At 36.6% G+C, this 72,089-nt stretch overlaps 3 protein-coding genes across 27 annotated transcripts; 1 reads left to right on the top strand and 2 right to left on the bottom strand.

Annotated features, from left to right (window-relative positions):
• The first annotated feature begins 1,849 nt into the window (after nucleotides 1-1,849).
• Nucleotides 1,850-30,932, top strand: LOC125683643 (dihydropyrimidinase-like). 25 transcript variants are annotated; one of them, XM_048925007.2, is made up of 17 exons: nucleotides 1,850-2,855; nucleotides 4,091-4,210; nucleotides 7,685-8,052; nucleotides 21,740-21,834; nucleotides 22,804-22,877; nucleotides 23,634-23,744; nucleotides 23,974-24,138; nucleotides 24,248-24,390; nucleotides 24,484-24,552; nucleotides 24,786-24,906; nucleotides 25,954-26,110; nucleotides 27,143-27,284; nucleotides 27,423-27,506; nucleotides 27,687-27,866; nucleotides 28,014-28,100; nucleotides 28,204-28,396; nucleotides 29,762-30,932. In XM_048925007.2, the coding sequence occupies exons 3-17, from the start codon at nucleotides 7,723-7,725 to the stop codon at nucleotides 29,845-29,847; spliced, it is 2,037 nt and encodes a 678-aa protein (XP_048780964.1). In that variant the 5' UTR covers nucleotides 1,850-2,855; nucleotides 4,091-4,210; nucleotides 7,685-7,722; the 3' UTR covers nucleotides 29,848-30,932. The 25 variants fall into 25 exon arrangements, with proteins under 25 accessions (XP_048780964.1, XP_055996181.1, XP_048780965.1 ...); XM_048925008.2 differs by having other exon boundaries at nucleotides 1,866-2,855; nucleotides 4,091-4,177; XM_048925004.2 differs by having other exon boundaries at nucleotides 2,314-2,958.
• Nucleotides 30,933-35,811: 4,879 nt separating this feature from the next.
• LOC125647574 (acetylcholine receptor subunit beta-type unc-29-like) lies at nucleotides 35,812-37,066 on the bottom strand. Its single transcript, XM_048874301.2, has one exon. The coding sequence runs from the start codon at nucleotides 37,063-37,065 to the stop codon at nucleotides 35,812-35,814; it is 1,254 nt and encodes a 417-aa protein (XP_048730258.1). The 5' UTR covers nucleotide 37,066.
• Nucleotides 37,067-60,144: 23,078 nt separating this feature from the next.
• Nucleotides 60,145-61,407, bottom strand: LOC125647275 (acetylcholine receptor subunit alpha-like). Its single transcript, XM_048873962.2, has one exon. The coding sequence runs from the start codon at nucleotides 61,405-61,407 to the stop codon at nucleotides 60,145-60,147; it is 1,263 nt and encodes a 420-aa protein (XP_048729919.1).
• Nucleotides 61,408-72,089: the final 10,682 nt, after the last annotated feature.

Genomic DNA, 72,089 nt, shown 5'->3' on the forward strand with positions numbered 1-72,089 from the left:
CACATACATCTGAGCTTGTGAAGCAATTTTTGAAGTCGGAGAAGGTGACCGTCTTGCCACACCCACCATACTCTCCAGATCTAGCCCCATGCGACTTTTTCCTTTTTTCCAAAACTTAAAAAGTTCTTATCTGGTCATCGTTACAAGTCCCGACAAGCCCTTGGCTCAGCCGTCAGTCAGTGCCTCAGAGGTATACCTAAATCAGCGTACAGTGACGCATTTCAAAAATAGATTCAGAGATTGAAATTATGTATTTCAAACCACGGAGAATACTTTGAAAGGATATAATGTTCATTTCACTGTTTGAGTCGAATGCTTTTAAGATATCGTACGATACACGTTACATATCGAACAATCCCGTGAGGATCCGAGTTAGATTAGAATAGGTCCTCAGTACCCCTTGCTTGTCGTAAGAGGCGACTAAATGGGGCGGTCCTTCGCACGAGACCGCAAAAACCGAGGTCCCGTGTCACAGTAGGTGTGGCACGATAAAGATCCCTACCTGCTCAATGGCCATAAGCACCGAGCATAGGCTTAAATTTTGCAGCCCTTCACCGGCAGTGGTGACGTCTCCATATGAGTGAAATATTCTCGAGAGGGACGTTAAACAACGTACAACCAACCAACCAACCATATCGAACAGCCCCCGTATATACATATCAAGAACATATGTCACAAAACATGAAATATTACAGTTTATATACATACAGATAAGAACTACACAAAAACACACCATAAACACATGAGTATTTTATTGAGGATCAAATCGTATAACTATATTGAAAACTCCTTCACTGCTCTGCTGCGGTAGCTCAGATCAGGTGGGGTCGCGGGAGAACCTTTGCTTTGAGTGCGGGAGGTCCGGTTTCGATCCAAGACCACGACATATCTAAATCGATAGAATAGGTAGCAATTGTTCCAAATATAGACGGTAATTGTCAGTCGCTTGGTTTTGGATGAGACCTTATAAGCTTCACAGTGGGTATTGCCACAAGAAAGAACTGTTAAATGCCCCCCCCCCCCCCCCCCTCCGAGTGCCTTTCATTGGTTTAAATTTGGGACATATCACCCAAACTGCAACATATGTACGTGTAGGTGTAGTTATTTGTGACGGTTATATGACGCACCGGGTGTGTAGTTATTTGTGACGGTTATATTACGCACTGGGTGTGTAGTTATTTGTGACGGTTATATGACGCCCCGGGTGTGTAGTTATTTGTGACGGTTATATTAAGTCCTGGGTGTGTAGTTATTTGTGACGGTTATATGACGCCCGGGTGTGTAGTTATTTGTGACGGTTATATTAAGTCCTGGGTGTGTAGTTATTTGTGACGGTTATATTAAGTCCTGGGTGTGTAGTTATTTGTGACGGTTATATTACGCACCGGGTGTGTAGTTATTTGTGACGGTTATATTACGCACTGGGTGTGTAGTTATTTGTGACGGTTATATTACGTCCTGGGTGTGTAGTTATTTGTGACGGTTATATGACGCCTGGGTGTGTAGTTATTTGTGACGGTTATATTAAGTCCTGGGTGTGTAGTTATTTGTGACGGTTATATGACGCCCGGGTGTGTAGTTATTTGTGACGGTTATATTACGCACCGGGTGTGTAGTTATTTGTGACGGTTATATTACGCACCGGGTGTGTAGTTATTTGTGACGGTTATATTACACATCGGGTGTGTAGTTATTTGTGACGGTTATATTACGCCCTGGGTGTGTAGTTATTTGTGACGGTTATATTACGCACTGGGTGTGTAGTTATTTGTGACGGTTATATTACGCCCTGGGTCAGAATTCAATCTCCAGGATGAGGCTGTATGGGTCATAAAAATTTCTTGAAACAAATATGATACAGAAAACAAATGTGTTGTATATATTGAGCACAGATCACAATTGTGAAATTGAAATTCAGGCTAAGTGATGGAGCTTTATGGATCATAAAGTGAAAATAGTTCCATCTTTTGAAAGGTTCTTCTTTACTCCTGAAACTCTATGAAGCAAACTTAGTAATGGTTACATGTATAGTATGGAAATCTCTACCAAAATTGAGATATTCATGGCTTCCAGATACGGTGGTCATACCAAGGATGGGGCTTATAGATCATGTACTGTATACGTATGCTGGAAAAATATTCATCCTCATTTTGTTTTCTTCCATATTGTTCTCATCCCAGTCTGTCGCACTAAATTTTTTCATCACTATCAAGTAAACATCAATTGTTTTGAGAAAATTCAAAGCATCTGGGATCGAGAATATACCGCGTACGGAGATAAACTTCCGCATCAATATTAGGACGTTAGTGATTTTTAAAAAGACATCAAACACCGAGGTCCCGTGGTACGGTAGGCTTTAGCACGATAAGGAACCTCACTGAGCGACATGTGCTGCACTTCACCTTCCTATTTTAGTGAAAGGTTTCCGAATAGAACCTTTAAAAACCTATACCTATTCCTTGAAAATGAATAATAGGTTTTGTTTGAACTAAATTATCGATTTCACTCTATTTAGAGTTGGCGCGATGAGTGCCATATGTAAAAGACCGAATATGACACTTAACGAGTCAAAACAAAACTTCTCGAATAGACAGAGATCTAATCACAGAGAAATTTATATTTACAACAAGAAATGATTAGTATTGTCTGAATGTTTTTATCATTTGCTAGTTTTAAAACATCGATTTTCCTTTGCAAGCAGTGTCATTTTGCATGGCTATGACTCAGATTTTGACTAAGCAGAGTAAATGGTTTAATCGTCTGCGAGCCGCTTCCGTCGAGATGCAGACGTTCTGACATCGATTTTTCCCTCAGCAACTCAAAGTGGAGGCCCCGATACTGCATATATTAGAAAGGTGAGTAGAAAAACACACATGGACTCCATGTTTTGATTGCCTAAAGAATTGAAGACTTGTACACACGCACACCGATAGGAGATCTGCAAAATCACCTGGTCAGGTAAGAGCCTTATCACTTGTTGCATCCATGTTACATGTCCAGGTGTTACGATAATGACAAGCTTGCTGTTGCAATAGTGTTATCTGTCACTCGGGATCTTTTCGATGCATCCCCTCGACTCTCCAGTTCTCTTCACTGACCAGGGCATATTAATCATACCTGCCAATAAGCTCCTAACTAACGTGTAAATGTATTTTCCTTAGGGCGTAATACATATATGTGCAGTTGATGGCAATGCAAGTATACAGCCATGAATGATTGTGCGAATGTAGAAAGGATAATTGTGGTGTTTGATTTAGTATAAACACAGATGGTCTCTCTTCAAATAATGGAGTGTTTTCTATCTATATATTTTGACATGGAAGGTAGATAGATCGTTGATTTGCTGCTACGAACAGTGCACATTTGTCGGAAATGGTCTGTGACTTTCGGACACTTTAATAATTCCCAAAGTTACATCATATTGAGGAGTTGTCTAATGTCTAATTGGCCGAATCTGTATTACTGCTAGATTAGAAGTGTCAGCTAAGATAATCAAATTAACGGTACACTCTCTACACATATGTTCATTCCAAACTCTGAGTAGATGAAATGTGTAAAATATAGCCGCCTCAAATTTAAAGTATACGAGTTACTTCAGTCACGGGTACACCATTAAACTACAGTCTTGATTTAGCATCTGGTGATCCAAACAATTATGATGCACAGTTAATGAGTTATGACTGGTTTATAGTTGATGCATACTGGGTGCATCAAATGAAGGAAAGAATCTCGCCCTGTAGGAAAATTTGTGTTGTTTCTTGCAGCAAAACTAGCTAGTATTTGTACAATAGTTCATATAATATACTGTCTATATGCTTAAAGGAGGTCCAATTTTTGGACACTAGAACACGTTGACATCTTGTAACACAAAAGGCCTTTCTATTCTATGGTACATGATAATCAAAAGAATACGCACGTATAGACTCAGCGTGTCAATTTGTAATGGTATAATATCTAAAAATGAACTTCAGCTTCCATCACTTGTGTTTTGTTGATGCATAATTTTTAGTAGTAAATGACGTCTATGAATGTTAACAAGCAGAGCATGTGTGCGTTAGGGCTTTTGAATTTTATTGTTTTCGCGTTGCAGAAAAACAGGAGAAGCCACAAAACTTGGTTTGCATCGGAAGGTGCAGTTAATGGGATCGGAGACGTTATCGAAAGCATCTTAACAATCGTAGGAATTCTATTTATGACAGATTATTTTACAGTTGAGTTTATTACATTATTGATATCTGAGAATGAATATTTCATATTATGTCATAATATTACGGATATACGGTCTTTGCTAACTTCAAACTAGGAACTCTTTAGAAAGATAGCATTTTGTTCTTATTGCTATATGATACATGTCGGAATGTACACATTTCAACAAAATGCGTCAGAGAATACCGTACGAAGTACAATATGTATTGCATTCTCCAAGAGGGGTTCTGATATTATCCTAAACTAAGTGAAAGATTCGTACTGTAGAATTTATTTTGATTGACTGCTGCGAGTTCGGAACGTGATAAGAGATCCCAATCTATAGGTGCTTTCACCCACTTCTTACCTGAGAGTGGAGAGATACGGTTCAGATGTGTGTGACAGGGAAAGCTGGACTGCAAGTGGTAAAAAATCAACACGCAATCACACTGATAAAACATATTTCCACAATGGTAACGTTTGTTTAATGTAGGTGACAGAACTTTCAATACAACTTATCTGTTAAATTCTAAATATAAAGCCACTTTGTTTGAAGGCAACAAATCAACACAAAGGTGCCCGATTAAATCCCAATGAGTTATGCAAAGTTTATAAGATGTATTCGAGTTTGGGACAATATCAGTTGTGTTAATGTAGTGGTTTAAAGATTTGGTTACGTAAATGAAGAAAATAAAAAGGAACCTGTGTGCCACAACGTCACAACGCTCACATACGTCATGTCAGCTTACAATGGATGTTATGTCTATGATGACAGTTGCTGAAATTGAAAAGTCACACCAGCTTAGAACCATTAGAGGTTTAAAAAACAACAACAACAAAAACAACAACAAATTCAGTGACGGAACGAGAAACTGGTTTTGTTTCAACCATTTCGAATTCTGATCTTTGGGGAAAGGAACAACACTAGATCTAAATGACTTCATAGAGGAAATTCTGACTAGTCAATGTTAAATGATTACGACGGACAACAGGCGACTGACAGACAGAAAACGGGCAAACGATCAGAAAACCTGAATCTTCAGCGTTCCTCAGATGAGCTCAAAATAAAGGAATTACGACCGTCGTCAGTGGCGTAGCTTCCATTGAGGCAACCGAGGCAGCTGCCTCGGTAAAAAAAAACCCACCTTTTACGTTGTTTAAATGTCGATAGCTTCTGCCTCGGTAATATTCGAACCCAAGCTACGCCTATGGTTGTATAGAACTACTGCCACAGCCACACAGATAGCATACTTGATTCTGATAAAATCCGGCAGAATCGAACTAAGCCGGGTATATCCGGCGACGCGCTAAGAATCAAGTGACCCGGCTACAGTACAGTAATGAAAATGTTGACCTTCTATTGTATTAACATTATTCTGCATAGAAATGACCAATATATTTACAAATCATATTTATTTCACCAGTGTAAAAATTAAAAAACTTGAAGCCGCCTTCGTCTATCAAAATTTCTCAATCGGTTTATTTGGCGGGATGCTTGCGCTATTCCGGCTAACAATCAAGTGTTTCGCCGGTCATCGCCGATTAACCCTGGTGCGACGGATCGTCAGAATCAATTATGCCATGAGAAATTCAGTTTAATCGTTGCCTCCCAGGTCTATGCATGCAAAGCTGAATAAAGACTAAAGGGTCACATTGTTCACTTCTCTATCACGGATGTACCGGTACCCCTTTCTCACGGATATACGGGTATCCCTTTCTCACGAATAAACCGGAACCCTTTCTCACGGATGTACCGGTACCCTGTCTTACGGATATACCGGTACCCTGTCTTACGGATATACCGGTACTCATGTCTCACGGATATACCGGTATCCCTTTCTCACGAATAAACCGGAACCCTTTCTCACGGATGTACCGGTACCCTGTCTCACGGATGTACCGGTACCCTGTCTCACGGATGCACCGGTACCCTGTCTTACGGATATACCGGTACTCCTGTCTCACGGATATACTGATATTACTTTCTCACGCATATATATATATATCGGTACCCCTTTCTCACAAATATACTGGCAACGCTGTCATCCATACCATGGGTACTACTCTAGGACACTAAAGGTGGACTTAACAGCTATGGAGTACAATATTCCCGGGGGGTTACTATTCAAGAATAGGATTTCCGGGGGTGGGGGTTAATTGTCTATGATACTGGTGCTCTTAAAACTTGAATAATAACAGATGCGCTCTTGCATTTGTAACCTTGTATTCTTCAGAGGATCAGTTATGATATTTTACCATGTTGTTGCAAAGCAAAATTGTAAGTTACAAGAAACTTGGTATGTGAAATTTGCTCCTTCTCAACTTGGCAACTTGTATACTCCTTAAAAAGATATATCAAAGGATTTCTGCTGTTTCTTTGATATACGTCACGACCTCTATCGTGTTTTGACATTTTTGGTCCAGTGGCTCGGAAAAGAATTGGGAATTTCTAGTGCCTGTATGACTACTCCGTTCCTTTATAGGCAATGTAATATCACGTGTCTCCGGAAAAGGTCGCTCTAAGGGCACACCCTATTTGTGTGAATACAGATTCCTTAAATTATTCGGGGTCGCGCCTCATCGAATACCCCCTCCCACAATCTGATTAAAATCAGCTCCTCGATCCGCTCCTTTAATTTTTTGTTGTTGTCGCTACACGAGACCAAAAAAACCCCCAAAAAACTAAATAAATAAATATAAAAATAAAGGAGCAGATCGAGGAGCTGATTTTAATCAGATTGCCCTCCCAGGAACAGCAGCTTTGATTATATTGAGCTTTATCTTCACTGTAGTGTAGAAAATAAAAATGACATGACAAAATGCTGTATCTTCTCAATGTATAGTTTCCATGGTCTTTTCTGTAAAATAATTCGTTTGGTAGGATCGGTACTGCAATTATGGAACATTAAATTATTTAATTATTCATAGTGAAGGAAACGGTCCATCATTTGAAAATTCTAATTAAATGCTGCATTTCCTTTATAAATTAAGCACGATTGAAAAGTATGCGTGATTCAATTTCTGCATCATTTATGGGACACATAACATTCAATGAAAATAAGTTAACCTGGCTGTAGATTTGTGTATTTTGCTTTTAACATGGGATCCCGAGGTTTCTGTGAATTTGCTCGGCAAATAAATTACGTCACACACAGGATATCGTGATAAGTATAAGATAATGTGTTTCATTTCTGATTGCCATATGGTGAAACAATGTATCTAGTTACGAGATAAGGTTATAATTCAGCCAAGGCGGCATTCAGAATCACTCTTGGATTGTGTCATCAAGTCCATCTGAAATTTTGAAAGATACATGCAAAATCACCCGTCAGTACTTAAGCAAGCTCAATTCCAAGCAGTCGAACATGTACATTGTATAAAAACGAATGCACAGCCAAAACAAACAAAAACAAGAAAAACTAAAACCCACCCACCCCCCACCCCCCCAAACCCCAAAAACCCAACTATGCACACAAATTTGATTTTAAATAACTTTCAGTTCCAGGAGCGTACTCTGTGGAAGATTTAGTTGACAAGATGGCGGATAAAAAGAAAGACAAAAAAGAAAAATCTCCGGAAGATGATTACGATTTCTTCGCCCCGCATCCTCATCCAACCAAGGTCCGGGTCAAACAATCGTTCTTCGACCACGTACCAGACGCGTATGATGGAAAGTCCATAGCTTTCAACGAAAGTCCTAAACGAAGTCCCAAGAAAGTCGCCGAAGAGCCAAAACCGGAAACTCCAAAAGAGGAGGACGAGGAAAAACCTGCTGAATCACCAGACAAGACACCGGTGCAGGAAACAGTAGCCCCTCCTATAAAGATGGACGTCGTGACTGCCGACCCATGGAATACTAAAGATTCAGTAAGTCCATTAAAATAATACAATTACTACAGAAAAGTTCTTAAGGTTCTGTATCCCAGCAACCTCTCTCAGTATCTGATGTTTCAACTTTAAAATATTAACCCTGAACGAAAAATGCAATCTTTATTTATCGTCTTGTTTGAGTCAGTACTGTTCATACTGTTTATAATTAATACTAGGTATTAACAGTGAAAGAATACGAATATTTTCATTTAATTTGGCCTAATAGCACCACATGAACTATCTATGAAACAAGAGTAACAGATGCTTGCTTACCCGTGTAAAGTACAATGTAACAGTCTCTGCTAATTTCATTGATACTGTGATTCAGGATCTAGTACATGAAATACAAGTACAGGATATTTTGTACTACAAGTTGTCATGTGATATTAAGAAACTAAGGATGCGGAATAAGGAAGGAGTAGGGGAGTAGTGTATATATGGAGCTACAGAATTGATGTAGTTTTAAGGACTTACATGTATGATATAGGAGGAAACTCAAATCAATGAATGATAGCGAAGTATACAGACCCCTGTGCTATCACACACGATGTTGCACTTTAAAAACCTTTCTAATATATTTGCTTTCCAGTAAAAATTTGGCGAAGAGTTGCATTCCTCTACATTTTTGAGGAACTTATGAGACGTAGCCAGGCTTTACCATCTTCGCTAGCCAAGTGTTGACGATCCGCTTCACTTCTCTACCTCTGTCAAGGGTTTACGATCCGATCCGCTTCTCTACCTCTGTCAAGGGTTTACGATCCGATCCGCTTCTCTACCTCTGTCAAGGGTTTACGATCCGATCCGCTTCTCTACTTCTGTAAAGATCACAAACCCTTGGCTAGCGAAGGTGGGCTTTACATATGGCCTTGACTTGGCATATACAGACCAGTCATGTACAGTAGTCTAATGGTCAGGGAGCTCGCCTTATTGCAGGGAGGTTCCTAATTTCAGCGATATTCTCTGGACTGACGCCTCTTCCGAATCTCAGACCAGTGTCACACAAAGTGATTCGGGAAATCTTGTCTGAACTTCAGCCGCATGTTGCGATTAAAATGTGTTAAACTGCATTTATTGTCCGTTTCAACTTTCCGCCTTAGATATCCAATGAACTCCCTATCACAATGAAACATGCATTTCTTACCTTTACATGGTGTAAATCCCACAGAAAACAAAGTTGGCTATTTTTGAAGCCGTTGCAAATGGCCACCATTTCATATTTACCTTCTCAACACTGATTAAATCCCATGCCATTTTAGGATCGACGTTCTTACTAAACATGAAGGCAAAGAAAATATACCAAGGATCCCGTGGGGATCTGGGTTAGTATACGTCCTCGGTACCCCTTGCTTGTCGTAAGAGGCGACTTAATGGGGCGGTCCTTCGGATGAGACCGCAAAAACCAAGGTCCCGTGTCACAGCAGGTGTGGCACAATAAAGATCCATCTCTGCTCAAAGGCGGCGTAAGCGCCGGGCAGACATACATTGTATGTAGGCCTGAATTTTGCAGCTCTTCACCAGCAATGGGGACGTCTCCATACGAGTGAAAGATATATCTAAACAATATAGAATCAATCAATATGACAAGGTAATTGGAGGGGAAACTACCCAGACAAGGTAATTGGAGGTGAAACTACTCAGACAAGGTCATTGGAAGGGAAATTACTCGGATCGTGGATTTGTCCAGTCGTTTCATGAATTTAGAGAGAGTGCATAATTCATCCATTGAATTAGTCGACCAACCAGTCGCGGTGGTTCAGTGGTTATCGCATTCGCTTCGTGACTGGGACATCGTTGGTTCGAGTTCTGCTCGTGCCATATGGTCGCTTCCTAACTAAAACATAAAGTAAATAGGTGGTGATTGCATGTTCCTTCGCTAAGCGCTCGACATTTAAAAGTGCATGAACGTTTTTCGTCGGAGATCTGAAAAACAAAGGTCCTGTCTCACCCTCATTACTACAGCTCCGAGCGTCACGCATAGGTCAAAATATATGGCAACTAGTCCTAATTGTAACGGAGACCGTTACATATGTTCCCCAAACTTCCCCAAATTCAAAAGTGATGTCATTGTAAACCTATAGCAAAAAATCATTCTATTTAAGCCTTTAATTACATGAGATGCTTACTCCTCCTAGGCACCTGATCCCACTTCTGGTGTGTCCAGGGGTCCGTGTTTGCCCAACTATCTATTTTGTATTGCTTATAGGAGTTATGAGATTGATCACTGTTCGTTATCTTCACCTTGCATGTAGTACGTTTAATATGGTCATTTCAGTACCAAGAAATGAAAGAAAGCAATGCACGTGTATGCACGCGCAACCGAGTATGATTCCGCACTTTCGTTGATATCATTCAACAGGCATTTGTATCATATACCCACAGTATGAATTTCATAACGTTTGCATCATATATAAGGAAGTTATAGTGATTTCAAAATCGTCCAATCAGAATTCAGCACACATGCATGCACATGCTGAGCAGTAGTTTTAATCATAGCAATTTGTAAGGAGTACCAAGACACATCTAAAACCTTAACATCAAAAGAATTTGATGAAAAACAAAAACATTATCGTCCTTTAAAAATGAACTTTTGAAAAACGATGCACGCACATGCGCGTGTACGTTGGCATGTTTTGTTAAATTAATATATAGATACACATATAATCTACCTACGCTGTGAATATCAACTCATTCGCTTCATCCATAAGAGAGTTACATACGTTTTAGTACCATCCAATCAAAACGAAATGCGCGTGCAGATTGATAATTTTGACCATGAGATCATGTAAGGATCGCAACACCTATCTATGATATGAATATCAAACCATTTGAATGAGCAACAACAAAGTTACACTGACTACAAAGGTAGTGTACGAAAACTGTGATGCATGTGCATGCACGCGCGTGTAGACAAAATGACTATCATTTTGCACATCTACAAATGATATACTATCATCCTATTAAGGTTTCAGGTCGATTCCTTGTGTATTCTGATTTTGAATTTTTGTACCAAAATTGCAATGCATGTGTGTGCGCGTGCATGCACGTGCAGACAAAATGACTATCGTTCTGCACATCTACAAATGGTACACTATCATCCAGGAAAGTTTCATATCGATCCCTTTTGTAGTTTCTGAGAACACTCCCGGACAAAAAAGTACTGGAGATATATAATAATAATGGTAAGAAACAGAGTAAAAACAATATGTTCCCAAACTTTGTTTAGGGAACATAATTAACCCACATCTGGTGACGTCTGAATATGAGTTTTAAAAAATTCTCGAAGGGACGTAAACCAAACAAGTACAATGGAATGAAAGGGAAACCAGTATATGCATGGACCAGTTTTCGATCAGACAGAGTCATTGAATCGACTGATCAGTGGAATCCCGTGTTCACTATGGTTCTGTAATTGAACCAAGCCTACATGTATGTATGACATCATTGGCCTGTTCAACAACATGTCATCAACAGTAAGGCTGGAAGATACCATTGTTTACCATGTGGCATCATTAGACATCAATCATGATCACCTGTGGAAAGACGAGGACAGTTTCCATGTAAATGTAGCAGATTAGGAAGATAGCAAGTTAGTGTTTAAGCAAGTAGTAGGGGATCTGACCGAGTGCTATATATCATTCAAACCAGAATTCATTGCGTCACCTGATAGGCTATTTATCTGTATAGAGATTGATTGATTGAATATTGTTTAACGTCCCTCTCGAGAATATTTCACTCATATGGAGACGTCACCACTGCCGGTGAAGGGCTGCAAAATTTCGGCCTATGCTCGGCACTTATGGCCTTTGAGCAGGGAGGGATCTTTATCGTCTCACACCTGCTGTGACACGGGACCTCGGTTTTTGCGGTTTCATCCGTTAATCGCCTTCTACAACAAGCAAGGGGGTACTGAGGACCTATTCTAACCCGGATCCCCACGGGACCTGTATAGAGAAAAACATGGGCCAATTTCTAACCCTTCCTCAGGGACATCTACACTTTCCATAGTAATTAAATTGCCGTAAGGGTTAGTTGTACTCTGTGTTAAAAGCACGATTGTATCCTGCGTAGGAATGGTTGTATCCAAATGACGTTTGACCATGGTGGATAGGTGGCAAATGAATATCTACCTAGATAAGTGTGATGTGCTTACCACCTAAAGATATCCCATCATCTGTAATTACACTTTCCTTAACCATAATCATTTAGAATCATTGTCTCATCAGATCATTAGTAAAGTTTCGAATGAAGCATACTTTTGGAATCATTATCTCATTGATATCAGATCATTAGTAGAATAGTAAAGAGTTGAATTTTGAATGAAGTATACAATATATATATATACTTTAAAAGTAATACTAGTACATGTGTAACATGTGGGATTGGAACCCGGGCCCTCTGAATTTTTACTCAGGTGATCTACCAACTGAGCTATCTGGCCAACGGCGATCGAACTCAACTGACCCCTACATCCCCCCTTCTTTTTAAAATGTCATCACACTGGAGGAAATCAACCCAGGGTCTTTATCCCGTAACAGGCATTTTCAACTGTCAGTTTTAGGGGCTGGTCTAAGGCACCAAATGTAACAGGGAGGGAGAAAATGCAACGGACCAGACCTAGATTCAAACCCGGGCCCCCTGAATCTCTAGTCAGGTGCCCTACTAACTGAGCTATCTGGTCACCGGCGATCGAACCCGTCTGACCGCCACACATATACATGCATTTTTAAACGGTAAACAGTACAATTGGATCCCTTAAAAGAAACTTACATATTCCTGAAAGAAATAGATATCTCAATTGTAAGACCTACTGTCGGGTATATATGTCTGCGGCGTTTATGGTCCACGTGAACAGATGGAGTGACGCTGCTTGGACATGTTAGAGATGATTTGAAGAATGGTAACCAGATGCGTAAGAAACAGACATCATAGGTGTAGTACTAATCTCAGAGCATAATGCGAAGTACTAGGACTGTACAGCTTAGAAAGAGTTATCCTTCCCGACAACTACCTGGGATTGGAATGTGGCATCTTTAGCAGTCACCACAGTGGAACGTAATCCCGCCGAGTCTCTTTTTTTCCCCCAAATGAATGCCATTATTAAATTTCACCAGATAAATACTAATTTTCAGTTTGTTAAATTTTCAATTGGAATTCTTTGTTTGAAATGATAAAATGCTAAGGTAATTGGAGACCAGTGGACAGGCGAAGAGTAATTGGTCAGCATCCGTCGAGCGATAACATTTGAACATTTTAACCACTTTTGATAACTATCATTCCTTTTCAAATTTGGTATGAAGCATCTTTGGGACATGGAGACATTAATTGTAGATTTCATGACTCCTGCATGCATGTGGCTATATTATAAGGACGGGGCAAACCAGTTCTCAAAATATCTTCTCTACAACCGCACATTTGTAAGAAAAACCGAATGCATATTGATATGGAGCAAGAAGACCTCTACCAAAATTGTAAATTTCATGATCCTCTGGGTAGAGGGTCTGACTCCATGGTGGAGTCAAATTTGATATATATAGTGTAAGTGTAAAACAGATCTTCTTTAATGCTATTGATACTAAATTGAAACTAAAAAGATATTGCGAAAGAGTATGTAGTTCTTTGCCACAGTTGCCCCACGGGTAGGGGTTTTGGTATCAGGGTGGAGTCAAAATTGTGTTGACAATTAAACATTTTTTTTTAACTTCTTGATAATTACCATTCCAATTCTTTTCAAATTTGATATGAAGCATCTTTGGGACAAGGGGGACTTAAAAGTAAATTTCAGGATTCCTGCACCCCCGGGGCCGTAGGGGCGGGACAAAAACTGCCAAAAATTGACATGTTCAAAAACAGAGGTAGTGAAAGTTCCATCGCCAAATGCTCGGCATCAGGTGTAAATATTACGGGTCCTCGGAGATGACCTTAAAAGCAGTAGGTGTGGCATGCTAAAGAAGCCTCACTGCGCAATGGCCGTAAGCGCCGAGCAAAGGCCTAAATTTGAAGCCCTTCACTGAGTGAAAAATTCTCGAGAGAGACGTTAAACAAGATACAATCAATCACACAACTGCATATCTGTAAGAAAAACTAAATGCATAGCGATGTAGAGCAGGAGTAGTTAGTCCCTTACCAAATTTGTAAATTTTATAATCCCACGGGGCAAGGGTTTTAGTTATTATTATAGTGCTTATTGTCTGTATCATTTGAAAGACTTCTTCAAGTTTGTTGATACTTTATAAAAACCTAAATGCATGTTTAAGAAAAGCAGAAAAGGGTATGCCAATATTGAAATATGCACGGGGGGAAAATAGTACAAATCACGGATTCGTTTTGCACGGATGATAAAAATGTCCGTGCGTCCGTGACGTAAATGGTGGTCGTATTGTGACATATTATGTAAAGTGTTTCATCAGTATGGGCACAATGATTCGGCCGGGGGCATTTAAGTTTCAAGAACACATCTTGTTTTAAACTGTAGCCGAATGTTAGAATTCAACTGAACAAGTTTTTTTTTTTTTTTTTTTTTTTTTTTTTTTTTTTTTTTTTTTTTTAGATTTCATAACCTTTGGGACTAGGCCTAGTGATACTTTTAACTAATACTCAGGTGACCGGTAAGCTTGCCTGTTGGCCTCTTGCTCTTGAAATCAATGAGTGCAGCTGATGGGGATTCGACTGTATTTTATAGATGTTGACCAATCACCATCCAGAAATTCCCCTCCTAACTCGTAATTTTATTCTGGGGAGGGGTCATATATTCGGTCTAAGATTACAATAGCTCCTTCCTCTCCGTCCCGCACCTGAGAATGAATGTAGGCTACGCTTCTTGTAAACGGTCTGTACAATGCTATATATACACTGTACATGATCTGGCTTTTGGGTGAAATGTCAAGGTCACTAGAGAGGAACCACATAGTTGCCCGGGTTTTTAGAATCCCAGGAGAAAATTGAGAATTGAATTAAGAATGTGCATATAATGACTAAGAAAGTCATTGCACGGCAACTCGCTTATCGAGCGCGTTTTTCCGGATTTATTTTATCTGTGCCGTCTCCGGGCCTTTCATAACGAATTTTATCGACCAAGCATCCATTATTTTCAATGGAAGATATTGACAGCGGTGCCGGTGATATGTCGAAGAGGGAGTAGCGTCATTAATATTATAATATTTTCCTTAATTAACATCAGAAGCAGTGTGGCTGTATATGAGTGTATGATCGCTACGTGTGCCATCGTTTACCACGCAAAACTACCTCACCAACTTGCACGAGCTGCCAAGGGTTGTATTTGATTTTAGCTACGGGCATTAAGATCTGTTTATGCAGACACTGGATTATTTATTATAAACTTTGTTTTTACTGTGCTTTTATGACTCTGGTTTATGTAGCAAGTTATTAAGATGAGTACTCGTACACCAGTCAAAAAAGTTCCCATTCATCTCCAGGTAAGGCTCAATATTCCTTGTCATAATGTAGTAGACACTTGCTACTTGCAATAATTCGCAACATGCGTATGGTGTGATGAATATAATTCATAGATTATAATTTTTTATGTATATTATCTTAATCGGTAACGTTTACTTTGTGGAAGCGAGTAATTTTTTTGTTCAAATTGTTGTAGTTCATGAAATGGAGCTTCACAGTTTCATGAGATGTTGTATGAGATATGTGCAAGCAATGAAAATGTGTAACATAATTTCAAGACTGCTAACTCATGAGGTCATGTGTGTAGAGTCAGGCTCCTCCCAGGACTGTAACGCGGCTTTCTAAAATTTTTGTAATAACATTTGACTGAAGTTTTGCGGTATGTGATGTGCTGTAGGATTTCCTTTAACACGATTTCACTGTAAGTCCTGTTTTTGTGACATCTGGTATCAGTGCAACAGATGGAAGGGGTTTAGTTGTATATATCTTTCTTAATTACAAAACTGCCACAATTCAGTGAAAGTTCTGCTGATGTAAAGTAAGAAGCCACAAAAACTCTGGAAACAGTTGCCTAAAATTTATTTATATATACATTACACATATGTACGTGTGCATATGAATATCAGAATGGAATCGTTTGATGCATCAAAGCAACTTGCAACATAGAAGCATCATGCCACACATGTAATGAAATTTCAATGATTATAGAAGTTTCCTTTCATATATAAGCATTTTTGTATGCAGTAGTAGTTTGTACACTATTTGCCCAGTCACATGTTTGGCTGTAATAAAAATCAAATAAGACACTGTGATCTGGGACTGTGAACATATCTGCTCTAACTGATGTACTGTGTCATTGTACCATGTGTATGCAATGTAATGGAGCAAGTGCCTAATTTGTTTTCCTACTGGTGGTTTGCATGTTGGCAGTGGTTATCAGGGGGGAATCAGATTAGGTACTGTTCCCCATTATTCTCACATTTTTACAACCAGTGTAAACAGTATTGATTCTGGAAACATGTCAGTCATTTGCTTGCTGTAACCTCCAGGCCTAGAGCACCCACACTATATAAATCAATATCAGCCTAGATATCAAACAGGTACTTATCATGAATAAATACAGGACTCTTTATATTAGAACAATTAAGTAATTTTTGTAATGCACAAAATGATGATGAACAGATATTGGTATTCTTAAGAGGACGCTGGAGAAGTATGAATTGATGCAGACAAAAAGAAGTGCTCAGATGAGTCATTGTTAGTAAATTTCTGTTCTCAATCCTATTCTGGGTGTAAGTCATCCCACAATTAAGGAAATGTTTAGATTAGAGGGAAGTATTGTGTCAATGTAAGACTCGGATTCTATTTAGTTTTAATAAGCATAGCTGTTTCCAACTGTATTTTTACTAACATTTTAGATTTCCATGAACAACACTTGGATACATACATTTGTAGTACACCATTAACATGTTCTGTGTTAAATTCAGTTTTTATGCATATGTAATAAAGCTGCAATAATAGTGGTCTTCCAACCTCTGGGACATAATTAATTGGGTATTCCATGCCACTCTTTCCATGAATCTCAGACACGTGTGTATTCCTTTATCAACACCTGTTGCCCTCCCACTAGTTTATCTTCCTGATGCTTCCGTACAATCTTCCACATTCCTGAAGTTCACCAAAATATTCAACATTTTATTTGAATAAACTCTTCTCTAAAAATATTGAGGTTCTGTGTTGTGTAGGGATAGCGCTAAACAGCAGCTCAAGAATTTAATTAGAATCTTCAGAAAGCCCTGCCATCAAATGCTGGTATTGTATCAACTATCTGTTGAATGGGAAAATTTCCAAAAGTATTTCCTGTTAGTTGCTCTTCCCAGGGGTGAAGAGGGAGGGGGTGGGGTCTTATCACGAATGAAACAAATGTGCTCAAGCATTCTGAAACAGTTTCAACTTGTTTTAACAACATGATACTCACATACATGACCTGTTTTGTGCTGCTTTATCAGACCCCTGTGGTCAGGAATGAAATTGCCCCTTAAGTTTTGTTTGGAAATTTTGCAGAAGCCATGGTTTTGGTAAGACATTGATTTCTCGTTGCTATTGATTTTATGGCCAGATAATAACTGTCCGGTCAGTAGTAAATTCAGCTGTATATATTGTTTGTTCGCAGAATTCTGTACATGTGTACTTATTGTTGATTAGTGTATTTAAAATATGAAGGAACAGGTGTCATGTACTAATTGGTGAAATCATGATTTAGTACTTCTGTGTAATTTATTTTTGATAAAATTATAATTTTTCATATTTTAGTGCAGACTAAGGTGCTGAATTATGAATCCTGCTAAATTAAGAACATATGTGCATGGTCTTCACGGTCATATAACACTTGATGTTCTCATCTGTTTTTGCATGGACGTGATAACGAATCGCATTGTGGACCAGCATATTATAACCAGTCCGTGGATATAAAAATTCATTGAAGACATCAGTAGTTTTTTTGAAGGTGATTTCAATGTCACTATGTATATGTATACAGTTACTATTATACAATATACTTGTACAATATAGTTGTCACAGACACCTTTGTATTTGTACTGTCATCAGGTACATCAACAAATAATCAAGAATGAATGATAAAAATATATCGGTAATTAATCCCAGACCAGTGGCATCTAAAACCTGTATTTAGAGATAGCATCTTCTTGTTGCACAATGTATTTAGTACTGCACAATGTATACAGTACAATTACATCTAGATAAGTAAAGGCTGCTCTAGGACTGGTTAAACCGTTCAAGTGTTGTGAACATGTTAAGGTCACACTGTAATTAATGCTCCACACCGCAGAGAGATGCATCAAAAGATTAGCTTCTCTTTAAACCAGACTTCATTCCTGCACATCAACATTAAAACATTCTTATTTCTATTACTGTCTTCAGAACAGTTTTTGTTTTTATTTGGAGGGGGGATGCATGCTTCAAACAATAATGAGATCTTACCTGTGAGAGTTTATTCTCATTGTGGCATGATCTATCTGTTATGATAGATCTTTCATTAAAGTAATGTGAAAATGTTGACCAAGTAAGTGCATTTAAATTTCTTTGTGTTAAATCAGGATTACACACCTAACACACTCATTATGCCTATAATCTGGTTGATTTGACAAATCAGAAAGGAATCAATGAGATTAATGCATTTTCAGCTCAGGCTAAAAATACTGCATTTTTCTCAGATTACGCATTATTGTTGGAAGTACATTTTCTTGAAAGCCAAAATCGTTAAGTCAGCTAGCATATAATCAGCTTTCAGTTGATGTAGTTAGTAGGTAATATATCCTAAGGGAAATGATTGATAGGTTAGATTCAGAATTAAGGGGGTAAATTTATACAGGAGATTATCATAATAAGAATTCAAGTTCTTGACTTGCAAAGCTATATCCAACCACTACACATTTTTTTATTTTCTTGATCATGAATAAGCTTAAATATCTCTACTTTTAAGTTCAAATTTTTTTAGTCATGGGATATTCTTTTTATTTTAATACCTACATTCTATATGCATTGATTTTTTTAATATCTTTTGGGAAATATGTGGATGTTATTTCTCACTAATACTTACATTAAACTTGTATCAAGTACGTGTGACATCAATGAATATCAATTGGTATCAAATTTTATTTCTTATATACAGCACAGTAGGCTATTTAAATCTGTATTTAATTCCCTCACCTTGATTGGGCCCCACCACATTTCTACCGGTATATAGAATAGAAACCAGCGAACTTTAAAAACCGTCCTTATCAAAAGTTTGAAATAATTTGTACTTTTTGTGGCCTAAACCATCAAAGCGTGATAGTTCATTGAGATTTGGGGGTCTGTGTCTTGTACATTTTGTACCGTGACCTGGGCAAGGGGTTCATTCAGATGGAAGACATGGATAATGCATCACAAAAAGAGGTAAGGGCAAGTGAGGATGGAATTGACCCCACCCATACAGCTGTGATAAGGAAAGATAGCTGAATATTTGTTTTGAAAGATAATATTGGGGACACCAGGTTCTGTAAGGAAAACTGTGCCCAGAAGGCTTGACTTTGTAGTATTTTGTTGTGTTGGCAGAAGTGTTGTGTCGGTTTTATGGGGGTAATGGCTGGTGTCAATGTTTATTTAGGCCTATTAAATGTTTTTGTATATGACTGATTTACCTAGCAGGTAGATTTTTTATACACCTGTGTCATTCTGTTATGGAAAGAACCATAATAGATATGAAATTTATTTTAGAAGTTATTAATACAATGTACAGTACATTTAGCTCTTTAAAAAGTTAAAAGATCTATATCAGATTATATATACACAGTTCATGCAGCATTATGGATGTGTGTGTAAGGGCTAGGGTCCATGTTAAATTTACACATGTAGCAAGACACACAGAGCTAATGGGTTTGCACTTGCACATAGATTTCCAGCAGCTCTAAATGTGATTATTGCAACTTCTAGTAGCATCTTAATTGTAAAGAACAGCAAGTGAGTGTGTGGAGTGAGAGTTACATGACATTGGCAGCTTTATAAACAGGTTTAGGCCTCTAGTAAGCCCTCAGTGGCTCAGATATATGTAACAATATAGCCTTGAGGATGGAAATGCTGATTGACAAGGTCACAGACGGATAGAGGGATTACATTGTTGTCTTTACCTGTGTGGAGGAGATGAAATGTATGATCAGGATTACTTTTCCACAAGAGGGCAATTACCCATGATTCTTTGCATGACTTTACTCATACCCACATACATGTTTAAGTGCACTATGTGTACAAGAGTAAAAGATTCTGTAAAAGTGCTTGAAACATCATTGCTACATTAAATGGCAGTCTGTCCTGGGTTGGAGGGACGGTTTACTGTAGGGTTTAGGGCTATGGCAGTGTGTCACAGCTGGCAGCCTTTTATCATTTAGATTAACTTTTGATGTACAGTACAAGTTAGAACAAGCATGTGTGTGTAGATACACAAGCAAGTTTTCTGCAGATGATGCACAGAGCAACATAATTTAATTCACTTAAGGGGCCTCCTCACTTGATGAATATGTTATGTTTAAGGCATGTTTTAAGAGTTTCACTGAGCTTACACAATGGATGGGGGAATGTGGGAGAGAAGCAGACATTTATTGATTTTGTCTGTAGCTGGAGACATTCTGTCATAATAAACAGGGGCCCCAAGTCTGCAAAGGGAGTTCTTGATCCGCACAATATAGAGACACAAGTGCTGCTTTAGTTATGCATAAACACTCTGAATTAATCTGACGATGACTGATAATACTGCTGTGTATAGTTTGTAGGTGTATTGATTTACAAGTCTTGCATATGAAGTACATCTGATTTGCATTCATCTATATATATATATTAAAATCTAGTTTTATTTGTTTTTATTTACTAAATAGTATATATATCTTGAGACACACCTGAAATGTCTTGAATTATTTTATTTCTATTAAACATAGAATACCTTAATTTCAGTCCAGTGGGTATTGGTTTTCTATGATTTGGATTGATTTTTCACATCTTAGTGTGTTTAATGGATTGATTTTAGATTCACATCTTAGTGTGTTTAATGAAATGTCTGTTGCACTAGCTGCTGCAGGTCTGTTGCAGTATTGCAAATATTGATTTGTCTGAATCATAGAATTTCTTTAATTTAAGGGAAATAGTACAAACATTAGAACAGTGCATTGTCTAGAACATTGAGTGACACAGGCACTTATTGTGAAGGACAGAATAAATTAATGTGGTTTGAGTCAGACCTGCTGCAGGAAATCAGTGAATAGAAAGATTAAAATCTGTTTATGGTAAAAATTGTGTGAGGGAGTTATGTGCTCTTTGCCTCATGTGTTCAGGAAAATCCTGAACAACTTCCCTGATGCGAACTGTGATCATCGCTCTCAGGGGGATGGTCAGGAGATGGCGAGATCCTTAGAGGAGGATCATAAATGTGATGGATGGGTGTGCAGTTGTGATCAGCACAGAGTAAGGGTGATTTCCTGTTCACTGTGGATTTTTTTTTGATGGGATTGTTAGTTCAAGCAACATGTACTTTCCTTCTGTGTCGATTCTTGTTGTGAGACATTGATCTGAATTCAGTTTGAAATTGTCGGAGCTTTCTTGTACATGTATACTTGCCTGCCAGGACTTGATATCATTCTTGTGTAGTTGTTTATTTGACTGTTGTAGTTTGCATACTTATTTTACACCATGTACTAACCCTATGTCATCCTGGTTTTCACAGAGCGCTCAGTCTCGACTGTTAATCAAGGGAGGAAAAATTGTCAATGATGACCAGTCCTTTGATGCAGATATATACATAGAGGATGGAATTATCAAGTGAGATTTAAATGTGGACTACCTATAGCATTTCGTCTATTCTGATTATTTATAGAATGTGTTTGCTCTTTCTAAACATTACATATTGTTATACATCATAATTTTTTCCTTATATAAAACTAATATGATTTAGAACCAACTGTTAAACCAACTCTCACACTTGTTGTTTATTGACCAGTCAACAGTTTACAAACTGTTGACCAGGCAATGGTCTGCCCTATTTCTATTGGCTGTGCTAATCGCCTGATTCTCGATCTTTTGCTTTGTTTACATAATGATGTAATTGATGATGGATTACAAAATTTATTAGATGAAATGCAGAGCAGAAACAAAAAAATGTAATTATTGATTATCATTTCAGATATTGGGTATGTTTTCTTTTACACTTGTAGATACGTTGACCAATGTATACAATCAACTGTCTTGTTATAAGTTCAAAGTCAACAAACCTTATGCATCTAGAAAAACAACCTAGAATGTTGGTGTATAACAAAACAGTTATGGACTGTGTCCTTGAACAACAGCTGTTTTGTTTGACCCTAGAAGGGATCTGTTGCCCTCAGCCTATGGGAACAGATCCATCCTTGGGTCAAACAATATAGCTGTAGTCCTCGGACCCAGTCAGTAACTTTATACTGTATACTGTTTTAAAGGTTTATACAATGTACATATATATTTTTTTTTTAATTGGAAGAAATTGATTAAGAATTACTGGTATTTATAGAATTCCTTGTATTTATGTTAACTTTGAATAGATTTTAAAACTTTTGTAAAAAGATGTGTCAAATGGTGACAACAGGGAAACTAGACGCAAATAGAAGCATGATAGGGAAAAGGATATAATATGATATTCAGAAAGTACTTCGTGATCTATCTGTTATTTCTAATTAACATAATGCATGTACACAAGTTTTTCATAAGTAATTTGATTGTCATCCAAATGTAGAAAAACACATGTATGTATTCCAGGCAGGTGGGAACAAATCTGGTTATACCAGGTGGTGCTAGAACAATTGAGGCCAAGGGAAAGCTTGTTATGCCAGGTAAGAAAAAGTACAAAAGCAACCAAAGATACCTGATTGCTGGCTAAAGGTTACAATCTGTCACTTTTACCTTCGCTATTCCCAGATTTAGCTGGAATTTTATGACCTCAGCAAGTTGAATTTCAATAGACACAAACACAGATCTACACACCAATCAAAATGTGTCTACCATGTTACCACCTGTAAGATAATAGAAAGAGAAACAATCATGAGGGGGTGGTTGTGTCCCCAAACTTTGTCCTTGAAGACCAGTAGAAGAGTGTTTAGTGTTTACCATCACCTTTGACGAGTATTAAAGTTTCTTTCTTTGCTTTGATGTACAGAGCTACCATGAGTGTATTATAGTCTGGTCTAAGTACTTAAAACATGAAATTTTTATCACTAGTGATTTACCACTTCCTGTTCCTGTGTCTAAATCTCATCCCTTCTATCAATAACAGGTTTAATGGCTTTCTGCTTGTAGGAATGCTTGAAATGTTTCTAGAAATGTAGATGAAGGAAACAGCCATTAAACAGTTTCCATTGCATGTATTCCTAATAGTTTTATAATTATATCATGCAAATGAGCTTAATTCAATTATCCAATAGTGGTCCTACATGTATGTGGTAACTGTGAAGCTTGAAATAAATCTGCCAAGGGCAAATATGTGGAGTAGCAGATTGGAACTCTTGGTTTGCAAATATGCTCAACTGATTTTTAAAATGGTATTTCCTTTTTGCTCAGTGAAATTTATGCATTATGATGTACCATTACAGGTGGCATCGACACCCACACACACATGCAATTACCATTCATGGGAACATATGCGGTGGATGATTTTTACAGCGGTACAAAAGCAGCCTTGGCTGGTGGAACCACCATGATCAGTAAGGATCTCTAGTAAAACTGTGATAGAATTAACATCGACATTTTACATGGACAGGACTCTTTTTAAAGAAGTATCATTTGGACATTTTGAAATCTTTCATCTCTAAATGAAACTAGAATGCAAAGCGTTTTTCTATTAGACCAAATAACAAAGCAAAATTAGTCAATTGTGATAGTTTTAAAGGGTAGATTATCACAAGACATTAGCTTGGTAATTTCTGGTTGCAGTTGACTTTGTCTTGGATCAGAAGGGAGTGTCACTACTAGAGGCCTATGATAAATGGAGGGGCTGGGCAGATGGAAAAGTATGCTGTGACTATGGGCTCCATGTTGGAGTCACATGGTGGAGTGAACAGGTTGCCAAGGAGATGGAAACTTTATGTGCTGATAAAGGTGAAGTGTAAACTCGTGTATTTGTCCATGGGTTAAGTTTTAATGTTGAACCATTCCATTTTGAGCTCATATATACTTGACAATAAAAATTTATAATTTCTTTTTTCAGGTATTAACTCATTCAAAATGTTCCTAGCATACAAAGATGTATTTATGTTGAATGATGCTGAACTGTATGAGGCATTTGTGCGATGTAAAGAATTGGGAGCGCTTGGTATGGTGCATGCAGAAAATGGTCATCTAATTGCTGAGGTGAGAGTTATGTGGATCTCTTCAGTTTGGACAATGTAGAAATAAATTGTAATGATTTCCATTCCTTTTGAATATATCATTCTTTATCCACAGAAATCAAAAGAGATGGTGAAAATGGGAATCACAGGACCCGAAGGTCATGAAATGTGTCGTCCAGAGGAGGTATGCCCTTTGTGTACTCTAGAGAAAATAAGAAAGTCCAATTACTTTATCAAAGAATGCTGATTAGAACAGTACCCTTTGTAGGAGGAATTTGTAGTGTCATGAAATTTCTCTTACAATGGAAAAATTTATGAGAGATAATTAATTTACAAGTCCAGATTTCCAATTTCTTATTCATGCTGTTTGATATTGATATTGTGCAAATAGACTGACTTAAGTTCCATTGTGTTTAGGTAGAAGCTGAGGCTACTCAACGAGCCATCACTATAGCTAATCAGGCCAGTTGTCCTCTTTATGTGGTGCATGTCATGAGTAAATCTTCAGCTGATGTAGTGTCCAAGGCCAGGAGGGAAGGTAAATCTATAGCTTGTTACAGTTTTAATATGAATGGTTTAAACTTTTTACAATGTGTTGGAGTATAATAGTGTATCTTATCTTGGTATCAGAAAATATATATGTGTTAGACAGCATCCAGAATATGTAGGTTTTTTTAGTTACCTACCAGTGGAACTGAAGGGAGGGAACAGTAGATTTCCTCTTCATCTGTTCTTCTGTGTGTCAATACCTATCTATCTGTTTGTCTGCAAAATCTTTAACCTTGGTCATAACTTTTAATGGAAAGAGATAGGGCTTTCATATTTCACATGTGTATTCCTTGTGACAAGACCTTTCTTTTCATACAGAAAGTTTTACCTCATGAACTTGACCTTAGAGTTTTGTCAAATGGGTGCATCAGTGTTTCACAAATAATCTTGTTTCCACCATGCTTTGATTTTGGAAGCTGAAATTTGGATTGTGATTGACTAACTTTGTGCCTAATGTAGTCTTCCAGACTTTTCCCTGCATTGCCTGAACTCAGAAATCTGAAACTTGATAGGTGGTTCTTGAGTGGAACGTTTCACTTTTGCTACAGTTGAATTATTCTAATGTAACAAAAATTGTAAACTTTAGTCTCATGGTTGACTGAATTAATTCTTGTACTCTGTCTGATTCTCTGAATTTTTTATTGTGTGTGATCTATATAATCTAAGGTATACCATTTGTTATAAAGTTTGTCTAATTTACTGCATCTATTTAAAAGAGATTGAACTTATATTTCCTGGTATTGAAAACTAGTATCGACCCACTTGTCCACATATACATGGTCTGCATATCATGACATTCCTCCAATAAATAGGGGGCACTGGTAGGGGATTGATTTTGCAATACTCTTAGAATCTTTGTTTTGTTGGTGTTCTTACTCTTACAAAAGAGTTGAATTGAGTGCAGAAATTTGTGTGCTTTTCGCACTTTTCAGTTTTAACATCTGGATTTGACAAATATTATTGTACTTGATATAAATTCTCTTTTGTAGTGGTATTGTAATACAAGGATCACAACACAGGTTTATATTTATTTCAGGTAAAGTTGTATTTGGTGAGCCCATAGCTGCTAGTCTTGGCACAGATGGAACCCACTATTGGAACAAGTGCTGGAGACATGCTGCTGGTCATGTAATGGGTCCGCCCCTTCGACCCGACTCTAGCACTCCGGGGTATTTAATGGATCTCTTAGCAAAGTAAGTACTAAGTAGCATTGATATACAGTCAATCCTGTGTTAAGCAGTCACCCGTGGGATTCAGTAAAAGTGACCTTTATTGAGAGGTGACCCCTCAAGGTCCACTTTATCAAATGAAACTTGGATGTTCTATTATTTACAATACTACATCCCTATAAAGTACTTACATATATACTCACATGCATGTAAATGCATATAGATTGCTACATAATAAAAAACAAAATTTGAAACATTTGAATTTATGGATAAAGACCAATTCACATACAGTTGTATTGGATATTTGTAACTTGAGTTTTCCCCAGCAACTCCCAATTTCATAATTTCAATGGTTTCATATTGTTCTAAAGATTTAACACTTTCCTCCCACCCTTTTCTGCCAATTTATCTGAAATGATATCCCTGGGTTTACCCTGTAAAACCAACTCATTATGATATACAGGTGACTCCTGATAACTTGAAGTTCAAGGGATCTTGTTAAAATTTTGAGAGTTTGAGAGATCAGAATTCGGAAATTGAAGGTCTGACCATATGGTTAAGATTTTACAGTATTAACCGGAAATGTTTACCAACAGGGCCAAAATAAAATTATAGTTTGTTTGGAATTGCCGCCCGTCTCATTAAAATTATCCCCGCAGGAAAAATTTTATTGACAAAATTATTTATATTTTTTTTGTTCTATCGGTAAAAAAGTTTATAATTTTGTTCAATCTGTAATAAAGCATTCAAAAAATTGTCATTGACAAGCAGTAGCAATTGGAACTCCTTGAATGTCTCGCGCACTCGACATAGACATCTGCGTAGAGTGCGTGAGGCATTCGAGGAGTTCCGATTGCAAGCAGTAGCCACCAAAATGTCATCACAAAGTGTAAAGCGTCCCGCTAATGAGTCAAACATTCCTTTAGACCTTGCCCTCCCTGTAAAACTGATCCTCTAATTTCAGTTATGACTTACTTGTAAATCTTGGGCTAGTAAATAAATCTTTAGACCTAGTCCTCCTTGTCAAATACTGTAAAACTGATCCTCTAATTTCAGTAATGACTTACAAGTAACAGGGACAGACAACTGTACATTCAATGCAGACCAGAAGGCCTTGGGTAAGGATGATTTCCGTAGTATCCCCAATGGAGTCAATGGTGTGGAGGACAGAATGTCAGTCATCTGGGAAAAGGGCGTGGTTAGTAAACAGATTCATTTTCATTTGTGGAGGAAATTAGATGGATTGCTTAATATGAGGCAAAACTTGCATAAATAATATGTGCAGCTGGTGTAAGCCATTAATGACAAACGTTTAGTGTCTCTGATTTGTTTTCAGCATTCTGGAAAAATGGATCCATGTCGATTTGTAGCTGTGACTAGTACTAATGCAGCCAAAATATTTAATATTTACCCACAAAAGGTCAGTTTCACCATCATCTTCCATTCTTGTTCCTTTTAAAAACATGAAATGTCAACAGAACTTTATTAATGATATATCTATGTTATTTATGAGCTTTCATAATGATAACGAGAGATTCTATTTACCGTAATGTTCGATAGAAAGAAACCATATAACAGTGAAATTGCTTACTGTTAACAGGGCCGTATAGCAGTAGGATCTGATGCAGACATTGTGATCTGGGATCCCAAAGACACCAGGGCCATTTCTGCTAAGACCCACCATCAGGCTGTAGACTTCAATATATTTGAGGGAATGGTTTGTCATGGTGTTCCAGTGTATGTTATCACCAATGGCCATGTTGTGTTGGATGAGGGGCAGGTAACTGAGACCATGGCTATTGTAATCTAGATTAGTCACATGCGAATTGTCTCTCTTTACACATTTCATGAATACCATTGTGAAGTAATGTTTATTTGTCATTGGTGAATTTTTAAAGTTGTTGAAATAATAAATTTTCTTCAAAAGCTTAAGGTAACCCAGGGCATGGGCAGATTTATTCCCACACCATGCAATGCTGAAATGGTATACGGGAGAGTTGCTAAACGTGATCTGGTAAGATTCTTTCATACATTTAGAAAGAAATGATAATGGGGATAGAAAATATCGATATAAGAAAGATTGACAAAACCTATAAAACTTCTATATTGTATTGTAGGCCAGATTACCACAGAAGGTTGATAGAGATGCATACACAGGCTCCGTGGTGAAGATAACCAGCAATGGAGACACCTCAGCTGTCAAGCGAGATGAAAACCCCATTGTTGCTGATACTGCTTCGTTTCAACACAGCAGACCCCCGACTAGAGGTGGTGGCAGAAACTTACAAGATTCCTCTTTTGCTCTTAGTGGTAAGCACACTAACTCTCTGGTGAATTTTGGTGTAAATGAATTTCTTTGGTTTTTGATAGATTTCATCATTTTCTGCATCTTAATTTTTCAAAATTTATTAAGATGCTCTTTTCCAGTTTCTTTATTTTCATAGATGACTTTGAAAAACACCAGAATTTCACTGTAGCTTTTGAATAATGAGGAAATATGCATGCTTTGAATTATATTGATAATATATAATATCCTGGAAAGGCAGATGTATTTTGTCAGCATATTTTTGCAACAAATTATAATCTGGATTATCAGAAGGATGAAAAATTTACATGTCCAAAGCTCAGATTGATCAAGGGTCATAGAAATTTAGATGGTCATTTACATTTCAAAGTAAGTGTCCTCATATTCTATTTTAAACTCACAACTGGTGTGGGAATCCTGGCATGTTCTCTTTATGAATAAAACAGCTTGATTAAAAAGAATTTGTAGCATGGTGTAACAACATTAACTATTGAGCAGGTTGACGGGTGTTCATTACACGTATATACAAGCATGACAAAGAACACAATTTGAATATTTAACAATTACAATAAAAACTGCATGATGTTCTCAATAATATCAACAGATGGATGGCAGATGGAGATGGGTCTTCTGATCTATATTTTATCACTGTAAATACTGTGCCACATGGTAATGATAAAGCTTGGAAAAGGATAACTACACTTGTGCAAAGTGTATTGAAAACCATCAATCCAAAGAACTAGATTGAAATATGAAGGGGGTTGTGTGTGGGTTTTATTAATATGCTTTCATATATGTTAACTCTACACAAAACATAAGTAATGAAAGCATAATACGAATTGGAAAAGTTTCCCATGGTCATGGAGTGGTAAATATTAATATGCATTCACATACTGGGACTCAAAAACTCTTGAGACAAAAACAGAACATCTGTTCTCCAAGTCAGAGGTGTGGTTCTAGATGATTAATTCTACAAGGTGTGGTTCTAGATGATTAATTCTACAAGGTGGTCATAAATTTTGTTGTCAGACTACAGAGTGAAATATTTTTATATTGTTAAATCAGATATATACATTATACATATCAATTTACATGTATTTAGTGGAATGTGTATATACATAAATTTAATGATTATTTTGAGTTACATCTGAAAATGTTACTAAAACCTTCATGCAATGAAATTAAAGAGAACTGTTATTTTGTGGATATTGATAACAAACTACGGACTTGTGTTTGTTTAGTGTTCATTATTTGTTGTGATATGAAGTATCTTCTCCTTGATTCAAATGTAATAACAATTTAGACCATTGTCAAATTCTAGGGACCAGAAATAGATCTCAGTTTTCAAAATGTGCATTGTATTTCAACAGGTGAACAGATAGATGACAAGGCTCCCCGTCGAGCTCAGATCAGAACATCCAATCCCCCGGGAGGGAAGTCGTCCGGCCTTTGGTGAGGAAACCACCATCTGATGGTTCATGGGACCACTTGGATACGTCTACATGGGGAAGAAGCTTTTTTTCGTCGCTTGTGAAGATATTTATACAACTGCTGAGAGAAATGACCAGTCACCTGTGGTTTAATAATGTTAGTTCGCATCTAAGAAGACAGTTTGAAACAACTAGGATCAAATTGATCACTAAGACATTGATAAGTTTAATCAAGATCCAGGAAGTAATTCAGGTGGTTTGTCATGTAATGTCAGTACGTCTTTTTCCTCTGATTTGTAGAGAGCTGAGCAATTATGTTGTGCTAAATGTCAGTTCCTGTGATACTTACCTGAATGTCACTTTTTCATATTGTAAACAAGTTTGCGATTACATACTATAAAAGATCGTTTACAGGAAAGAATATTTTGTCTTTTACAAAAATTTTTATACAGATGTTGTCTGCTATTGCTGTAAAACTTAAATTAGTGTAACTTTTTTTTTTATTGAAATCAGATTCTGTCTCCGATCATGTAACTCCAGGAAGTCATTTGGTATCTGAGACTCGTGCACTTCCTAGCAAGGTCTAGTTGATAAAGCTGTTTTCATCAGATACTGTAGCTGGACTGTGTGGTGTTTTGTGGGTGGTATATAAGTTATTCCTATCCGTTCAGTTAAAGGCAGCCTTGATTTTTATTCTGTTGATGTAATAATACGAGTTGTGATTATGCTTATTACATGTAGTTCAGTTTGTTTTATTGCACTGCAGAGCATTATGAGTATTCTGCAGGTGTTAATTAAACGAATAAGATAGGTAACATATTAAGTTTATATAATAATAAGTTTAATTTGTTCGATACTTACTTCTTGAATGCTAGTGCTAGTCAAGAGAAGAGGAAAGCATTGAATACTTAGTAATTAGGATTTTGCAATGAAAACGAAGTTATAGTATTTACACTTATCAGGAATTTTGACTTCATGTATTTCCTATCTATGTCACATGTGTCTGCAAGTTTATTATTCTGATAGTTGTAGCACTGCCTTTAGTATGACTTGAATGTACATGTACTCTGATTTAGCATGTATTGTATGGTTAATAAACAATTGAAAGCAATTTACTGTGGGTTTCCTCTGTTACAAGTAGATTATGATTAAAATTGGAAATGGAAAAAAAAAAATTCTGCCCACATGATGGAAGATGTAGTAGAGACACATAATTTTTTGGGTCTTTTTCTGCCTTAGTTTTTTTTTTACCCAAGAGTTATGGTTGTACCTACATGGGTTACAGTTACATGTACCAATACAGTTGTTGTGAAAGTGTGTAAATGGAAAGGTGAACACTCCATAATTCTTCTGTAGTTCTAATCATGATTTGTTGACACAATTTTGATTTCTGAGGATGTAAAAAAAAAGTCTCAAAATTTTCTCGGCTCTTCGGAATTAACATTTTGTGATAATTTAATGAAAATCTGATGCATACTTTGTTTATATCACTTCACTTGCTAAACGACAGATGGAATAAAATTAAGAGCATCGCTCACAGTTAAAATGTTTTCATGCAGTACTCCATCGTCAGATATTTTAAGACTAGTATACAAGATATTACACAAGATCAAAAGTGGTCATATTTAATCAAAAAGCACACACAATTATATATGGTTACAGGGTGGATTTAGTGATGCAGACCATGAGTTAAATGTAAAGTGGGTTGTATATGAAAACTTTTTAAACGCCGCTTGTTTATTGTTGTAGCGGTCAGCTGGGTTCGGTCACCGGTGGATAGATAGTTCAGTTGGTAGAGCACCTGTTTAGAAGTTCAGGGGACCCAGGTTCGAATCCCAGTCTCTTACACTTGTTACAATTCTGTGTCGCAAATCACCCCTAGAACTGATAGGTTAAAATGTCTGTCAGGGAATAAATATCGAGGGTTGATGTCTTCTGGGAGAAATGTGGCGGTCAGAAGGGTTGGACCGCCGGTGGCCAGATAGCTCAGTTTGTAGAGCCCCTGACTGATATGCAAAGTGATAAAGATCCTCAGTTGAAGTCTTGAAGAGCGGAGACAATTAAGGAGGGAGGAATGTAGCAGTCAGACGGCTGTCGCAGTATGGGTTATTACTTGTTAAACACTAAACGCCTGCCGCGACATCACCATCGAATGATAAAAAAGGCACTTTGTTTGCAAATAAGATACTCTATAGAGTCCAAATTTCGTTGTGAGTTGATGCATAATATGAATATCTAAGAAAACATACCTAAACTATTCAGATAGACATTTTGATATTAAATCTACGATAAAAATAAAACCGGTCAAGTAGAAAAAAGATATATCAGAGAAATATATTTTGAGAAGAAAACGGAATGAAATGGTCAAAATTTAGAAATATTACGATTTTTTTTAATTTGATCCAAGCCCGATCAGATTTATAAAAAAAAAGTATAGTCATAGAGAACATTGTAATCAGAAAACTACATTCCCTTGATGTAAAATGGTTTACAAATTAAACAATATGATTATTTTAGTAATTTCTATCAATTTTGATCGTCGGGATCGGTACCCTTTCTCTTGTTTGAATATATCTGTTTGGTCATTTCGTTTCAATTTCTTTTTATTATATATTTCTTCGATATATCTCTTTTCTAACTGACATGTTTTTAAAAAAATTTTATCCGTAAGATTAAAAAATAATATTAACAAATAACGTTCAATTTTCATAATTTTTTCCCAAAAAAATTGGAACGTTTACATCTGAATCTTTTAGGCATGTTTTATTAGATATTCATATCATGCACCAAATCACAGCGAAATTTGGACTCTAGAATCTCTTATTTGCATACAAAACACTATTTTTTTTAATCATTCCGTAAAAATCACACACACACACACACACAAATACTTAGAAGATACTTCAGAGCTTGTATCACTCTTTCGATAGTGAAATCATACTTCATAAGAGGTGTTTTAACGAGTCATTAAATAAATTTTAGTGTAATGAGCTACCTTAAGGTCATATCCGAAAATAATGTGGTTATGGAAATTCAATAATTCCCTTTGTTCTGATCCCAATAACACTTTCAGGGATGTTATCTCACACTAAGCTATCAGGGGATACCCTCTTTTATGGAACAATTGTTTCATCAATTTAAATTCGAATTACTGCATTTGAAATAATTTGGAAAAAGCTGAAAATGACTTGGGGAAATACATTGATATTTAGCTGACTCATTTCGGGTCATTTGAAAATCACTGCTTGTATAAAAGACAAATAGTGTCTGATGAATGCATCACTGAATAATACATTCGGAATGTTTAAAGTATATGTACAAATAAAACCCCATTAATTCATTAAAAGCGAATTTGTCAGTCATTATCGGTATAATTCTCTCGAGCATTGAAAACTAATTGAAATTGGAAGCCGTCCAGACACGTGCATGGGTACTCCGAAATAGTTTCCAAAAATTTTCATTTCCCTCCGAGAATATTTCATGTTGACAAACACGTTCTGTGGATTAAAAATAAAGTTTTTCATGTTTTAGTATAGTAAAGTAGAATGGGGTCTCGGTGATCCGTACAACATTAACCCTGAAGCTTGAAATTCCGGACAGTTTGGAGGGGGTGGGGGGGGGGGTAGGGGGGGATGGACTGAAGGTTTGCACTTTATTTGGTATCGTTAATCAAGAAATTCGCGTTCCGGATCCGGGCGATCAATTTCCAATACAAAACGTTAATATGCATTTAGAATTGTAAATATCAATCCGGACGGTAATCTTTCGAACTGTTTGATTGAAATGATTACATGTACCTGTGCGGTAGCGCAGTGGTAGAGCGTTCGCTTAGTGATCGAGAGATCGTCAGTTCAAGCTCCACTCAGCATTTAGAAGTGAGAATCACGGGTCTATCGGATATGATCCGAAAACGGAGGACCCGTGTTGCGGCAAGCGTTTGTACATTAAGGACCCTCACTGCTACGGTTGGTTGCATACTGTTTAACGTTCGACTCGAGAATCTTTCACTCATAATAATGGAGAAGTCATCATTGTCGGTGAAGGGCTGCAAAATTAAGGCCTATGCTCTCTGTTTAAACGGCTATTGAAATCTTTATCGTGCTATACCTGCTGTGGTCTCATCCGAAGGACCACCCTTTTTAATCGCCTCTTACGACGAGCAAGGGGGTACTTAATCCGAGATTCCTCTGACTCTTACCCCCGCTTTTATATTGTGACATGTGCGGGGGAGAGTCAGAGCGGACTTCATATTGAAAAGTGGGAATTCAGCGACACCAGCTGGTGTCGCTGCTTTACCTACCTCTTACAACTTTATTTCGCGGACCCATCTTCCAAGACGCGAGGATTCAGTTATCGGAAGATTATTCTACAAATACATCATGATTAATACGATGCTATCGCCGTTTAAACGATGGAATTTTGTGTTTATATGTGCTGACGTCATGCGCAAAGAAATCAAATGGCGAGGCGGCGACCTAATCTAAGTGATGCTCCGTTTGTCTGTGTTAGGGCCGTTTAAACGGCGATAGCATCGTATTAATCACGATCTATTTATAGATTTATCTTCCGATAACTGAATTCTCACGTCTTGGAAGATAGATCCGCGAAATAAAGTTGTAAGAGGTAGGTAAAGTAGCGACACCAGCTGGTGTCGCTGAATTCCCACTTTTCAATATGGAGTCCGCTCTGACTCTCCCCCGCACATATCAATTATAAAAGCGGGGGTAAGAGTCAGAGGAATCTCGGATTAGGGGGTACTGAGGACCTATTCCAACCCGGATATCCATGGGATTTTTTACTGCCACGGCCCCGAACGCCAAGCATATGTCTACATTTGTGGTACTTCGCTTAGAATTGGTGACGTCTCAATATGAGTGAAACAATCTTGACGGGTCGTAAAACAAACAATCGAAAGATCGAAGGTTGAGTCAAATCCGGAATTTAAGGTCCGATCATTTTGGTTCTAATTTCATAGTGCCCAGCAACATCGTGAGATGGAGTTTTGACACGTTTTCCTTCATGATTTCAACAACACAGAAGTTTAACTTGCATGAATAAAAACAATTTTAAAAATAATGATAATACTTTGTCTTTCAGTTTTAACTACAAGGAGTACAATCGTCACATTTCCCAGTCACAAATTAGATTCTTATAGATAGCGATGTTTCATATGCATATATCTAATTTAAACATTACTGCTTCATTGATAAGTCAAAACAAATCAGAAAATTTGTCTATAATCGCATTATATATTCTAACAAAAAACAATCCACAGGCGCGGGGTGAAAACTGACCATTTAAACAAGGACACAGGTAAGTATCCATCTCGCTGTTTATTCTTCACCCATGTAAGCACCTGATGAATACGGCCAAGCTAGTTCCAGACATTCATCATTATCCAGGTAAGGTCCACACATCGGATTATTAACGCTGTGTATACGCTACCACTTCGAGAGAAGAAAAAACTTACGGGATCCAAATTTCAGAGTACATTTGCTTAGTTATAGGGCTCAAGGCGGGTGTGACCGGTCGACAGAGGATGCTTATTCCTCCTAGGCACCTGATCCAACCTCTAGTGTGTCCAGGGGTCTATGTTTGCCCAACTATTTATTTTGTATTGCTTCTAGGAGTTGTGAGATTGATCACTGTTTTCTTCACCTTTCATAGGGATTTCACAGATACCAAGAAATTCGAGAGATCGAAGTTCAAATAATCTAGATTCGCCTGTACAGTGTGTATATATATTTCCTATCAATACAATCGCACTTTAGCAAAATTGTATTACATGGTAATGGACAAAGAAATTAGCGACGTTTTTCTTTTTTTAATCCTTTTTCTATTCTTTTCCGTATGTATATATAATTCATTCCTTTTTCAAGCATTGAAAAAAGTACTCAATAAATTTTTTGAAATATCAACGCTATCATGCCTGCGTAACAGTAGTTTTTTTTTTTTTTTTATACAAAGTAGATGTACATACATGTAATATTTCATAATACCAAAATAGCACTAAGGATAAACCATTGCAGAAAAACAAGTAAGTAGAAATAGTACATCATTACTTTGTCGTATCCCTCCGCTAAAGTTTTCCAAGTAATTGAGTCGCCATCTTCCAATTCATCTTCATCTGATATTTTACTATTTGCATCGTCACCCAACCCCGCGGTACCATGCACTGTAGTTTTCTTTATGCGTTTTCTACGACATTGACGCAAAAAATGAAGTCGCAGAACATTAAGGATAAATACAGCTCTCCCCGAAAGTTTTGAATGAGACTCTTTGAAATGAAAATGCATAGTGAGAATAGTCAAAATACATATCACTGTGCTCATAGACATGATCTCTAATAAGAAATACGACATTAAAGACATCGACTCGGAAGATTTTGGAATGTTGTCATTTAGCAAGGTCAGGAAAACGGCAAAAGACAAATAGATCGTTATAGCATAGGATATACGCTCGCCACTGTCAATGGGCAAGGCAAAAACCAGAGGATTCAGTAAGGACAGGAGAAGAATGGGGGCCAACATGTTGATAACAAAGTACAGAGATTTCCTCTTCAAAATCAATTGTATTTCAATTAAACTGTCGTATTCTCTCTTTGCAGATCGCTTCATTCGTGTTCCCTCTAATGTCCATTGAGCATTCGAAGAATAATATGTTGTATCTACGAATGACATACCATTGGAAGGAATTAGCTTTACTTCTAATGGCAAATATCCCCATGGAGTTAGGGTGAAAGAACATTTCTGAATGTCGAACGGAAATCTGTACATATTAACACTGCATAAAGTCTGAATCAGACATCCGGGTAACCAGGACACGAGGCCGTTGTGATATATCCTTCCTACAAAATCAGCGCTTCCAACAGCTTCCATCTTATTCGCTGGATCAGCCAAAAATATCTTCGGAACCCAAAGTTTCTTCGGCGTAATAGGAAATTCCATGATGCCACCATAGTTACTCGGTGTCCAAGTCAGTCGAAAATCATGCCATTTTAACATAAACCCGACCACAATAGATATAACGCCTGATACTTCGTCAAAATCATTGACAGAAAACACGAACGGATGGACAGAAACGTTGGTAACTTCGGAATAATTCGTATTCGGACGAAGATCTGTTGAGTAGTTTGTAAAGATATTTTGAAGTAGTGATTCAGCGTCAGAATATCTTGTAGCACGAACAGTGTATATTCTGCAGGTCAACAGCGAAAACCAAAGCAAATTATTTAAAGTTTTCATTGTAAAGTTTATACAGCTGTAGAAGAATTCTCAGGAAATGAGCTAGGATAGTCGGAATCCACGATGTGAAGTATCACTGCTGTGTCCTTTACTTTTTTTTTTTTTTTTTTTAGAAGTGTTTACAATTTAATGATATCGGTTAATGGGATTTATATATGAAGTTTTTCAAGGGATATTTATTCACAATCCATTGTTCTATTGTGTGATACAAATACGAAAAAAACATCTGTGTTCAGAATTCGTAAAATGTGACTTCATACAAAACAATGAAACTCCACAGTCTTGAAGAATATACATCCATAGCGTCACAATCTTGCAGAATGAAGCAGAGTTTATCCGGATCTGTTATTTCCACCAATGCAATACTGCACGCAGAATGAGTAGTATTTTATACCCACCCATTAAAAGATCATTATTGAACTTCTAATCTTTGTGGAAGTTTGGTTTACCCTTGGAGAATTGTACTGAATAAATATCGGAATAATCAATGTTAGATGAATGTGTCATTCCGACCATTTCAAACCGGAGTACAGTCATATTAATCTAGATTAATCGTAATTTTATCCCCCGGGTGATCCAGAAAACACAATCATGGTATATCATTCAGAAACCTTCTACAAGAAAAGAAAAACTATCTTGCTGTGGCCTTCAACTAGACATTTAGAAATATCGACAACGTTTTCTACTTTAAAAATATCCACTGTCATATGTCCATCGATATATCGCAGATAATTCGAAATAAAGACACCATAGAGTCTTCCATGTCTGCTTCATATTTGGATATTTAATAGAACATAGACATTAACGATAAATTAACAACTTCACTTTATGAAAAATGAGATGACTCCACCAGCTTCTCCATTGTCAACATTCTATATTCATGTACATATGTAGTAATATTTCATTATCAGCTGCATGTGTGTTTATATTTCTCAGCTAATACAGCTAAGAGCTACGTATGCTCGATTCTTTTAAATTAGGGCATTCTACTGACAAATAAGTTTAGGTTACAGGGGTTTCAAAATTCAACATTTTGCAAATTTTATACATCCACATAATATTTGCGAATACAACATGTCATTAAGTCAAATGTTGTCTGACGTGTCATACGAATTGCTAGACCGTTTTATTCACAATGATTGTAATAAAGGATATCTCCGTTTACCTGATCAAGATACATATATAGGACTCCTGGCGGATGTGACCATACGACATGAAATGTTTCTCCTCCAGGGCACCTGATCACACTTCTGTTGTGTCCAGCGGTCCGTGTTTGCCCTGATCTTTGTTTTTCTTTATTGGATTTATGAGATGGATTTCTGTCACGATATATTTTTATTTTTATTATTTTAAGGACAGAGTTAAAATCCCAATGTGGAACCTTCAATATTTTGCTAAATAAGCGGTCCTTTATTTACCTGCTGTGTACTCCAGCAGAACGTTTTTCAGGAATAAGCGGTCCTTTATTTACCTGTTGTGTACGCCAGTAGAACGTTTTACAGGAATAAGCAGTTCTTTATTTACCTGCTGTGTACTACAGCAGAACGTTTTTCAGGAATAAGCGGTCCTTTATTTACCTGTTGTGTACGCCAGTAGAACGTTTTACAGGAATAAGCGGTTCTTTATTTACCTGTTGTGTACGCCAGTAGAAATTTTTCAGGAATAAGCGGTCCTTTATTTACCCGCTGTGTACTCCAGTAGAACGTTTTACAGGGATAAGCGGTTCTTTATTTACTTGTTGTGTACGCCAGTAGAACGTTTTACAGGAATAAGCGGTTCTTTATTTACCTGCTGTGTACTCCAGCAGAACGTTTTACAGGAATAAGCGGTTCTTTATTTACCTGTTGTGTACGTCAGTAGAACGTTTTACAGGAATAAGCGGTTATTTATTTACCTGCTGTGTACTCCAGCAGAACGTTTTACAGGAATAAGCGGTTCTTTATTTACCTGTTGTGTACGCCAGTAGAACCTTTTACAGGAATAAGCGGTTCTTTATCTACCTGTTGTGTACGCCAGTAGAACGTTTTTCAGGAATAAGCGGTCCTTTATTTACCCGCTATGTACTCCAGTAGAACGTTTTACAGGAATAAGCGGTTCTTTATTTACCTGTTGTGTACGCCAGTAGCACAAGTACTCTGAAGTTGAAATAAAAAATATGCTAGAGTTCCTCATTGACAATATCTTCGTGGTCTTTGGTGATCAGGTCTTCCAACAGTCTGTTGGAATTCCCATGGGCACGAATTGTGCTCCTTTGTTAGCTGACCTGTTTTTATATTCATATGAAGCAGAATTTATTGAAAAACTTCTACGTGAGAAGAAAAAATCTCTCGCTGTGACCTTCAATTCGACTTTTAGATATATCGATGACGTTTTGTCTATTAACAATGATAGCTTTCATTCATATGTCGATTTGATATATCCCCGTGAGCTCGAAATAAAGGACACCACAGAGTCGTCCACTTCTGCTTCATACTTAGATATTTTATTGAAAGTAGACATTAACGGCAAACTGACAACTCAACTGTATGACAAACGGGATGATTTCAGCTTCTCCATCGTCAACTTCCCACATTTATGTAGCAATATTCCATTATCACCTGCATATGGTGTTTATATATCTCAACTAATTCGATATGCAAGAGCTTGTTCTGGGTATAGTCAGTTTTTAAATCGAGGTAAGCTACTGACAAACAAGTTGATGGTACAGGGATTTCAACAGTCTCGATTGAAGTCAGCATTTCGCAAATTCTATGGTCGTTATAACGATCTAGTTCGTCAATACGACCTCGCATTGGGTCAAATGTTGTCTGACGTGTTTCATACCGATTGTTAAGCCGTTCTTGGCACACTGATTTTGACTGCGGATAACTTCGTTTACCTGATCAGGATATGGGGCTCACGGCGGGTGTGACCGGTCAACAGGGGATGCTTACTCCTCCTAGGCACCTGATCCCACCTCTGGTGTGTCCAGGGGTCCGTGTTTGCCCAAGTATCTATTTTGTATTGCTTGTAGGAGTTATGAGATTGATTACTGTTCGTTATCTTCACCTTGCAGGAATAAGCGGTTCTTTATTTACCTGTTGTGTACGCCAGTAGAACGTTTTACAGGAATAAGCGGTCCTTTATTTACCTGCTGTGTACTCCAGCAGAACGTTTTTCAGGAATAAGGGGTTATTTATTTACCTGTTGTGTACTCCAGTAGAACGTTTTACAGGAATAAGGGGTATTTTAATTTACCTGCTGTGTACTCCAGTATGTAACGTTTTACAGGAATATTTACCCGCTGTGTACGATAAAGATCCCTTCATGCTCAAAGGCCGTAAGCACCTAGCAGAGGCCTAAATTTTGCAGCCCTTCACTGGCAATGGTGACGTCTCCATATGAGTGAAAAAATCTCAAGAGGGACGTTAAATGATAAAAAAAATCAATCAATCAATCATGTCCCCATGATAATTTTTCATTTGTAGCGAGACATCATCATTTGTATGTGAAGTAGCAGAATTTAGACTTAAGCATTGGTACATGTATCAGGGTTTTACTGTAAGCGTCATCTTCTTGGACAGAAGGCCTCCGTTTTTAAGGTGTTATGTGAAATACCACCGACCCTCGCTTTCAAATGCACTGGTCCGTAAGCTCAGTGGTACTAGAGTGTTCGCTTCGTAACCGGGAGGTCAATAGATCGAGCACCGCTCGTGCCATGACTACGTCAAACATAAGACGAAAACATAGGTAGTGAAGTTGTTCGTTCGTCAAACGCTCGGCATTTAGAAGTGAGAATCGTGGATCTTTCGGACACGACCTTAACAACGTTTCGTTAATAACGCGGCAGGCGTTGACATGATAAGGAATCCTCACTGCTAAGGCTCTGAGTGCTAAGCATAGGTTTAAATTTGTGGTACTTCATCTACAACTGGTGACGTCTCAATATGAGTGGACAATTCTTAACAGGACGTAAAACAATGAATCAATCACTTTCAAATGCCGAGTGCTTGGCGAATGAGCAGTCACTACCTATTTCACCGTCTTAGATTTGACATGACCAGGGTAAGTGCGGCGGTCGAACATGCGATGACAATTATCATTATATAGTCGTTTACAAGAGTCTTGGACATAGTATCTCAAGAAAACAAAACCTTATAAAATGTTGATAACATTCCAGTAAACGGGTGCTTTCATATACAGTCCTTTACCCGATCAAAGAAATTGATTTGCAACAAACGTTGAATGTGATTGGCTGGGGTGCCCTTCTCGTCTGCATGCAACAAACCTATACTTTCAATAAAATTGCTAAGTTTGAGGGTTTTACCTTTACTTAGATTGACACCTGACACTGATTTTGAATATGGTTAACTCCGTTTACCTGGTTAAAATATAGGGCTCACGGCGGGCGTGGCCGGTCAACTGGGGATGCTTACTCCTCCTAAGCACCTGATCCCACCTCTGGTATATCCAGGGGTCCGTGTTTGACCAACTCTCTATTTTGTATTGCTTATAGGAGTTATGAGATTGATCAATGTTCGTTATCTTCGCCTTTCATATATATACATGTATGTTTCTGTTTTTTAAAAATCTAGTAATTGAATTTAGGACTCTGACTCGTTTTATAGATAATTTTAGTTTTATTGTTTATCTTATAGTCCGCGATTTTGAAATAGAAAAACCCATATGAAACGCTAAGATAATGAACAGTGATCAATTTCATAACCCCTATAAGCAATACAAAATAAAGAGTTGGGCAAAGACGGACCCCTGGATATACCAGGGGTGGGATCAGGTGCCTAGGAGGAGTAAACATCCCCTGTCGACCGGTCACACCCACCGTGAGCCTTACATCTTGATCAGGTAAACGGAGTTATCCGTAGTCAAAATCATTGTACCACGAACGGCCTAACAATCGGTATGAAACACGCCAGACAGCATTTGACCCAATGATAGGTTGTATTGGCAAACTAGATCGTTATAACGACCATAGTAATTGCGAAATGCCGACTTTAATCGAGACTGTTGGAACCCCTGCACCATCAACTTGTTTGTCAGTAGCCTGCTTCGATTTAAAAACTGACCGTACGCAAAACAGCCTCTTGCGTATCGAATCAGTTGAGAGATATAAACATCATATGCAAGTAATGATGGAATATTGCTACATTAAATATGGGACGTTGACAATGGAGAAGCTGAAATCATCCCGTTTGTCATTGAGTTGTTAGTTTGCCGTTAATATCTACATTGTACTTTCAATAGAATATCTAAATATGAAGCAGAAGTGGACGATTTTGTGGTGTCTTTTATTTTGAGTTCACAGGGATATATCGAATCGACATATGAATGAAAATTGAGAATGATTGTTAATAGATGATACGTTGTCGATATATCTAAATGTCGAATTGAAGGCCACAGTAATTTTTCTTCTTCTCACGTAGAAGGTTTTGAATAAATTCTGCTTCAGAAGAATATAAAACAGGTCAGCTATCAAAGGAGCACAATTCGTGCCCATGAGGATTCCAACAGAGTGTTGGAAGACCTGATCTCCAAAGAGCACGAAGATATTGTCAATGAGGAACTCCAGCATATTTTTATTCCAACTTCAGAGTACTTGTGGGTGGAATCAGAGTAGCCTTTAACAAAGTAATTTTTTGGATGAATGATCACTAAATAGGAATATTTGCGTTTTCCATTTTTGTTGAAGAAGCAACTCTCTATGATATCGAAAAGTCTAGTCTTTAATTTATTGTAAGGAATGGTCGTGTATAGTGTTGAAAAGTCATAGGTTTTGATGTTGTTGCTTTGTGAAAAGTTCTGCGATTTCAAGTTTACAAAAAGTTCTTTATAAGTTTTTAGAATCCGCATTTGATTTACACCACTTCTGGCATATGTAGTAGCACAGAACGTTTGAAATTTCTCCTTCACAGCTGTTAATATTTTGGTGAGGAGCAAAGATAGGGGCTTGGTAGAACATTTAATGGATCCAGCAATGTATATTTGTTTGTAAGGGTTTTGATGAAGGTTAGGAATCCAGTATAGGTACGGTAACTCATATTCATCCGACTCATTGACTGAGATATTAAATGTTTCTAAAACTGAAGCATGGTTTTGTAGAATTTCGTCTTTTGAAAGGGTAGTTGAAGTATAAGTACATGTACGATTACCAAAAGTGGAACTAATGCCAAGTTAATTTATTTGAAATACAGCTGTAATAATGAGTCTTACAAACAATGACAATGTTGTTAAAAGCTTTGTCAGCTGGAATCAAAATATATTCCTTATGTAACCTATCTAATTCGTTTATCACTTCTGGTTTACTAGATACAGAATTAATATGTCTAATGCGGGATGTTAATATTGCTCTTATACTTTTAATCCATTCTGACAATGTATCAAGTTCTTCTTTTTCATATTTAGCCCATCGTCTGGCATAATCCTCGACAGAATTCATAGAAGAGATGAAGTTCTGTCGTCAATTGAAAGACCGGGGTTCTCTGTATTTAGGACCTTTTAAAATAAGCGATTTGAGGTTCTCATTTTCAACTACATCAACATCACCAGTAGTGACATATCCAGCTGGACTATAGTTGAAAGAAGATGGAACAAGAACAACTAGGTGGATTAAGTATGAGGTGGTCTATATCTATGCACTGCACTGTTTGTTTATAATTAAAAAGTTTGGGTGTAATAGTAGAAGTATATTTGTAGGAAATACTGGTTGTAGACTTGAACTTGAATTAAGTTGGAATACACGACTGAACTCTTTTATGACGATGAATGTTGCTCATGTTGACGGCATCTATTCCTTTGTTTGTAAATTTGAACTTAAGGAACTGGCGGCATGATTTGGAAGGAATATCATCTTTGACCCGTGGTGGTTTAAAAAGCCTGTGATTCGCAAAATCCATAATCATAGAGTTCAGTCTATATTCAGTTGTTGAAAAATCCAAGTATAGACTAGCTGTGGCGTCTTGAAATAAGGTATGTAAAACTCTCAATGGAACAGAGTAAAGTTTTGTGCGAATATGATGTGGACCTAATTGTATGTTGACGTAAGGTAAAAGTGAATAAAACTCGGTATCATTTATACTTGGTCTTTTACATGAACGATGTCCATGACTGCGTTTCCGTCTTTGGGAAAGATTCCCATCACATTCACGTTATTTCCTTGTGGACTAGTGAATTTTCCCACATCATATACATTATCATTGCATCCATATGGAAGTGCAGTACCTAGGGTCCTGATCTAGTGATCTCGTTGTCAACGAAAAGGGGTAATTAATGTTTGACTATTTGTGTGATGATAATCCCCCCCCCCCAAATCCTGACCCTAATGTTCCGGTGAATTAAAATTCTTGTAGAGAAGTTGGTTACCACCATTATTTATTTGAAATTTGTGCCCCGATCTTCTTTCATAAAGTGAACCCTTGGTTTCTCCCACATAAATTAAGCCACATAGGTTACACTCAATAGCGTAGACAACATTACAAGAATTACAAGTCAAATTATCAAAAGTTTTGGTATACACACTACGTCCGGTGAGATTACTACTAGATGAATTTCTAGTAATCAGTATATCACAAGTTTTACAAATTTTTACTAAACATTTTGAGAATATCTCATTTATTATAATGATCAAACAAATGACGTAATAGGCCAAAATATTCAAAATTTATTGGCTGGGACAACGTAATGCAAACAATTGTTTACTAATGACTAGGTTGCAAATGAACAAATAAACATGTGAATTACACAAACTGATCCCAGCCAATATGCATCTAAAACACTAATAATATCAAAAAGGTGGCGCACAAAAAAGATATAATTTTTTTATCATGACCATACAAATGACGTAATAAACCAAGTTCTAACAAATGGCGCAATAGACCAAAATATGCAAAATTAATTGGCCGGGACAACCAAATACAAACAACCGTTTACTAATGACTAGGTTTGCAAATGAGCAAATATATATGTAAATTACACAAACTGATCCCAGCCAATAGACATCTATAAACACTAATAATAATATATCAAAAACGTGGCGCACAAAAAGACCACAAAGCAATGAAACATGCGAACAAGTTGCAAGTAAGTTGTTGTTCCACCCAATGATTTGCTGTACCTGTGTAAAGCGCTTTAAGAGTTTACTTAATATAAGGCGCTATGTAAGTTATTATTATACTCAGTTGAAGCAGAACACGGGGTTAATTTGTAAATTATCATGTCCCCAAACACATGACGTCTGGGACGTATTGTTTTTGGCTCGAGTTAATTATCTCATTATAACAAGATAACTAACTCGTTATAACGAGATAAATAGCCTCATGATAGCAAAGCAATTTACGGAAACGTTTCAGGGTCTTCTCTTGTTCCCAAGATCTAAGATTTAAAACAAGGTGTAGCTATGGTACATGTATAATTATATGTACATAAAAAAATTTAAAAACCAAAACAAGAAATAGATTGAAATTTTTTTTCTTAATCGACTTGCAGTTCTCAGCCCCATCTTCATATTGATTTACATTGTTTATGAAAATATACATACATGGTAAAAGTATTCAGACGTACATTATTTTGAAGACATACGTTAATATTCGATTAAATGTTGGGTTTTCTATGGGTTTTTCCGTGATTTTTTAATAACAGAGATAAAACCAGTTTAAAGTTGTGGGCTAGGTTGGCCCGCATTTTCATCTAAAGAAAATTTAAATTCAAAATCAGACACGTAGAATTGGGAGGGGGCATTTTTTTTTTTTTATCAATTTTGAAAAAAAAAATTATTCATCTAATATCATTTTGTTTTTGGATTATGGATATTATCTGCTATTTTCAATATGCAAATAAAGTGGCTGTCCTTTTTACGTATTTATGATAGTAGTAGTGAAGGAGAGGAGTGTAAGCTTGAAAGTTGTGAATTGAACCCTGAAGCGAAAGATGCCCGCCCTTCCCTGATTTAAGAAATCAAATCAGAGTGTGGGAAAAATTTGCGGCTGTTTAGGCTGATGAAGACCATGAATTCCTTCCCTCCCACTAATTAAGATTTTGAAGATAGGGTAAGTTAATTCTATTCAACTTCCACAACTACTCCCCACACTTTGAAAAACGATGCTTTGCACCTGAAAATAAAGTACATATTTTCTATGCCAGACATATATCTATCTGCCTGATACTGCTACATGTACTTGGTATATTTTCACAAATGATTATATCATTTATACGTGGGTTGAAATTGGACACATCTAGTCTTGCTGACTTTTCACTCAAATACCAATTTAATTATGAAAATATGACAAACGATTGTTACACAATTCCACTAGTTATTAAAACGATAGATAATAGTTATCACACTTCTTGACAGCTCAGTCTTTTTGTTGAATTCAAGAAAACACATCGCCACCTAAGTAGGAAATGAACCGTTACTCCTCGTCTTAACGACGACTAATAGTCTTTCGTAATAGTCATCGTAAAATAATCGTCTATAAGCAAGATTTTATGTTTTTGATATAATAATCACCAGATGGTGAATCTTGTGAGATTGTTATATCCACACTCGATATATTGAATGACCAATATACGAACTTGTTATAACGAGATAATATTAACTCGTTATAACGAGATAACTAAGTCGTTATAACGAGATAATTAACTCGTTATTACAAGATGCTAACTCGTTATATAATGGGTTAGATTTTTTTTTTCTATCCGCTGCTTTTGTAGAAAATGACTTCCGATTTCATTAGAAAATTGTTTTATGAACGAGTTATGAGGCCTACTTTCTAAGATACCCATCTTACAAGAACATGATGAAATATATTTCTGCATAAATCAGAATAAATTATCAAACCTTACATTTCAATATCGTTTAATAGTAATAGTTAGGTAATACATTACGTTTATGTATGTAACCAAGCCTGGATTTCTCGAAACAATCTTACAATACGCCGAAATCTGGACTTGGAGATTTTACTCAAATTATGACTGCTCAAATGAAAGAAAACAAACTTAGTTTGAGATCTTGTCAGCTGCCTGCTTCATATCTATTTCTCTTCAATTATATCAGGAAAAGTTGTTTGTTTGTTCTATCTTAATAAGCACTTCCTGAATTAATATTGATAACGAATTCATGTATCAAAATGCAATTAACATAGTGTCATTGGAGGGCAAAAGGATGGCTCACTCTGAGTGTCCAAATTTTTCTATCTTCGCGAAGATCAACTGGAAATAAATACATTTCTTTTTCCAGACCCAATATATAGTGCAATTCAAAGTAGCACACTGCGCTATTTTCATAGATATCAAACTCATGTGCGCTTTCCTTTCGTCAGCATCTCTCCGAGTGCCTCTAAAATGTCAAATTACCATAGGGAAGTAATTTACATGTAAATAGATTGCTTACAGTGCAGGTTGAGATCCTGATGCCAATTTGAAATAGTTTATTGCTTGAAAATTGTCAATTTATGATCCAGCATACCATTTTCAGGTTTGTGAAGTGCAGTGTATCTTAAACGAAAAACACAAAGTGTTTAGAAAATGCTCAACATGACCTTTAAACGAATCCTACAATGCTTACAAGTATCTAATAATGTCAAAGAACTGTACAAATCAAATTTTGTTTAATATTTCACCACAGATTGGTGGAGAAAATCGACAAAAAATCCCCCAAAATCCCGTCTCAGTGATATCCCCACTCGCTTATATTGGAGAGCCTTACCACTGGATTAACAGTTATAACGTCATAGTCTACTACTAGACGTAACGTAGTTTAGTACACTATGATGTCACAGCTAGTTCTACAGAGATTCATCGTTCCTTACACTCACGTATAGGTAGAGATTGTCCTGACGTAACATTTCAATCACGTGATCACTGTCCTGTCTGTCCTACGTCGCTGTATGGTACATTGAATTATACATCCTTTTTAAAATGCTAAAATAATGCTTAAGATTAGCCACTGTAGGAAAACAATGAAGTAAAAATAGTACACCATTACTTTGTCGTATCCTTCTGCTACAGCCTTCCAACTTAAATATTGTTTTGCTCCCTCATTTTCCAATCTTTCTTCATTACTTACATTTGTTTTTGACATCTCTCCTAATTCAGCATTATCGTGCACAGGAGATGTCTTTATGCGTTTTCGACAAAGACGACACAAGAACTGAAGTCGGAGAATATTAAGAATAATTATAGCTTTGCCGGAAACTCGTGCATCAGAGTCTATAAAATGGAATTTCATAATTAGAACAGTCAAAATGCATATCAGTGTGCTCATCCCCATAGTTTCTATAAGGAAATACGACATTAAAGACATTGGTTCAGAAGATTTTGGAATATTGTCGCTGAGCAGTGTCATGAAGACAGCGAAGGACAGAAAGATCGTGATAGCATAGGACACACGCTCTCCACTGTCAACGGGCAACACAAAAACCAGAGGATTCAGTAAGGACAGGAGTAAGATGGGGGCCAACATGTTCATAACAAAGTACAGAGATTTCCTCTTCAAAATCAACTGCAATTGGACTAAATTATCATAATCTCTCAAACTTAATCGCGTCATTCCAGTTCCTTGCAATGTCCATTGAGCATTAGAAGAATAAAATGTTGTATCCACATTGTACATATTTTCAAATGGAATCAGTCTGGTTTGTGATGGCAAATATCCCCACAGAGCTAAATTGATAAAACATTTTTGTGTATCGAAAGGGAAGTTATACATATTAACACTGCACAGAGTCTGAATCAGACATCCGGGTGACCAGGTCACGAGACCGTCATAAAATATATTTGCTATGAAATCATTGCTACCAATAGCTTCCACTTCATTCGCAGGATTAATCACAAATACGTTGGGAATCCAAATCTTCGTCGGCGTAATAGGAAATTGAGTGATTTCACCATAGTTACTAGGTTTCCAGGCCAATCTAAAGTCATACCATTTTAACGCAAAACCAAACACAACAGATATAACTCCCGAGACTTCGTTAAAATCATTGATAGAAAAAATGATTGGGTGAAGAAAAACGTCAGTAGGTTCCAAAAAATTCTTATTTGGAAGAATATCTGTTGAGTAGTTCTTAAAGATATCTTGCAGTAATGCTTCGGCGTCAGAGTATTGCATAGCATGGATAGTGCACAGTAAGAGTCCGCAGATCAGCAACGGGAACCAACACGTATAACGGTTCATGATGAATGTTATTTAAGTGTTTGAAGATATATAATGAAAATGGTTGATTGATAATCCAAGAAGTGGCGTCCATATGACAAATCCATTCTTCTGCACCTCTCAAGGTTAACCTTTTTTACAATCATAAATATATCGGTTGATGAATTTTTGAATCGTCAAAATTTCATTACACGGGTTCTTCTGTTTGCAGTAAAGAAGTTGAAGATAATTAACAGTGATTAATCTCATATATCTTACGAAGAAAACATCGCCAACGTGGATATACGGTAAGAGGAATTCAGTGCATAGGAGTAGGAAACATCCGCTTTTGACCAGTCTCAACCGCTGTGAGCTTTGTATCTGCATCAGATGAAAAGAGAAATCCATAGTCGAAATCAGTATAAAAAAGAATGGCCTAACAATTTGTATGAAGCATGTCAGAGAATATTCGATCTAACGCCAGGTTGTAGATGTAAGCAAGATCATGTTAACGGTAATAGAGTTTTTGATATGCTGGCTTTAAAAAGGCTATTGAAATCCGTGTGATATTGACTCATTTGTCAGTTGACTGACACAGTTTAGAAATTAATCACATACAGAAAGTGCTTTCGGGTATCAAATAAGTTAGGAAACATTTATACATCATATACAAGTAAGACATAATCTCCAAAAAATCAAGCAAACCCTGTTTTCCTGTATAATATGATAAGTTTACTGTTTCACGATCTTAAACAGTCTTTCTTATAAGACGTTCATTCGCTGTATCGAGAGAAATGTTTATATCATACGTATTATTTTGAACAGACACCTAACAAAGTATCATTATTGAATTTTTTAAGTCTTGTTTCCCTTCACCACTATAAAAAAGTTCCAGACAGTTTAGTTTCTGGGCAAAATTGATTGATTGATTGTATATTGTTTAACGTCCCTCTAGAAAATCTTTCACTAATAGAGACGTCACCATTTCCGGTGAAGGGATGAAAAATTTAGGCATATGCCAGGCGCTTATGGCTATTGAGCAGAGAGGGATCTCTATCGTACCAAACCTGCTGTGACACGGGGCCTCGGCTTTTGTGGTCTCAACCGAAGGACCATCCTATTTAAACGCCTCTTACGACAAACAAAAGGCACTGAGAACCGTTTCTAACCAGGATGCCCTCGGTAATTCTGGGCTAGAGAGGACATTGCAAGGTACAAGATGTATTAGGTCTCATCGCTCATAGCACGGAGCAAGTATACATATACATTATGTACAATCTGGAAACTGATGAAAAGGCAAAGTATTACATTTCGTTAGCCTCTTTTGCTAAAGTTTGGACTTCTTCAAATCAATGCAAGTCAAGAATGTTTGACACGTATAATTTATTTAGAACATTCTATGTAGTAAGCAGAAAGATATTCATTTGACAAGAGAGAGATATAAAGAGAGAAAGACAGAGAGAGAAAGAGCGATATTCTCACGCTGAAATATGAACTTTGTCCAGACCCGATTTTTTGTTTTATATCAAAACAATTGCGTGGTAAATATCTAACTGATGTCAAAACACCAAACCGAAAAAGTAAAGATAATAAATAGTAACAATCTCATAACTACTATATCAAAGTTTAAGATAACGAACAGTGATCAATCTCATAATTCCTATAAAGAATACCAGATCAGGATTAAGGTAACATGGACCCCTGGTCACATAAGTCAGCATTTCACATATTCTATGGTCGTTATAAGGCTCTAATTCATCATTGGGTCAAATGCTGTCTGACGTGTTTCATACCGATTGTTAAGTCGTTCTTGGCACACTGATTTTGACTACGGATAACTCCGTTTACCTGATCAGGATACAGGGCTCACGGCGGGTGTGACTGGTCGACAGGGGATGCTTACTCCTCCTAGGCACTTGATCCAACTTCTGGTGTGTCCAGGGGTCCGTACTTGCTCAACTATCTATTTTGTATTGCTTATAGGAAATATGAGATTGTTCACTGTTCATTATCTTCACCTTTCATGTAAAGAACGGCCGAACAGTTGGTACGAAAAATGTCAGCAAACACTTGACCTAATGACATGTTTTTTTTTTTTTTTTGTAAATCGGGTCGTTATGAGGACCATAGAATTTGCGAAATCCTGACTTTCAATGAGACTATTGAAACTCCTGTAACATCAACTTATTTGTCTGTAGCCTGTCCTGATTTGAAAACTGACCATACGCAAAACATGCTCTTGCGTAACGAATAATTGAGAGACAAGAACACCATATGGAATACATGATAATAATCAGTGGATAACAATGGAATATATGAGTAAATTGTTTGATTCAATGGCGACTGTCATGTTGCCAATGCACCTGAGTGGACATACCCCCCCCCCCCCAAATACAACAGTTACGCAGTCGAAGAATCGATTGACGAATAGAAAACGAAAATCTGATGTTTGTTACAGCTGTGGAACGAGTGACAATGTGCAGAAAGTTGATGGTGCTTACCCAGTTTATGCTAATCAGATTGATACAGCTCCTTTTAAATGTAAACATAACATAGAAAGAAAAGAATGTTTAAAAAGACAAATTACTATTTGAATGCTTACTTAAAATACATTGTGTACCTTAGTAAAATATAAATGAGCTTGAAAATAAAGATAAAAATAAAAAAAAACATACCTGCCTCATTTTATTTTCTAAAATATGGCATGAGAACCAATTTTTTTGGTTTGGTCTTACTATGCTGTTAATATCTATTTCAGTAAAATATTTAAGTACGAAGCAGAAAATGGATGACTGTGGACGAATCCATACGTTCTGTAGCCAATCAAAAGGTTCTCTGAATTGAAGACCTTTTAAAATAAGCAATTTCAGGTCCTTATTTTTACCATTAATGACATGTCCAACTGGAATACAATTAAAAGATGAAGAAGAACAAGATCAATGTAGGATTATGTATCAGATGGTCTATATCTAAGGACTGTAAATTTCTTTATAATTAAAAAGTTTGGATACAATAGTAGAAATATATTAGTAGGAAATACAGGGTGTAGACTTAATCTTGGGAGTTACGCAAAGATCCCAGTAAAAACCAGAAGGTTCTACCTAGATGAACGGTTATATCCGCTGTGAGTCCTATATCTTAATAAGGAAACGGAGTAATCCGTAGTCAAAATCAATATGTTAAGAACGGTCTGACGATTGGTATGAAACACATGTGACAGCATTTGACCTAGTGACACGATGTACTGTTTATTAATTTTTTTTTTTTTTTGTATGAAGACATTTTCCCCAAACGGTATATTGCTTGGATTTTAAAAGTAAAATTGGTGTATGTTAAAGCAATACGCCGGTTTCGAGATACGTTCGAGTTATTTTCCTTTGAAGAACTCTCGTACATAGTAAGGCGCGAAAAAACTTGTTTACATGCGGGAGTGGGACGAATATTCATCACTGCATAAGTGAATGAACTCATTCAGTCTCTCATACGCTGTTTCATCACCCGAATTCAACTGATACACAAATTAAGTAAGTGATAAGTATTCAGGGAGTAATTAGATACATGGAATTCTTATTATATCACGTATTTTATTGGTAGTAGGTATCATATCCAGGATATTACTTTCAAATATGACATTGTTTTTATGTTTCTGCTTTAGTAAAACATTTCTTTCAATGGTATTTTGTGTTTCCAACATTTACATATTTAAAGAGAAGCCGCTTTTAATACATTTTATCGTCTTTCTCACTGACAGTTGGTTCACTCTGTCCCACTTTGGCCCTCAAAGTTCTACTAAATGTACCTTCTACACAGGAGAGCTCTTATCTCGAAACTGGCGTATTGTGACGGTACGAAATAACTTATCATTGTTGCCTAGATTTGTAGTATCACTTGAAATTCCTCTTCTTCTTTTTTTTTTTTTTTTTTACAGTTTTGTCCGACGTGATGACATGTAATGCACAACTCTAAATCTTATCTGTCACAAACCACCAATATATATATATATATATATATATATATATATATATATATATATATATATATATATATAATGATGATTTAGTAGATTCAGTTTGCAAATAATCAAAGGTTTTATCATCTTGAAGGTTTCCCAAAGTAAAGCTAAATAATAGCAGTATTTCATATATAATACAAATAGATTTTGTGCATTTATGTTTGATTTGATCAATGCTTTTGATACTGGAATATTTATTGTCATAAGTCCAGTAAGAAAAAGCGTATTAGTAATTAACATCTTGTTCCGGTCCAATAGTCCATGCTAGGTGCAGATATCTAGATTACTTGTTACCCTGCATTTTCCCTCTAGCGTCGTACAATGTTATATATTGAAATTTCTATATGTGCAGTTGATCGCTGTTACTAAACATACTTTCATATGGAGTACAATATCTAATGGTATTTATTTTAGGCATTTGCGTTCAAATAATGAAATTGTGCGTCAATATGACTTGAGGAAATTAATTGATACCCCGTTGCTCTGTTTGGAATATTTGACAATAAAATGTAATGTACGAGGTCAATATTCATGGTTACATCGCACAATGATAAGTAAATATATCATTAAATGGTAGGCGGTGAATTCAAAAGTATCGAGTATTTGACAAAAAAAAACCCAGATCAATAAATGCATTACTTGCCATTATTTCAAACTATGAAATTGAGATCGAAATTATTTACACATATTTGGAAGGCATTCGATGTTTCGAAACATACATGTATCAGTATTTGGTTGAGATATGAATTATTCTGTTTTGTGAAAAGGTGAATATAACGAACAGTAATCAATCCTACAAAGAATATAAAATTTAGAGTTGGGCATACACGGACTCCTGGAAACACCTGAAGAGGGATCACGTGCCAAAGAGGAGTGAATGTCTTATTCCCTGTTTACCGGCCACACCCATCGTGAGCCCTATATGTATATTTTGATAATGTTTATAAAGTATAAATTAAAACACTCCGCAAATTCAGAAAAATAGTTGGTGAAATGCAGGCTTGATCCTTGGCTCACGCTCTCACCACTTGAGCTATCGAACCGTTTTACTGGTTGTGGAAATTTTTTTTATGTTAACTTAAGTTTTCACATACTAATGTAACCGTTATGAAGAAAATTTGTTGAAATACGCATATGATTAACACAAAAATAATAAGCTTTTATTCGTTTTTGAAATGCTATGGGCTAGATATGATGATAATATGGTGATCAGGTCTTCCAACAGTCTGTTGGAATTCCCATGAGCATGAATTATGCTCCTTTGTTAGCTGACCTGTTTTTATATTCTTATAAAGCAGAATTTATTCAAAAACATCTATGTGAGAAGAAAAAATATCTTGCTGTGGCATTCAATGCGACATTTAAATTGATTGACGACGTTTTATCTATTAACAACAATAATTTTCATTCATATGTCAATTCGATGTATCCATGTATTCTCGTCGTCTGGCATAATTTTCGACCGAAATTCCTAATAGAGATGAAGTTCTGTCGCCAATTGAAAGACCAAGGTTCTCTGTGTTTTGGGACCTTTTAGAATAAGTGCTTTGAGATCCTCATTTTCAACTATATAACATCACCAGTAATGACATGTCCAACTGGACTATAGTTGAAAGAAGACGAAGAACAGGAATACGTGTGGATTATGTTTAAAATGGTCTATATCTAGGCACTGCAAAGTTTGTTTATAATTAAAAAGTTTGGATGCAATAACAGAAGTATATTTGTAGGAAATACTGGGTGTAGACTTGAACTTGAAATAAGTTGAAATACACGACTGAACTCTTTTATGACGAAGAATGTTGCTTATGTTGACGGCATATATTTCTTTGTTTGTAAATTTGAGCTTAAGGAACTGGTGTCATAATACGGAAGGAATATCATCCTTAAAGGACATATCTCATGTTTTCAAAGTATACAATATTACATGCATTTTGTCTTCTTTATGCTTATAGTAATTAATTCTAATAGTTCGTTCGGCGAAATTTTGCGATAATTAACCACAATACAGACTTAAATCTAAGCCCCGATTTCAAAAAGTCAAGTTAATTAGGTAGGTAGTCACGTGGTACAGTGACGTCACATGCGCCCTTCGGATTGTGAAAGTACTGCGAGATATTATTAAAAACTCAACTTTTAGGGGCCTAATTAATTTACCATGGGTAACATTTAAATCGATGTTGATAAATTGTCCGAGTTTTATATGTGTTCGCCACCAGTGCACACATATAACGATGTAAATACCCAAATATAGCGAGTAAAGCGTGTATGAAATCGGCAAAATTGTGAGTAAATAATGTTTATATGGGTCGCTGTCTACAAACTGTTTGGGGATGTTATTCCTTTATACATCTGTAATTGGCGCTGTTTTTCTAAAATAAACACTGCAATCATTATTTATTTTTGGATTAGACAAATTATGATACGTTAAATTGTTGACAACTAGGCCCTATGCCAAGCTATTGTCACGCGTGCATTTCGGAAAGAAAGAAAAAGACAACACACACATAAATCAATAAAAATATTCAAATTTAAAGTGGTAATCACATTATTTTATTTTGATAAAGCAATCTTATTACTATTTTTGAATTGTGATCTGCACGTCTTTAGGAAGTACGAAGTCGGAGCACGTCGTTATAGCCTACTGACGCACTCAAGATGCTACGAGTTCAATAAAGAAATAATTTTATAATTCAATCTAAAGTTAGGAAATACAATATTCTATTATTTGTATAATTAAAAGTTCAATTATTTTGTATCTTTATTTTTTGTTGTAAATCTACCAGTTGGTAGAAGTTACATTGTATCGTCGATATATGTTGTTACAAGGTGAAGGTCAGTTGATCCGAGTGTGTATTGAATTTGAAGAGCAAAACAAAATGTATGCTATAGGCTTACCAGTGCTTATAGCTTCGATATATCCATTTTCTCGCAGTTTATCAGGGTCTCTGTCCAAGCGATGTTTGAAAAGGTGACTGGTTGTGTTTTTTAAGGTAAAGTTCTTGCTCCAACAAAAAAATTATCCACGTCTTTTTTCTCGTACCTTCCTTCGAAAAATTGAAAAATACTCAGTCTAAATCCTTTCTACCGACAACTAGTACACCCGAGCACGGCACAAAACATCTTAATGCATTATTATTTACAAGCCGTTAACGTGACAATTGGTTTTTTGTTGATTAAATCTAATCTGTTTATGAAATGGCTAATAGATGTTTTCAAACCCGAGGGCGCATATGACGTCACACAAAATGGCGCGTAAACTAGCGAAAGAAAATATGCATATCGCAAGATTTGAATTTCATCGCTTTCAAACTCGAAAACTACGCAAAATATTTCATTTCAAACACATTTAAAGTAGTTTTAGGCATAAAAAGAGTTAATTTTGCTGAAAAAATGAAAAAGTTTAGAAACATGCGTTGTGTCCTTTAAAGACCACAGAGTCGTCCAGTTTTGCTTCATACTAAAATATTTTATTGAAAATAGATATTAACGGCAAACTACCAACTCAACTTTATGACAAACGGGATGATTTCAGCTTCTCCATCGTCAACTTCCCATATTTATGTAGCAACAATCAATTATCACCTATTTTGTATTGCTTATGGGAGTTATGAGATTGATCACTGTTAGTTATCTTCACCTTTCATCTGCCTATGATGTCAAAAATTCCAGTACATAATTAGGATAATAGCTTCCATAGCAAAATGCACTATAATTTTAGTGTAAAAATTACATCTCATTCCCACCTTAACAATATTACCCATATGTTGACTGCGACTGATTTATCTTACATTTCCTACATTGTAATTTCCTGTGACGTCAGCTTATTATCACGTAACACTAATCTTTATTTTTGCAAACATCAATATGTGTTGATTAATTAAGCAAACGCGCAGTTACATTCGGGCTACAACCTGAACTTTTAATGATATACACAGTTCTGGGAGCAAGTGCATACTCAAATGTAACAAGATATCAACAGTCATGGACGAATTATCGGTTTTGCCCACATTTCTATAAATCAGAAGTTGCTCCAGTAACTTTTCAAACATATACAATGTAATCATAATTAGAATGTACATCGAAAAATTGTACTACTGACCATAGCAGATACACCTTTCTCACTGCTTACATACAGTGAGCTTTTTAATGCGAATGCAAATACATGTAATGCATATTAAACGCATCGTACATGAAGATTAGCGTAGATTTCAAGGTAATCGTACATGTAGATTAGGATAGATTTCAAGGTCATCGTACATGTAGATTAGGGTAGATTTCAAGGTCAGAATATAATGATATCAAATTATCTATCCGCATACTATATATATAAAAAATGACGACTTACAGAATACCAAAGATAAATAATACATAATCATTTGAAAAACATTTGACAAGGAACATGAAACGTATAGAACTCATCACATGCTAGCTGTAGTAAATAAAGTCAAGATATTTTCCCGCTATATGACTGTAGACGTCTACGTTGTGACGTACCTTTTCATTAAGATGAAAAAGTAAGTATTACGAACAGTAATCAATCTCATAACTCCTATAAAGAATACAAAATTAAGAAAAGGGCACACACGGATCCTGGACACACATGAGGTTGGATCAGGTGCATACAAGGATCAAGTATCACTTGTAGATTGGTCACACCTACCGTGAGCAATATACCTTGATCAGGCGAACAGAGTAATCCATAGTCAAAATCAATGTGTAAAGAACATCCTTAAGATTGGTACGGAACACGTCAGAAAGCATTTGACCCAATGACAGATTGTATTAGTAAATGAGATCGTTATAACGACCATGGCTGACTTTATGTCATAAGGTGTGATGTGCGCTGAGGTACAACTGTGAATATTTGGGAAGTCTAAACTGAGCTGCATCTATGATTTGTCATGGGGAAGGATAATGTAAAGGATTGAAAAGCCGTACACTTTGACGTTGTTGTTTGTAGATTATTTACTAAAAGTTCTCTAAATTTTTTGAGAATCCATCCCTCATTTACACCACATCTCACATATGTTGTGGCACAGTACATCTAAGTTTTCTCCTTCATACCACTTGATGTATTCGTGTACAGTAAAGATAAGGGCGTGATAGAAGATTTACTAGATCTTACAATGTGTATGTGTTTTAGGGTTTTTGGAAGCTTCTGAATCCATACAGGTACGGTGACAACTCATAGTCAGTCGTCCCACTGACTGGGATGAAAGATGAAGATAATGAACAGTGATCAACCTCATAACTTCTTTAAGGAATACAAAATAGAGAGTTTGGCAAACACGGATCCCTAGATATACCAGAGGTTGGATCAGATGCCTAGGAGGAGTAACCATCCCCTGTCGATCGGTCACATCAAATGTATTTAAACTGAAACATGATATTGAAGAATTTCGTCTTTTGAAAGGAAATTTGTTGTAAAAGTTGTTTCAAATGTGGATTAAAACAAAGTTCGTTTAAAATACAACTGTAAGAATGAGCCTTACAAACAAAGACAATGTTGTTTCAAGATTTGTCAGCTAACAAATGTATATTTTTCATGTAACTTATCAAATTGTTTCATCACTTCTGGTTTACTTAACACAGAAGGATAAATAAAATGTAGTTTTGTTGTAACGTTTAGGTATTCCTATTACAAGATATAGGTTTTCATATTCGTATTACACTCTTCATCAATTTTTGACAATGATTTTCCTCTTCATATAATTAAAAGGTACGGATGTAACATAGCAGAAGTATACTTTAAGGGAAACACCCTTGACTTGAACTTGAAATATAATGCAGTATGTTCTGACCAAGAATCGTGTTTACATTGGCGGATTGTTCCTTCGTTGCTAAATTCCATTTTAAAGAACCATACCATGATTCGGAAGAATTTTCACTCGTAACCCATGATGGATTAAAAGACCCGTGATAGGTAATATTCCGGTGCTGAAAAATCCAAGAATGACCTTGCTTTGCCTTCTTCAAATGACCTGCTTAAAACTTTCAAAGAAGTAGAGTAATGTTTTGGGCAAAATTGATGGAGACATAATATTGGTTGATTTACGGTAAAAGTCACAGGCAATTATATCGCTTTGGTTCCAATGCACTATTAACGAGTAAAGGTATAGAGTTTTAGATATAGAGTACCCAGATTTGCCGATGGAAACCCCCCCCCCCCAACAATAAATCAAATGGTATAAAATTCTACTCTGTATTCGGATTTAATCATGCATAATCAATTTACATTACTATCAAAGTTAATCCCAAAATTCCGTATACTTGTCAAGATATGCAGAAAAGGATTAAGAAAAAATGCCTGTTATGTTTTGGTTGACTATTAGCTGAGCCCTGACACCGGTCAAAATGGCTGTCATTAGTGAAAGTGCAGACGGTTTTACAATTTCCAATCACTTGTATCTATCACAGACTTCAGTTTATGAATTGGGGTAAGAAATTCAACTTAGAAATGATAATCAATGTTGCACATTCTACTTAATTCAATTGTAGGTTGCAATGCACACACATTCTGTTTAGTGTAACTGAACCAGGGCCAAGATAAACGTCGACCAATTTAATAGGATTATTATTATGCATTTACATGTTTATAGATTTGTGTATTTCATATGAAAACTGGGAAGCTTTTGAATGCTATTGCTCTCCAAAGGACTGTATTTCTACTCAAAGAAAGAAAGAATGAAACTTTTACCCGATGTACAATTGATAGTGATACAACTTTTATTATAAAGTGAGTATTATGACTTGATAATAAGGAGATAAAAGACTTATCACTAAATCTATCACCAATTCTTTTTCACATGTATAATTTTATTCCTTGTTCAAGCGCAAATGTTTTTACCACCTACGCTTTCTCAATATCTTCTTTGAAACAACAACCTCATCCTACATGTGTGATGACTGTTTTTCTTCATTTGGTACATGTGGATCCAATTTAAAACGCTAAAATAGAGCTGAAGATGAACCACTGTAGAAAGACAAAGAAGTAAAAATAGTACATCATTACACTGTCGTATCCCTCTGCTAGTGTCTTCCAACTTATTTCCTCTCCTGCTTCTTCATTTTGTAATTTGTCTTCATTAGTTATGTTTTGTATAGAAATGTCTCCCAATTCCGCGTTGTCATATACTTTAGATATCTTTGTGTGTTTTTCACATAATTGACACAGAAACTGAAATCGTAGAACATTTAAAATAATCACAGCTTTCCTGGACACTCGTGATTGAGACTCTTTGAAATGAAAATTCATCGTGATAACAGTCAAAACGCATATCAGTGTGCTCATACCCATAGTCTCTATAAGGAAATACGACATTAAAGACATTGGCTCAGAAGATTTTGGAATATTGTCGCTGAGCAGTGTCATGAAGACAGCAAAGGACAGAAAGATCGTGATAGCATAGGACACACGCTCTCCACTGTCAACGGGCAACACAAAAACCAGAGGATTCAGTAAGGACAGGAGTAAGATGGGGGCCAACATGTTCATAACAAAGTACAGAGATTTCCTCTTCAAAATCAACTGCACTTGGATTAAATTATCGTAATCTCCTAAAGCGTGTCCTTTCATTCCAGTTCCTTCTAATGCCCATTTAGCATTAGAAGAATAAAATGTTGTATCCACATAGGACGTATTGTCAAATGGAATCACTCTAGCTTGTAATGGCGAATATCCCCACAGAGCTAAATTAAAAGAACATTTCTGTGTATCGAAAGGAAATTCATATATATTAACACTGCACACAGTCTGAATCAGACATCCGGGTAACCAGGAGACGAGGCCGTTATAATTTACATTCCCTACAAAATCAGCACTTCCAATAGCTTCCATTTTATTTGCTGGATTAATCAAAAGTAGATTCGGAATCCAAATTTTCTTCGGCGTAATAGGAAATTCGGTGATGCCACCATAGTTACCCGGTTTCCAGGTCAATCGAAAATCATTCCATGTTAGCGAAAACGCGCACACAACAGATAGAACTCCGGAGACTTCGTCAAAATCATTTATAGAAAAAATAAGAGGGTAAACAGAAACATCAGTAGGTTCTTCAAAATTCTTATTTGGACGAAGATCATTTGAGTAGTTCTTAAAGATGGCTTGTAGCAGTGCTTCGGCGTCAGAGTATTGCATAGCATGGATAGTACACAGTAAGAGTCCGCAGATCAGCAAAGGGAACCAACACGTATAACGGTTCATGGTGAATGTTATTTAAGTATTTTAAGAAATACAATGATAATGGTTGATTGAAAGTCCAAGAGTTGGAGTCCATATGGCATATTGATCCTTTTGCATCCCCCAAGGTAAACCGCTTTAAAATCCTAAGTATATCAATTGATGAATTTCTGAATTGTCAAAATTGCAATAGGCGGGTACTTCTGTTTGCAAAGAAGAAGTTGAAGACAACTAACAGTGGTTAATCTCATAGATCTTAAGAAAACACCACCAAACAGGGGCAAACACGGATAACTTGAATCACGTTAAATGAATCGGGTGCATAGCAGTAGGAAACATCCACTTTTGACCAGTCACAATTGCTGTGAGCTTTTTATCTTGATCACATGAACAAAGTAATCTATAGTCTAAATCAGTATGAAAAGAATGGCCTAGCACTTTGTATGAATCGTGGCAGAGAATATTCGATCCAATGACAGGTTGTATGTGCAAGCAAGATCATGGTAACGGTAATATAATTTCTGATTTTAAAGAAACTATTGAAATCCTTGGGATATGGACTGATTTGTTAGTAGACTGACTTAAAAAAAGAAAAACTAACAAAACTGATTTTCTGTAGACTATGATACATACATGTTTTTTGTTTACAATTTTGCATCGGAAGAACTGTTAACATGATAAGTATCATTTTAACAGACATTTAGCAAAAGTATTATTAGTGAATTTAATCAATGGAATTTTGTACGAGTGAAAGACACCCATTGACTTCCTAGTAAGGAATAAAAATGTTTTTATAACTAAAGTTATAAACCAGATTTGATTTTAATCCCATATCCACGATAAGCCGTAGTGGAAGAATTTTAATGTCGATTGCGAGCATTTGTGATTACATCCAAGACAAGCGGGTTCATCAAAATTGGTACACAAATTTTGTATTAACCAGTTCAGTTTCTGGGCTAGAGAGGACATTGCAAGGTACAAGATGGTGAAAGTTTCATTGCTCATAATTTCTTGCACGAAGCAAATAAACATCTACTATCTTTAAATTGATAAATAAATGTCAAAATATTACATTTCATTAGCCTCGTTTGCTAAATTTTGGACTTCTTTAAATCAAATGAAGAATACTTGACATATGTAATGCCAGCTATTTCGCCAAGGAACAATCGTCTTCGATTTGACGTGATGCCTGGATCAAGAAACGAATCTGTGACATTCTAGTTACGAGGCAAATACACTAAACAATAGGTTACCGCAATTGCCAATTGCCAATTCGAGTAAGTGATGTATGAAAAAAGTAAAGTAACGAACAATGATCAATATCACAATTCCTATAAAGAATACAAGATTGAGAGTACGGCAGCACAGACCCTCGGTTTGATTGATATATTGTATATTGTTTAACTTCCTCTCGAGAATTTTTCACTCATATGGATTGATTGTAACCCTGATACCACCCCAGGGGTCCGTGTTTGCCCAACTCTATTTTGTATTGCTTATAAGAGTTATGAGATTGATCACTGTTCGCTATCTTCACCTTTCATATTGTTTAACATCTCTCTCGAGAATTTTTCACTCATATGATGACGTCACCGAGACCGGTGAGGGGCTTCAAATTTTGGCCTTTGCTCGGGGCTTACGGCAGTGCGGGTTCTTTAGCGTGCCACACCTGCTGTGACACGGGACATCCGTTTTTATGGTCATCTCCAAAGACTCGTGACATTCACACCTGATGCTGAGCAATTGAACTGTAACGATTTGGGTCTGTCGCGGCCGGGATTCGATCCTGACCTTCCGCAAGCGGGACTTTAACCTTTCGACCTTGGACACCCTAGATATAGGATCAGGTACCTAGCAGCAGTAAGCATTCCCTGTTCACCAGTTACACCCGCCGTAAGCCTTATATCTTGATCAGGTAAACTAAGTAATCTGTATTCAAAATAAGTATGTAAAAACCGGCCTAGCAATTCGTATGAATCATATCAGCTAGCATTTTACCCAACGATCATATATTTGCGAAATACATATTTTAAACAATAATGTTGAAAGGTGAATATAACGAACAGTGATCAATCTCATAACTACTACAAGCAATACAAAATAGACAGCTGGGCAAACACGGAACCCCGGACACACGAGAGGCGGGATAAGGTGCCCAGGAAGAGTACCCCCCCCCCCCCCCCCGCGCTGACCGGTCACCGCCGTGAGCCCTGTATCCTGATCTGGTCAACGGAGTTATCCGTAGTCAAAATCAGTGTGCCAAGAACGGTCTAACAATCGGTATGAAACACGTCAGACAGCATTTGATTCAATGATAGGTTGTATTGACAAACTAGAATGTTATTAAGACCATAGGATTTGCGAAATGCTGACTTCAATCGAGACTGTTGAAATCCCTGTACCATCAACTTGTTTGCCAGGAGCTTACCTCGATTTAAAAACTGACCATACGTAGAACAAGCTCTTGCATATCGAATCAGTTGAGATATATAAACACCACATGCAGGTGATAACGGAATATTGCTACATAAATATGGGAAGTTGACGATGGAGAAGCTGAAATTATCTCGTTTGTCATACCGTTGAATTGTCAGTTTGCTGTTAATGTCTACTTTCAATAAAATATCAAAGTATGAAGCAGAAGTAGACGGCTCTGTGACGTCTTTTACTTCGAGCTCAGAGGGATATAAATAATCGACATATGAATGAAAGTTATTATTGTTAATAATTGCCAAAACGTCGTCGATATATCTAAATGTCGAATTGAAAGCCACTGCATGAGATATTTTCTTCTCACGTAGAAGTTTTTGAATAAAGTTTGCTTCATTTGAATATGAATACAGGTCAGCTAACAAAGGAGCACAATTCGTGCCCATGGGAATTCCAACAGACTGTTGGAAGATCTGATCACCAAATACCACTGATGTTTATTGGAAAAAAGTTTTATAATTTCAAATCTTTATAATCCACAATTGATTTACACCACTTCTGACAAATGTTGTGGCACAATAGGTTTGAAGTTTCTCCTTCACAGTTGTTAATATTTTCGTGAGGAGCTAAGAGAGGGGCTTGTTAGAAAAGTTACTGTATCTAGCAATGTATCTCTGTAAGAGTTTTTGTGAAGTTTTGGGATCCAGGATACGTACTCTATCTTATATTCATTCGTCTCATTGACGGAAATATAGATTGGTTTTGACCAATTTCGTCTTTTGAAAGGGAACTAGGAGCATAAGTAGAATTACCAAATGTGGAATTAATGTTAAGTTTGTTTAAAATACAATTGTAACGAGCTATAACTGTGTTGGGATGCCAACACAAATGTCTCCGAACACTTCCGCATGTCAGAAATGCTTTTTGATGCCAGATATGCACTCAGGATTCTCAAAAAACCCTAAAAACTGAATTTGGTTGAAATCCGACGGACTTGATTTTTGGCCGCCATTTTCTTCAATGGCGTCCATTTTGAAACATTTGAAAATTGATTGGAAGGAAATACTGATGATAGAAATGAATTGTGGACCCTCCATTTACCCCAGAACCCAAATATTGTAGAGATTTTAACACTTTGAAATATTTCGGTATATGGCGGCCATTTTGAAAATGGCGGCTCAAAAAAATTTTGATGGTGGAAATGGACTCGGGGTGACCATATTACCCTAGAAATCGAATTTGGTTGAAATCCGACAACCTTGAGTTTTTGACGTTTTTTGGCCGCCATCATGAAACGGCGGCCATTTTGAAAATTTGAAAAGTTGAATGCACCCCTCCTAGTGACTCCCTATCAGCTCACAAAGTTTGAAGTAGATCTGTCGAAGCACTTTCACAAAATCGGTCGGACAAATTTCTCACTAAAGAAGAGGAAAAATAAGAAGAAAAGAATAAGAATAACGAGCTATAACTGTGTTGGGATGCCAACACAAATGTCTCCGAACACTTCCCCATGTCAGAAATGCTTTTTGATGCCAGATATGCACTCAGGATTCTCAAAAAACCCTAAAAACTAAATTTGGTTGAAATCCGACGGACTTGATTTTTGGCCGCCATTTTCTTCAATGGCGTCCATTTTGAAACATTTGAAAATTGATTGGAAGGAAATACTGATGCTAGAAATGATTTGTGGACCCTCCATTTACCCCAGAACCTAAACGTTGTAGAGATTTTAACACTTTCAAAGATTTCGGTATATGGCGGCCATTTTGAAAATGGCGGCTCAAAAAAATTTTGATGGTGGAAATGGACTTGGGGTCACTAAATTACCCTAGAAATCGAATTTGGTTGAAATCCGACAACCTTGAGCTTTTGACGTTTTTTGGCTGCCACCTTGAAACGGCGGCCATTTTGAAAATTTGAAAAGTTGAATGCACCCCTCCTAGTGACCCCCTATCAGCTCACAAAGTTTGAGGTGGATCTGTCGAAGCACTTTCACAAAATCGGTCGGACAAATTTCTCACTAAAGAAGAGGAATAATAAGAATAAGAAGAAGAAAACTAGAAATGATCTCGTTGCGAGCAACGAATAGGTCTTCCGTCCAATTTCTGACGAGATGGGATCTTAACTGGAAGAATTCAATTAGTGAAGAACGACTATACATGAAAGAAATAAACACGTACATGTAAGACATGATTGATCAATTATAAACAATTTCGGTTTTATTTTATTCACTTTCGAGTATATCAGGAGTCCATAAAACGATTAAAAATCCCCAAATGGACAGCGTAGGAACCCACACTAAAACTTTCCATGAAAAATACTGAGTTTTCGAACCACTTCCGGTTTCTAACCACCAACTTCCGGTGGAAATGGTATGACTTGTTACACTCTATCAAATAATGTTATGAGCATTAGAATTTAAAAAAAATGAAAATTACATATTTTTATGGTACTTCCGGTGGATGACGGAAGTGACAGCAACAAAATTGAAACACGTATGTCACATTTACAAGACACCACCTAACATTTCTGAAAGTTTCAAGACCCAATCTTTGATTATTTATGAGAAAACGCCATCAGAAAAAAAAACCCGGAAATCGTAAATATTTAACGAACGGAAGTGAATTTAAAAAAAACTATACTCTAAAGATGGAGGATGTCATTTACATATGTGAAAATCATATGAAACACTTGATTTATAAGCGAGAGATATGATAGCAAAGAAAGAACAATTTTTGAAAGTTTTTCTTTAAAAACCGGAAGTTCTTGTTTAAACTTCCGTTAAGTGTTACATTTTCTGAAACTCCAAAAGACACTTACTTATTCCATGCACATTTTGTTTCAAAAGTATAAAGTTGATATTTAACGTTTCTTTTGTTCACTTCCGTTGACGGCCGGAAGTGTCGGATGACAACGATGAACCTTAATTTGATTACGGTGTGACCGTTGGGGCGAGCGCAGCATATCTGAATACATTTTCAAAAAAATTATATTGAAAACAAGGAAAACTGATCTGGTTCACTGTCAATACGTAGGATTACTGTCTTGCTCTTCTCGCCAATGTAGGAATCAGTTTAGCGGGAAATGCAACGAGCGTGTTGTGACGTAGACTGGTAGTTGTGACGTGACTGTTTACATTTCTTTAGATAATATTTTAAAAAGAAAAAGAAAGGGGGAAGAATATGATTGTCATCCTTTCCTTTCAAATAAGAAAGGTTTGTAATACTTCAAAGATTTTTTTTATTATTATTTTACGAATCGAACCATCCGCCATTTTGTACCAGGGACTTCTGGGATTGGCGTCAAAAAAAAATTCTTGTTAGAGGTTGAGATTTAGCTCGGATTAGTTCCCGCGCTCTAGTCATTAGAGCTCGCAGTACGAGCCAGCGCTCCGCGCTGGCTCGCTGCGCTCGCTATTACAAAGTTAAAGGTCACTATATATCATTCCTAAAAGTGTAAAGACTCATTCGTTAAGAGTCTATGAGAAACGCCCGGACAAAATGTCATTTGAAAAACAGACATTCGGCCGTAACTTGCGACCGGAAGTGAATTTTGAAATAGTGTTCTCTTGAGATGGATAATGTCAATAATATCTGTAAATATCGTACTAAAAGATTGATAAATAAACAAGATATACGAGGACAAAGAAAGACGAATTTTTCGAAGTTTTTCTCTTAAAAACCGGAAGTTACTGGTTAGACTTCCGGTAAGTCTAACATTTTCTGAAACTCCAAAAGACACTTAATTATTTCAAGCACACATTTTGTTTGAAAAGTGTAAATTTATTTGACGTTTCTTTCGTTCACTTTCGGTGGCGGCCGGAAGTGACGGATGACAATTATAAATCTTTTTAGAAAGCTACAAGTCACCACCAATCATATCCTGAAAGTTGAAAAACTCTATTATTAACTGTTTATGAAAAAACGGCCGACGAAAATGTCATTTGAAAAACGGAAATTCGGCCCTAACTCGCGACCGGAAGTGAATTTTGAAATAGTATTAAAAGGGTATCCCAGAAATGGATAATGTCAATGATATCTGTAAACATCGTATTAAAAAGTTGATAGATAAGCCAGATATATGAGAACAAAGAAAGAGCATTTTTTCCAAGGGTTCCTCTAAAAACCGGAAGTTGTAGGTTAAACTTCCGGTAAGTCTAACATTTTCTGAAACTCCGAAAGAGACCCAATGAACCTATGCAAGTTTTGTTTCAAAAGCATAACTCTGAAATTTGACATTTCTTTTGTTCACTTCCGGTGACGGCCGGAAGTGACGGATAGCAATGATAAACCTTTATTACAGAGCTACATGTCACTATCTATCATTCCTGAAAGTGTAAAGACTCAATCGTTAATCGTTTAGGAGAAAACGCTCGAACAAAATGTTATTTGAAAAACGAAAATTCGGCGGTAACTTGAGACCGGAAGAGAATTTTGAAATAGTATTAAAGAGTTCTACAAAGATGGCTAATGTCAATAATATCTTGAAACATCGTATTAAAATGTTGATAACTAAGCGAGATATACGAGGACAAAAAAAGACCAATTTTTTGAAGTTTTTCTCTTAAAACCGGAAGTTGCTGATTAAACTTCCTTAAAGTTTAACATTTTCTGAAACGCCGAAAGAGACCTAATTAATCTATGCAAGTTTTGTTTCAAAAGCATTATTGTGAAATATTACCTTTCTTTTGTTCACTTCCGGTGACGGCCGGAAGTGACGGATGGCAATGATAATACCCTATTGCACAGCTACAAATCATTATCTATCATCCCTGAAAGTTTGAAGACTCAATCATTAACCGTTTATCAGTAAACGCCCGGACAAAATATCATTTGAAAAACAGAATTTCGGCCGTAACTTGTGACCGGAAGTGAATTTTGAAATAGTGTTATAGGCTTCTCTTAACATGGATAATGTCAATAATATCTGTAAATATCGTATGAAAAGTTTGATAAATAAACGAGATATACGAGGACAAACAAAGACCATTTTTTCGAAGTTTTTCTCTAAAAACCGGAAGTTGTTGGTTAAACTTCCGGTAAGTCTAACATTTTCTGAAACGCCGAAAGATATCTAATTAATCTATGCAAGTTTTGTTTCAAAAGCATTAGTTTGAAATTTGACGTTTCTTTTGTTCACTTCCGGTGACGGCCGGAAGTGACGGATTGCAATGATAATACCCTATTGCACAGCTACAAGTCACCATCTATCATTCCTGAAAGTTTGAAGACCCAATTTTTAACCGTTTATGAGAAAACGCCCGGACAAAATGTCATTTGAAAACCGGAAATTCGGCCGTAATTTGCGACCGGAAGTGATTTTGGCAAAACTAAAAAAAAACTGTTCTAGAAAATCCTATTTCACATTTTTCCTGAAAGTTTCATGAAAATCTATCGAGCCGTTTTTGAGAAATCGCGTGCACAAAATCGGTAAGAAAAAGAACAATAATAACGAGCTATAACTGTGTTGGGATGCCAACACAAATGTCTCCGAACACCTCCCCATGTCAGAAATGCTTTTTGATGCCAGATATGCACTCAGGATTCTCAAAAAACCCTAAAAACTGAATTTGGTTGAAATCCGACGGACTTGATTTTTGGCCGCCATTTTCTTCAATGGCGTCCATTTTGGAACATTTAAAAATTGATTGGAAGGAAATACTGATGATAGAAATGAATTGTGGACCCTCCATTTACCCCAGAACCCAAATGTTGTAGAGATTTTAACATTTTCAAATATTTCGGTGTATGGCGGCCATTTTGAAAATGACGGCTCAAAAAAAAATTTTGATGGTGGAAATGGACTTGGGGTCACTAAATTACCCTAGAAATCGAATTTGGTTGAAATCGGACAACCTTGAGTTTTTGACGTTTTTTGGCCGCCATCATGAAACGGCGGCCATTTTGAAAATTTGAAAAGTTGAATGCACCCCTCCTAGTGACCACCTATCAGCTCACAAAGTTTGAGGTGGATCTGTCGAAGCACTTTCACAAAATCGGTCGGACAAATTTCTCACTAAAGAAGAGGAATAATAACAATAAGAAGAATAACTAGACACGATCTCGTTGCGAGCAACGAGTAGGTCTTCCGTCCGATTTGTTGATGCACTCGGAGTTAAAAAAAAAAAAAAAAAAGACAAATGAGTCCCAATTTAGTTTCCGACTTTAAGACACTTTAGATATAATCAATTTTTCATATCATAAGCTTCTGAAGCAAAGTTGCGGTGAAATTCGTTTGAAATTCGACTCTCCAGGCGAGCCATAAGGCCCGCGGGCCTATTTCTTGATGTCATTTGTTAGCCCTCTATAGACTCAACAACTTTAGTTCTATATGTCTTTACAAAATATTTACCTGTAAAAAGTTATTGAGATCGACCGATATCGACAAAAAATCGACTCTACAGGCGAGCCATTAGGACCATAGGCCTATTTCTTGATATCAATCGATAGATCTCGATAAACTGAACAACTTTTGTTCAATATGTCCTTACAAAATATTTACCAGTTACAAGTTTTTGAAATCGACTGATATCGACAAAAATCGACTCTACAGGCGAGCCATGAGGCCCACAGACCCATTTTTTGATATTGATCGATAGGTTATGACACATTGAACAACTTTTGTTCAATAATGCTTTTCAAAAAATATGTCGTTTTAAAAATATGAGGCGTCAAATATTTACGATTTTGGCCCTTAAAATCTCTAATTACGTAACATATGACCTACTTTTTGATTTGATAAGATCAAGCTCGTTGAGATGAACATTTCCGCTTCTACAACTTATTATAAAATATTAATAGTTTCTGAGATATTCTCAAAAACATTTGGACCCTTCTGAACCCCTAATTTAAAGGGCCAGCCCGTTTTGCTTGATATCGTAAGAAAGGCCTTGTCATTTTAAACATTTTTTGCTCAACAAGTATTTAGAAATTCTTTACCGTTCTCGAGTTATCTCTACAAGAAATATTTAGGGGCCAAACTGTAGCTCCCTAACGGGGCCACATAGGGAAAAAACGAAATGTACATATTGTTTAGATTATCATTCTGAACAACTTTTGTTCAATAATGCTTTTCAAAATATTTGTCGTTTTCAAGATATGAGGCGTCAATTATTTATGATTTTGGCCCTTAAAATCCCTTATTACGTAACATATTACCTACATTTTGATTTGATAAGAACAAGCTCGTTTAGATGAACATTTCCGCTTCAATGACTTATTACAAAATATTAATAGTTTCTGAGATATTCTCATAAACCTTTGGACCCTTCTGGGCCCCTAATTTAAAGGGTCAGCCCCTTTTGCTTGATATCGTAAGAAAGGTCATGACATTTCAAACATTTTTTGTTCAACAACTATTTAGAAATTCTTTACCGTTCTCGAGTTATTTCTAGAAGTAATTTTTAGGGGCCAAACTGTAGCTCCCTAACGGGGCCACATAGGGTAAAAACGAAATATGCATATTGTTCAGATCATCATTCTGAACAACTTTTGTTCTTTATTGCTTTTCAAAATATTTGTCGTTTTCGAGATACAAGGGGTAAAAAATTTATGGTTTTGGCCCTTAAAATCCCTTATTACGTAACATATGACCTAAATTTTTATATGAATAGATTTGGATTGTTGAGATGAACATTTTTTGTTCTTTGACTTATACCAAAATATTAACGATTTTTGAGATATTTGATCTAGACTTTGAGCCCTTCTAGATCCCTAATTTAAGGGGCTAGCCCCTAAATCTTGATATTTTCGAAAAGATCTTGTAAATGTGCACAACTTTTGTTCTACATGTCTTAACAAAATATTTGCAAAAAAAAAGATATTGGAGATCAAAGGTCAAAAATCGCCGACATCGGCGAAAAATTTTGGCATCCATTTTTTCAGGTCCAGGCGAGCGTTTAGGCAAATCGTCTCCGGTAAAATCGAATCCCCCACAAATCTTCTAAAATGTTTACTCTATCTTGTGTAGAAATTTCAAGACTCTAGCTTCAAAACTAACGGAGGAGATGTGTGGACAGCAAGGCCCTTCAAAAAGTCACTAAAAGAGAGATAACTCCTGACCGGAAGTGACGTCAAGCACGAAATTTTGGAAGCAAAGTCTCGTCACCAAAAGACACCTTTCCTGAAAATTTCGTGAAAATCGATCGAGAAATGGCTGAGAAAAACGCGTGTACTACCAAGGAAAATAATAATAATAATAATGAAGAAGAAGAACGCGAACAATAATAGTAAGGTCTTCCGCAGGAGACGGAAGACCTTAATTAATAATAATGAAGA

Source organism: Ostrea edulis, chromosome 6 (genome assembly GCF_947568905.1).
Source record: "Ostrea edulis chromosome 6, xbOstEdul1.1, whole genome shotgun sequence".
Classification (NCBI taxonomy): domain Eukaryota; kingdom Metazoa; phylum Mollusca; class Bivalvia; order Ostreida; family Ostreidae; genus Ostrea; species Ostrea edulis.

Coding starts and splice junctions, on each gene's coding strand:
- LOC125683643 (XM_056140206.1), top strand. CDS start 7,723: ATGGCGGATAAAAAGAAAGACAAAAAAGAAAAATCTCCGGAAGATGAT. Junction 24,139..24,247: donor AACTTTATGTGCTGATAAAG/GTGAAGTGTAAA, acceptor TTCTTTTTTCAG/GTATTAACTCATTCAAAATG. Junction 26,111..27,142: donor TTAATGGATCTCTTAGCAAA/GTAAGTACTAAG, acceptor CTCTAATTTCAG/TAATGACTTACAAGTAACAG.
- LOC125647574 (XM_048874301.2), bottom strand. CDS start 37,065: ATGAAAACTTTAAATAATTTGCTTTGGTTTTCGCTGTTGACCTGCAGA.
- LOC125647275 (XM_048873962.2), bottom strand. CDS start 61,407: ATGAACCGTTATACGTGTTGGTTCCCTTTGCTGATCTGCGGACTCTTA.